Source organism: Gouania willdenowi, unplaced genomic scaffold (genome assembly GCF_900634775.1).
Source record: "Gouania willdenowi unplaced genomic scaffold, fGouWil2.1 scaffold_269_arrow_ctg1, whole genome shotgun sequence".
In the NCBI taxonomy this organism is placed as follows: domain Eukaryota; kingdom Metazoa; phylum Chordata; class Actinopteri; order Blenniiformes; family Gobiesocidae; genus Gouania; species Gouania willdenowi.
Window position 1 is genome coordinate 1,150,507 of NW_021145026.1, and position 72,089 is coordinate 1,222,595.

General features: G+C 37.5%; 1 protein-coding gene and 1 pseudogene across 1 annotated transcript; both read right to left on the reverse strand.

Moving 5' to 3' along the window:
* Positions 1-10,330: 10,330 nt before the first annotated feature.
* On the reverse strand, positions 10,331-10,448 carry LOC114459157 (uncharacterized; annotated as a pseudogene).
* A 10,348-nt stretch (positions 10,449-20,796) lies between these two features.
* LOC114459155 (protein NLRC3-like) lies at positions 20,797-29,614 on the reverse strand. Its single transcript, XM_028441512.1, has 6 exons — positions 29,566-29,614; positions 27,560-29,366; positions 27,430-27,485; positions 22,099-22,198; positions 20,986-21,048; positions 20,797-20,866 (listed from the first exon to the last, which is right to left on the reverse strand). Exons 1-6 carry the CDS (start codon positions 29,609-29,611, stop codon positions 20,797-20,799), a joined length of 2,142 nt encoding a protein of 713 aa, XP_028297313.1. The 5' UTR covers positions 29,612-29,614.
* Between the last annotated feature and the right edge of the window lie 42,475 nt (positions 29,615-72,089).

The following is a 72,089-nucleotide window of genomic DNA, read 5'->3' on the forward strand; positions in this document are numbered from 1 at the left end:
TGAAATCCAATCAGAACTCATGTGATCATGTGATCAAACGTGTTGATCACATCTAATCTGTCTGTGTTTACAAACATTAATACCATCATAAATCAGGTTGATCAACAGTAACTGAATATTCAGCAGGGCCACAGGAAGTAGGGGTGCTGGGGGTGTTGCAGCTCCCCCTATTGGTGAGAATGTAGGTGTTTAAATATAGTTTATGAAAAATATTTAGCACAATTTATAAATTCATTATGAATATTTAGGGAAATGATTTTGACACACGTAGGCTATTACGTGTATTTTGTATTTGAATACAATTATTTTTAGGCCTAATCAACACAGGTTCACGTTGACTTTTGAAGACATGGGTACGCAGCACCATGACCCAGAAAAGACTCACACACCTTTCTCTGATACACACCCACACACAGATTCTGAACTCTTTGGACATTCATCACCTCATGAGAGACTTTATCTCCACGCCCCCAGAGCACACCTCCACATCTGGACACCTGTAACCATGGTAACCCTCCCTGCAGCTCAAAGTAAGAGCATGGTGCCACCGTACACTTTCATATCTATTCATACAGTTTAACGTCACACTACAGTATTTTTACAAGGTGGTGGTGATGGAGATGAAGTGTGTTATTATGATTGTGTGTTCTGTGTGTAATGGATGTGGAGAGTTGTTAAATAATGTTTAAATAGTCAGATTATTTCCTTGTGGTGTGCATAAAAGGATTTTGGAGTCACGTGACATAAACATAGATGGTGCAGTGACTCAGGTTCATGTCAGCTGATCTAATCTATTGCATTGTTATAGTGTTATTGTGAAGTTTAGCTAATAGTGCATATATTCATCTGAGAACTGATGATGTCTGTGCGTTACAGACCCTGGCTGTGAGTGTGCACCAGGGGCGTAGCACCACATTTTGGGCCCTGGGTACAAACCATCTTGTTGGGCCCCTCCTGTAACTTTTAATATCTACACTTTTTTCACCTGTAAACTAAACTAGTATTCTGATATAAACTTTAATTTTTTGTATTTTATTTGAACTACATTTATATATTTGAGAAAGTTAAAGTATAGGATACAGTTATTTGATATTTACTGTATTTGTATTGTGTATTTGAAAAACAATAAATAAAAAAAAACTTTAAAAATATAATTTTGATCAGTTTTTACATACTTTTTAACCAATTACTAGACATTTAAACCCCATTTTAATTCCAGGCTGACCCCACATGGGGTCCTGACCCCAAGGTTGAAAAAACACTGCAATAACCTAATGACTCCATATCCATTGTTTGTATTTTATAAATATGTTCTACTATATTTTAATGGTTTATTGAATATTGTGTTTGTGACATACTTTTGCTACAATTTATATATATATATATATATATATATATATATATATATATATATATATATATATACACACAGACACACACACAAAGTAAACATGTACAAAGATTAATAAAAGGTAAATAGGTAAATTAGAATCATAGGGACACTTCGGACACCTATTTAAGACTTAGTGGCAGCAAAATTTTGTCTCTAGGTTTCTTTTTTTTTTCCATTCAATATTTGACGAGCAAAAGGAATGTTCCAGTATTTAAATGTGTGAGAGTGCACGTAGTTAATTTCAGACTAAATAATATATTGTCTAAAAAAGATGTGAGTGTTTTAAATCTCTGAAGAACTGAGTAAACAGTTGTTTTCCCTCATTTCACCTTCTCTCCCTTTCTTTGACTTTTTGTCCTGGTTTTCCTTTCTTGAGGAAAAACATGCTGCTTTCTATCTCCTGCTCCACGTCACATCCACAGTTCAGACTACCTGTTTACATATACCTGACTCAGCACTGCAGACTACCTGTTTACATATACCTGACTCAGCACTGCAGACTACCTGTATACATATACCTGACTCAGCACTTCAGACTACCTGTATACATATACCTGACTCAGCACTGCAGACTACCTGTATGCATATACCTGACTCAGCACTGCAGACTACCTGTATACATATACCTGACTCAGCACTGCAGACTACCTGTATACATATACCTGACTCAGCACTGCAGACTACCTGTATACATATACCTGACTCAGCACTGCAGACTACCTGTATACATATACCTGACTCAGCACTGCAGCCTACCTGTATACATATACCTGACTCAGCACTGCAGACTACCTGTATACATATACCTGACTCAGCACTGCAGACTACCTGTATACATATACCTGACTCAGCACTGCAGACTACCTGTATACATATACCTGACTCAGCACTGCAGCCTACCTGTAAACATATACCTGACTCATCACTGCAGACTACCTGTATACATATACCTGACTCAGCACTGCAGACTACCTGTATACATATACCTGACTCATCACTGCAGACTACCTGTAGTCAGCACTCAGCACTGCAGACTACATGTATGCATATACCTGACTCAGCACTGCAGACTACCTGTATGCATATACCTGACTCAGCACTGCAGACTACCTGTATACATATACCTGACTCAGCACTGCAGACTACCTGTATGCATATATCTGACTCAGCACTGCAGACTACCTGTATGCATATACCTGACTCAGCACTGCAGACTACCTGTATGCATATACCTGACTCAGCACTGCAGACTACCTGTATACATATACCTGACTCAGCACTGCAGACTACCTGTATACATATACCTGACTCAGCACTGCAGACTACCTGTATACATATACCTGACTCAGCACTGCAGACTACCTGTCCTGCAGACTACCTGTATGCATATACCTGACTCAGCACTGCAGACTACCTGTATACATATACCTGACTCAGCACTGCAGACTACCTGTATGCATATACCTGACTCAGCACTGCAGACTACCTGTATACATATACCTGACTCAGCACTGCAGACTACCTGTATGCATATACCTGACTCAGCACTGCAGACTACCTGTATACATATACCTGACTCAGCACTGCAGACTACCTGTATACATATACCTGACTCAGCACTGCAGACTACCGGTATGCATATACCTGACTCAGCACTGCAGACTACCTGTATACATATATCTGACTCAGCACTGCAGACTACCTGTATGCATATATCTGACTCAGCACTGCAGACTACCTGTATACATATACCTGACTCAGCACTGCAGACTACCTGTATACATATATCTGACTCAGCACTGCAGACTACCTGTATGCATATATCTGACTCAGCACTGCAGACTACCTGTATGCATATACCTGACTCAGCACTGCAGACTACCTGTATACATATACCTGACTCAGCACTGCAGACTACCTGTATACATATATCTGACTCAGCACTGCAGACTACCTGTATACATATACCTGACTCAGCACTGCAGACTACCTGTATACATATACCTGACTCAGCACTGCAGACTACCTGTATACATATACCTGACTCAGCACTGCAGACTACCTGTATGCATATACCTGACTCAGCACTGCAGACTACCTGTATACATATACCTGACTCAGCACTGCAGACTACCTGTATACATATACCTGACTCAGCACTGCAGACTACCTGTATACATATACCTGACTCAGCACTGCAGACTACCGGTATGCATATACCTGACTCAGCACTGCAGACTACCTGTATACATATATCTGACTCAGCACTGCAGACTACCTGTATGCATATATCTGACTCAGCACTGCAGACTACCTGTATGCATATACCTGACTCAGCACTGCAGACTACCTGTATACATATACCTGACTCAGCACTGCAGACTACCTGTATACATATACCTGACTCAGCACTGCAGACTACCTGTATGCATATACCTGACTCAGCACTGCAGACTACCTGTATGCATATACCTGACTCAGCACTGCAGACTACCTGTATGCATATACCTGACTCAGCACTGCAGACTACCTGTATGCATATACCTGACTCAGCACTGCAGACTACCTGTATGCATATACCTGACTCAGCACTGCAGACTACCTGTATACATATACCTGACTCAGCACTGCAGACTACCTGTATACATATACCTGACTCAGCACTGCAGACTACCTGTATACATATACCTGACTCAGCGCTGCAGAAGCACATGTGGGTCGTACCATTAGCACTGTTTTAAAGGGGTGGTAGCTCGGGCCCTGATGCAGCAGGAATCATTATTTTTAGTGTAAAATCAGTTTATTTTCACACAGAGCCCTTTTTATTCCAATAAATAGAATCTAAAAGTGCTTAAAATGCATTTTCATACACACACATCAGTTGCTTTGTAATTATGACATTACAGCATTACATTAACTGTTTATGGTTCTTGACCAGGGAGATGGTTTATTTATATGTATAACATTAATAATATTTTTGTCTTTGGGGTGATTTTAAACATTGTTTGCTTTTGACTCCTAAATGTTAGACATGAATCACTTGTTAGTGTTTATGGTCAGTGTTTAATATGGTCAGTAGTTTGTTAAGATACTTGTGATTTTGACTTTGTTTTTTCAGATAAGAGTTGACTTATAAGTAATAGACATTCATGATTAGTTGTAATAACTTTGTGTTTTTGTTGTTGTTTAATAGGATTACAGTAGTTATTTGGGGTAATAATCACAATATCAAACATTAATTAATTTGTTTAAATGGTTCTTTTCTTTAGTCTTTATGTCTTTGTCCTTCATGTATAAAGTAAAAATGCTCTTGATAGTTATAACTTGTAGTTTAATTAAGTTTGGTAGTCGTACACATTTTTATTCTTTTTAGTTTTTGAATGTGGATAATATCACACACTAAATCATAATTCTCCCTTTAGAAATACATTTGTCTTATGAATTCCAATACATTACAATGAGAAATAAATGAATAAACAAACCTCTTTGTTTCATATATCTTTGTAAAAGTACATTATTCCATTGAACAATTAAAAGAGACGGGATTATTTTTATTAAGGGATTAATAGTAAACAAATAATTTACTTGATCTATTTATTGACTGTATATAGTGATTATTTCAAAAACATAATAATAAAAAGGAAAATTAAACATAAGACATCAATACATATTCACAGGAGTATAATTTACTAACCTCTCAACACTTCTCTTTAATAAATAATAATAATAATCTTGATAAATATATTTATGACTTTGTATCTCAACTTCAACATAATGCACATAAATGTGTATATATATATATATATATATATATATATATATATATATATATATATATATATATATATACACACACACTTACACACCCATTAAAAATAATAAATATAGATTGATAAAATACATATACACCCATACATACATATCTACACATAAACACACACAAACATAGATTTGAACATCAGCTGAACAACTTTACACAAATAATTAACACTAGAAATAATAATTATAAAATACTTTAGTTTCAAGATATTTTTACGACTTTAACTTTTAGAACTAGAATAGGCTAAAAATGAATTAAATGAATAAATGAAGACTGACACACAAATAAATATAAAAATGAATGAATTAAATAAATAAAGAAATAAGTAAACAAATACTTAAATAAGTCAATAAATAAATAAATAAGTTGATCTCCAAAGCCACCAAATATGACAACACAAAATACTTTTGTTTTAATGATAATTTAACAAAAACCTCTTGGGTAATAATAAAATAAAATAAAAAATCAGGACAACTTTGTTTTTTTAAAATAACCAAACACACATTATAAAAACTTATAGACTCAAAATGGCTCCATCCAGATAGTTTTGATTATGTTAAACTTAGAAGAAAAAACAAACTGTTTCCTACAAAAACATGACATCGAAATAATAATAATAATAATAATAATAATAATAATAATAATAATAATAATAATAATAATAATAATAATAATAATAATAATATGAAATATGAAATAAGAATAATGATAAATAATCTGATCTGACTGATCTGGACATGCCATCTACCAGTGGCTGTTAGTGATTGGTAGATGACCGTTGCTATGGATACTATGGACAAATACAGAATGAACTCTCCCTCAAAAGGAAACACTCTGAAAAAACTCTGCTGCTGGGAAAAGACTAAACTAAAGTGTTCTAATCATTCCCTCCTGATAAAACAAGTAAAGACTGAAGGACACGTCACAGAAAACAATAATGCTGATGCTGCTAAATAATAAACTCTGAATAAATGGAGACTTTGAACCACTAGGAATGAACTTTGACCCTGAACATTGAACATTAATATTACATAGAAGCTTAGTGGTGGTGGTGTCTGCTGGTCTCTTAATGCTTTTCTGGTGTATGTTAACATGAAACACATCAGTTTAGAAATCATTAAATCATACCAATATGTTAAAATTTATAAATAATGCTAATAAGTCTGTAATTTGTTTCATATTTAATTAAAAATGAATACATTAATGAAAAAAGATAAAATACTAATTATTGAACAAACTAAAAAACTTAAATTGTAATATCAAATTAGGAAAATAAACTAAAATACATTTTGGTTGAGAAACTTTTTAATAAAAGTTCAGCCTTTGTTTCAAAGTTAGATTTGAAATGTTTCACATAAAAACATCTCCTCCATGAACCAGTAATTATTTTCTTGAAAAGTTAAACCTAAAATATATAAAGACTAAAAAAAAATAGTAACCACAACAATATTTATGTTTTAGTTTGCTTTAAAATATTTCATTTAAAATCACTAATGTGCTAAAAAGTCACAACTTTCACATTATTACATTATTTAATAATAGACATAGAAACAAAACACACATCAAACAAATGTTTTTCTGATCTTAAATCAGAAATGTCCAAATCAACATATATTAAATTAAAACAGCTTTAATAGATAAACCAGAAATGAATTTCTCCTCTTTTTGACATGAATGAAATGAATGATTATGAAACTATATCTTGTGTGAACTGCAGTGAACTGGTAGAAAGAACATTAGATAACACACAACACAACTTGTTCACAACTGATACAGAAAGAATATAAAAATAACATTGTTTGACCTAGAAAATAAACACTTACACAACAGAATAATTACAACATATAAACATTGATTAAATAATATATTATGGAAACAACACACACACACACACACACACACACACACACACACACACACACACAGACACACACACACACACACACACACACACACACACACACACACACACATATATGAACTGTACATGGTACGTGGTCTATAGATTTAACTAGGACTCTTTAGAGAGATAATAAAGACATAAATACAATCAAAAATCTGTTTTCTTGTAATCTATATAAATATTAGTAAAGGCATAAATTAACATAACACCTGGTTACATTTCTGTTTTGTTCTAATTACTGTTTTATTCTAATGATTTGATTTACTTTTCAGTTCTTTGGGTTATTTTCTTACTTTTTTATTCACTTCTTTAATAATCTCTGTTAGTTTGAATATTATGTTACAACTGTGTAAAATATTGTCATTTTCCTCTCTTTATGTTCTAAAAATCTCACAACTAAAACCCTTATGTGTATTTATATCCTCAGATAGATAAATAAATATGTAGACATGGATAAAATTAGATAGAAATTATAACTTGAAATATTTAAAAAATCATAATCAACCTTTGAAATGTATATAAATGTAGTTTTTTGTTCACAGGATACAGACATCACCAGCTGAGAACAGAAACCATTGGATAAGTATTTGATTTAGACTATTTTTAAATTTGATTTAGTCTATTTTTAAATATGATTAATTTATTTTTATTAAATATAATAAGTTACAAGAGAGGGCAATGATAAAATACTTTATATATAAATTAAAATAATCTGAAACAAACCACCTGCTCAGTTAGGAAATAGAACAGCTGATAGAATAACACTAATTAACTAATATGGATTCATATAATTGTAATTTAAATGAGTAAGTGATATCACTGTGTTTCAATTGATTTTTATTTAACAAAAGTTTCTATATTATATTGATAGATTATTTTTACACAGTTTATATTAGAGGGTGATCACGTGTTTTTGTCGTTTGTGCTTCAAAAGCTTCCATATAAATTTGATAAAGATTGATATTAATTTCTGAAAGTCATTTCCTGACTGGTCGCTGTGGGCAGGCAGGACCGTGAATGTATTTTTCCTCACTAAGAAATAAGAATCAATCAATCAATCAATCAATCAGTTAAGGTTCCTGCTGTGGGTTTTCACATTCACATGGAAAGAGAAGTGATATTAAAATAAAATACACACACACTACATAGCAATCATAGACTCAACACACTATGTGGTTGTATGTAATAAAGAAATTATAAAATCTGTATTGAATAATTCTTACAACACCTTTTGTAATCATGTGATGTTTTATAAGATTAATTTTGATGATCATGTATTCAGTTATTGTTTGTACAGATAAATATAAGTGGCTAATTTCAAGTTTACTGTGTATATTCAATTTAAACACAAATCATGTTTGTTTTCTGTTCTGTTCTACTTATAACTTTTTTCTTATATTAAAACATAGTCCAACAGTAAATCCAAATAAATGTAATAAAGTTAAATAAAAGTTTTTGGCCCACTCTAACAATGGTAAACAAAATAGGAATGTAACTTGAAATCAAATTAAAGGAAAAATAACATTTAAATAAATTAACAAGCTAACTTTAATAACCTGATTTTATAATTTCCAGATTACATTAATATAACATATTAAAACATAGTCTGATTTAAATATTTTGTCTTATTCATAATTTTATTAAGTCACACTGTTAAACAGTGTGAAGAGAGGAAATGTTAGAATAGATTATTATTCATGGTTTCTTTTTGTGTGTAATACTATAATTATATATCTTTATACTCAATAAATCTATTCATAAAATTTATTCAGATCAACTTGTTAGCTGTCATTTTCAGAACAACGACAAACAGTTTCAGAACATCTGATTTTAACTTAATCTAAATCTAAAAATAACACAACTATGTACGTAAACGAAGAGACAAATCAGATATAAACAAGACAATCAGATTAACAATAAAATGTCAGTTTGACCCAAAATGCACAAAGTGTAAATAATTTACAAATAAGAATAATTATATTTTAAAATTAAACTTAAAACATGTTAAACAACTCATGTTCTATATATCTAAATTAATCAAATAAACAACATAGACCCTTAAATGATCAATAATAATGAATAAATCATTAAATCTTAAACATAATTTGTATTGCTTTATATCACCAGTAAATGACATCTTTAACTAATTACAAGGAGCTGATCATTTGATTTCTAAATGTATAAAAACACTGATAAATCTATGTTTGGGGTCCAGGGAGTGAGCAGACCCTGAGGACCACAGCTGTGTTTTAGATGAGTGTCTGTTCTTCTATTGACTTGTTATGACTTGTTGATTCATTTTCTGTTCATCTCTAATAAATTGATTGATTCAGCAAAACCTCTGGTATGTTTCTGTATGAAATCTCAGGTACTGAACACGAGAGTTAGCTCGAAAACTCTAACAATTGTTAAACAATGATATTTATAACATGTCTACAGTTTGAAATAGATTTAAAATGTTTTAAAAACATACATATTTTTGTTTTAATAATTGTATGAGTGGGTCAAGTTAAACATTTTATTATTTTATTTTATATTATGCATTATTGGAATGTCAGCGCTAAATAAATATTTTCAGATTTTAAAGTCAGGGTAGGTGATTTTAGAAAGCTAGCATGATTTTGAATGTAGCTTACACCCCTCCCCTCTGTGCACCGTCTCACTCACATGCATTAGCACAGCTGCTGCAGAAGTGGATCTAAGCTCATTGTTTGTATTGTGTAGAAACTACGTCGTCTCATTCAGCAGTAAGTAAACACTACACTTTATCATTATATACTGTATGTTCAAAAATGTAACTGAAAACTCTGTTTTAAGTCCGTCACCAATGACGCACTTTGAGTGTGGGCTCGTACACAGGAGGGGTGGAGAACGAGCAGGGAGACAGAGAGACGTGATTGGTTAATAAAAAAATAAACCATCTGATTTAATAAGAATAATGCATCGATTTTATATAGCGCTTTATCATAGACACTCAAAGTCACTTTACAGAATTAAGGCATTACTCTTTCATTTCACACTTAGTGGTGGTGAGCAACTATTGTAGCCACAGCTGCCCTGGGGCAGACTGACGGAAGCGAGGCTGCCATAGTGCCCCATCGGCCCCTCCGACCACCACCAACACTCACTCACACACTGCATTCATACTAGACAATGTAGGTGAAGTGCCTTGCCCAAGGACACAATGACAGATACCACTGGGGTGACTGCCACCCCACTGTGGCACCTGGAATTCTCTGTGGTCTCCCATCCAACTACTAACCAGGCCCAGACGTGCTTAGCTTCCAAGATCTAACGGGATCGGGCAATGACAGGCCGGTGTGGCCACATTTTCATTGGTCAAAGTTTTTACAGGTTTACAGCTGCTACACATGATGGATTTTTTTTGTTCCATTTTCAGAGAACATAAGATCTTAATTTCTGTCAGAACATTAGGAAAATTTCAACCAAAAACTTAAAAAAAGTATCTGGAAAAAATCCCCTACCCTACCTTTAATCGATTGTTTATTTGAAACATTGGTATTCATTTATACAATTGCAATGTTTTAATTTTAGTGGTTTGTAACATTCAGAGCTAAAAATGCAATCATTTATTTGGGTTTTCGACCAGTAATTTACATTTCGGTTCATCCCTAATTTTTTGACTTGATAACTTGTGACAGAGTAAAAATTCAAATATAATTTCATAAGATATATTTATATTTTTGTATGAACACAATCCTCACTGATTGGTTCCACCTCCTCTGATCTTCTCTCTCATTCCTTCATCAGCTCCTCATAGTTCTCCATCAGCCTCTCCTCACTCCTCACTACCTTCTTATCTCTGTCCTTCATCCCTCTAACCTGTCCCAGTCCTCCTCCTTTAGTGTCCCACCTCTCACACCTTCATCACATTCCTCTGATACAGCTCTCTGTCACACATGTGATGGGGATTGATGTGAACATGTGATGAGCTGCTGTGATGTGTCTCACCTCAGAGTGTTCAGTCTCTGAGAGAGCAGCTTCACTGCTGAGTTTCCTGGATGGTTGTAGCTCAGGTCCAGCTCTCTCACACTGGAGGAGTTGGAACTCAAAGCTGCTGCCAGAGAAGCCCCGCCCACCTCTGTGATGACACAACCTGACAGACTGGATTCAGAAAAACATCCACAACTCAGGAAACAAGTGAGGAGACGAGAAACAGGACAATGTTGATGGAACATGTGATCCACTGACCTGAGAGAGTCCAGTTTACAGTGAGGACTCTTCAGTCCTTCACACAACAGCTTCACTCCTGAATCCTGCAGATCATTGTTACTCAGGTCCAGATGTTTCACACTGGAGGACTGAGAGCTGAGGACTGAGGACAGAGCTGCACAGCTTCTCTCTGAGAGACCACAGGAACTCAGTCTGTGGTAGAAAGACATTCACATATTAATAATAATAATAATAATAATAATAATAATAATAATAATCATCACATTATTGACAGGATTCAAACCTCTGCTGTACACTTCATCTGCTTTATTACCTCCACCAAGGAGGAAAGATTTCAGCTGCCAGAGGGACTCCTGATCAATAAACTGATTCTGATCAGTTTCAAAGATAAAAAATGCCTATCTCTCATCATCATATAAATTCATATCTGGGTTTGTAATTGATGGATCTGTATAAAATGTGACTCAGTTATATTGGGTTGGTTAATCAATAATCCCACTGAGTTTCATCCTGATCAGATCCAGATTGTTTATTTCATTGATTTATTTTCTTTTTTTAAAATGTGTCCATACATTGTGACCTACTGGATGTTTATTAATGGGATATAAATGTGGTTCCAAGCCTCTAAAGTGTTAATGATCATGGTACCATGATCAGGATCATTGATCATTGATAACTGATAATATCTGTGAAAAGGAGGTTCAGAGCTTGGTGGAGGTTTGCACTTTATACTGTTCATTTAGTCGACTAAACATTTTCATCATAGTTTTTGTTGATTAAAGTTTTTCAAGTGACAATAACTAAACTACGACTAATTAAAAAAAAATACATGTTGACAAAAACTTGTTAAGGCGAAATTATTAGCTTAATAATATATTTACTCATACATTATTAATCCTTAAGCCTTGGGTAACTTTCCATTGTGTGATTCTCATGTCTTCAACTTTGCTCTGGGTCAGGCCACCTTCTCCAAAGCACACGATATCTTCTCAAGGCAACCACAAGGCCAGACGCATAGGCACTCTCTGTGCACACAGTCACATAGGCACACATACACACCCAATACACATCCATTCACACACACAAACACCACACACCCATACACCTCCAACACTCACGACAATCAGATACAAGAACTGGTTGTTTTGACTCAAGTCACCCTCTGTCCTCACCCCCTCCCTCTCCCTTTATCTCTATCTCCTGGGGGGAGGAGGGAGGGGGACTAAGGGGAATATACGTGTTGGATTAAAACTGTGGGTCACTCGATCATCGGACGTCCGCCCGGACGGTCACTAATTTTTGTTCCACTTTGTTCCATCTTTGTACTTTTTTACTTAGTTTTAGAATAAACCTTTTTTATAAAATCATCAATGCTTCGCCTGGACTCCATCACTCAACCAGAGCAATAAATCATGTCTCCAAATGAGGTCAACCGCAAATTTAGCCGTAACAATTGGCGATCACGAACGGGATCCATCTTCTGCTCTGGGGGACTTCTGCCGTGGAACAGCACTGAGAGTGGACGAGTGGACGCACTTAAAACCCCGGGGCTGCCCCACGGTGGTCTGCCCTCGGACAGAGACTGGACCACGAACCATCGGTTGATCCTCAAACACCAATTCGACTATTAACACTAGAAGTCCCAGGGATTTCTATATCCCCCCAGAAGTCCCAGAGCAGGGTCAAATGAACTCTAGGACCAAACTGACGACTCTGATGGCTACAATTTGCATCTATTCATTTGTAAATGAATCACCTGAGAAATCAGCAGGGGGGAGAGCCTGACTCTAACAATAGAAGTCTGGAATGTTAGGGGGAAGTGCCCTGGAAGCTAAAGTCACAATGCCCCGTTTATTAACTCATTCTGCTTGATGCTGGGGGAGAACAAACATAGACTACAAACATTGAAAGAAACAGAGTCACTTGAGGGCAAAAAAACATCAGATTTAATGTGTAGTGTAAATGGGGCCTGAGACAAATCCAGTAAGGACATTGTTACTGAGCACTTCAAGAACCTGGGTGTGCCTCTCAACAATAAACTGTATAATAAGGGCCATAGTTTAAAATTATATATATATATATTTCATTATCACAATCCCTTCACAACCTGGTCAAGACACTGATGTGCATCAGAATTTATGAACTTTGATGAAATCATAGCATGTTCAGAATGTGTTCAGAGTATGTTCACAGGTTGGGGTGGGGTAGGGAGGAGCTGGGATAATTTCCATACCTATAGGAATAGCCTATTTTCATGCAGCCATTTGTGCTGTGGGGAATAAATAGCTGACTGCTTCCACCACACAGTCATTAAAAATGAATAATTTTTGTGTTCTTTTTGAATGAAGCTTGTGTTGGAAAGTTGGCATTTAAAAATAAAAAAGTAACCAGAAAAATTGTAGATGTTATACAAAAAATGACAAAATCAGGAAAAAAGGTTGCTGTGTCATAGGGGGTTAAAGCCTCCACCTTATGATAATTATAAATATATATTTCTTACATAGTCCATTAACACATGTAAAAAAACCCAAAAAGAGTTAAAATATCAATGCAACTGTATATAACTATATATTAACTGAAATTCTTCCTGAACCCAGGATGCAGGGCCCCTCCTGTGGTGCGACACTTACTGCCTCATTGACATAACAAAAGCAGCTGAGGACAGGCGTTAGCTCAAATCCTTTGGGTCGAATGACCCCTCTCTGGGTTTTATAGGTAAAAAATTAATTTGACCCCTCTGTGGGACTTCTAGTGTTAAGGTAAAGATACCTTTTTATATATATATATACATTTTCATTTACATATATATATTCGCTCTGTGTTGATAGAAAGGAAAACCAGTCGAGCACTGTATTGATTTTCATCATTCTGTAGATTCTCTCCTCCTTCAGCTGTTCTGTGTTTTGACGCAGTGAAAGAAACTGCCATGAGAAAGGGTCAAATGGTTGAAGTTCTTTGCTTTTAATATTATAAGTTCCCTCTATTTTTCTTCGGGCTCGGATATTTTTGTTTAGGCATGAAATACGGCTGGTCATTATTTACTTTGGTTTTGTTCAGGCACCTCCACGGACAGCCTGTGAGGTCCTGACCATAGGATAGACAGGCAACCAAAGTTTCCAAAACACCCCGCTGCCATGTAACGAGTTCACCTCTGTACCATATAAAAATAGATTAAAACCCCAAACCTAACCTAAACTGTAGTGAAGACTACAGGGCGTAAACACTGATAATGGGAATCAAACAGATGAACAACCCAATAAACAAATAATATATGCATCCGCATATACAATCTTGGTATGATGTGAACTCAGATCATGCTTTCGGTGAGTTTTACTTCTTTTTTATCTTTGTTTTTATTTTGTTTAAACGTGTGAATGGAATCAGATTTCTCCCTTTGGTTGTTTGGCTTTAATGCTCTCATTTTGGAGAGAGTCGGCTTTGGTTTTTTTGTTTTTCTCTCGCAGTGAGAGAGTCACACACACACACACACACACACACACACACACACACACACACGCACGCACGCACGCAGAGAGAGAGAGAGAGAGAGAGAGAAGCACGCGCACGCACAGAGCGCCCACGCACACGCACAGAGAGAGAGAGAGAGAGAGCCAAACACACGCACGCACAGAGAGAGAGAGAGAGAGAGCCAAACACACACACACGGGAGACACACACACACAATCACACCCACACACGCACACGCAAGAGAGACAGAGAGAGAGAGGTAGCGCCCCCATCGGCCTACAGAATAGTGCTAAGACATCACAACAGACATTATTTTTATTTTTATTTTGCTAAGACATCACAACAGACACTATTTTTATTTTTATTTTGAATTTTATTTGATTTCATGCTTGATATATCTGGGGTCCATTCTAAAATGAATATGAGCAACACACACTCAAACACACACACAGATGAATACAGTATTTCATTTTATTTCATTTTAATATTACTGTTATCATCATTATCATTTTTTATTATTTTATTGTTAGTTTCTGTTGGCTTTGCGGTTGTCCCTGAAGAAATGACATCTTCAATGAAAGCTCTTAATGAATGAAATCACCTTCAACTCTTATGCAAATGAAATGTCAACATCATTCAAAAGACCAAGCTCCAGAAGGAGATCGACTATCAAAGGACTCGACTCTCCCATTCAGCAAAGCAATGCTGCAACGAAATAACTCGCTCAGTCCCAAGTCAACTCTTCATCGTCTATGGAATGGGCCGCATGCCAATGCTGGGATTACCATATCCTGCCCCATCATCAAAGACTGAGAACCTGTGGGCGTCGGAGTTGGTTGGACACTCCCCCACCAATGAGTTGCGAGTTAAATGCCACGATTACTGCCTGAATGATGGGCAGCAACTGCAGACTGATCACACGTCTGCTGGAACATCTTCACCAAAAGAGACACTGTTTCAAAAGCCACGAGGATACCAAGCCAGAAGAAGTCCACCACAGCCTTTGGTGGTAGTGCTTTATCACTTTAGCCTTGAACTTTGGCATGGAGGGGGACAACTAGCAAATAGCCAACAAGCTTCTCCTTCGATAGGACAATACTAACCCCTCTATCTTCTGACTGTACGCTAGATTATTTTGTTTTCATTTATTCTCTCACACGCTTTGAGCTCTAAGCAGACAGACCAGACATACAGTCACACACCCACATTCATAACTATGAGCTGAAACACAGGACCACCAGAACTTCACACAAAACCCTTCTGTTTGCCACATGAGACCATGTGTGCCCATCATTTATCTTTGCTTTTATTCATTATGTTGCTCATTTATTTACACTGCTTTTACCTTTATGAGAAAAGAACAAACAAAAGGGAAGAAAATAGTGTTACTGATAGGTTTGTTTTTGTTTGCTTTTCTTTCATTTTATTTTCTTGTTGAGGGGAGGCCCCCCACAATGCAAGATATGGTTACATCCGCTGAAGAAAGAGCCCTCTGTTGCCTCAGCTTTTGGAGCTGAAGTTTTAATTTTTTATTCTTTTATTGGCCATGATGTTTTTGAGCTCACACGTTTTTTTTCTCCTTTGTTATTTCTGAACGATTCTTCTTTTACTCTTTTGTTTTTACTCAATTTCAGGTAAATTGAGACAGAGATTGAGGACTGCAGCCTCAACCAAGTTTACATTTTGACATTTTTTTTTACCGATACCCTCGTAAACAATCTGTACCTTACCCTTTTTGAAGCTGCTTGCGACAGACAGCCTAGTTCAACATTCATCGTTTTCATTTTACGCGCCTCCCCCTTACCGCGTCGGACTGTCTTGCTGGCCCGAAGCCACTCGACAGCAGGGGGGGGTACCAAATTTTTCCTGAGAAAACTGTCCCATTAGTTGCTATGACTACATAGGCAATTACTTTTCAAACAAGAAGTCCTGGTTTAATGTGCAGAAAAAGGATAAACCTTGCTAGGGAAAGCGCTCTTTGGGGGATAGTGGTCCACCTGATTTAATGTGCAGCTTCGTAACCGAATACCGTTCTGAACAAATTTCTACGTTCCCTTAGAGTGAGGGTTATTAGAGGTTGCGTGCTCCGTTCAATGTTGAATAATCTTAGAGGCGCCCAAAAAGTCCTGACAGTTCTGCGTTGGTGTTGTTTATAATTCTCCTGCTAATTCGGAGGGTTTTTATATCTCCGGAGTAACGAGTGGTCGAGTTTGAAATTCTCCCAGCTTTATATTTTAATAAAGTCACAGGTTGAGAGGTTATCCTTCCCCCATAATCCTCCCAGCTTTATATTTTCACAAAGTCAGAAGTTGGAAGGTTCCCCTGGAAATTCTCCCAGCTTTATATTTTCATAAGGCCAGGTTGAGAGGGTCTCCGGCGAATTCAGATATTTGTTTTAAGTTTCTGGAATTTGCAGCTGTTGAGAGTTTCCCCCGGTTGGGTACCGGGGTTGAGTTTGTTAAGTGCATGGCCGTGCCGTTCCTGCCTGATCAGCAGATGAGCAGACTGTCAGTACCACGGGCGATAATCTAAGACTCCGCCAGGGCGGAAGTAAAAAGGAGTGTACCTCTTAGTAATCAGATGATACCAGTGAAAAGCAATTAATTAACACTAAAAGGTTGCCAAGCATGGGGGGGCAATAAGAGCTCATTGATCCCAAGAGAGGAGGTGGACTGGCTATCGCCGCTGGTGGGTTTAGATGAGGCCTATATTCTACTTAGACACTATGCAGCAAAACCTTGTGAATGCATGGACGTGAAAATTGAGGCATTAACGTGTGCGGTGCATGGGTGACTGAATGATGACACGTTACGTATGCCTGAGAGAACCGCGTTGTGAGTGCGAATGTGCCGTGGACGTGTCATTGAGTGATTGACCGATGAATGGCTGTTGACTACACATGTTCCTCTGTTTCACCTTCCTTTCCTCCTGGGTTTTGATGCACTAGATCTTCTCCCTGTTTTTGCCAATTATGTAGTGGGGTGTTCAGATCTCACTGCTGCTCGTTAATAGAATTATGGTTTTAGGCCTTGGGCCTTCTAAAAAGTTTACCAGGTTTTAAAGGTTATTTTTCTGGGCGTTTAAAAACACCAAACGACGTTTTTAATATATGATACCACTTTCAGTGGAATGACTGGTTTTGACCTTGACTGACCTTACTGTTCATGTTCAGTGTCCATGTTTTTGTTGTTATATGTGTATACTCGTTGTTGTGTGCACTTGTCTATGTCTTCGTCTTAGTTGTTGTTATTGTGTTGTTTTTTCCAATATACAGGTCGCTGGCTGTATACTCAAAGGAGACGAATCAAATCCAACTAAAGAAAAGGGATATTTTAAATTATTCATTTAAGTCTTAATGTGTTCTCTCTTTCTTTTTCTGAGTGTTTCCGAATAGAAAATGCCACCGCCTTTTCGACTCCAATCCTACCTCCTTCGGCCGTCATGCCTGGTCACTGCTTCTTATTATGAAGGATGAGAATTAAAGGGAAGTATTGTCCATAACTATAACTGGGAAGCAAAGGGAAATAGATTGAAATAGACACGTGACAATATGACATATTGTGGATGTTCTAACATAATATCTATTCCAGAGACTACAGAGACTTCCAATCCAACTGCGAAAGTGGGGACAGATCTTCAAATTTCCAAAGGGAGCGTACAGTTGACCCTGGCTTTGACCTTTATGGCTGAGGAGGAGGAGGTCGAGGAGGCTGGAGGGCACAAAAACAGGCGGACACAAGAGAGAGGAAAACGGAGACACATCCAAAATGATCAGATAAGTGATTTTCCAATGATATTTATCATATGGTTTTAAGAATCCAAATGCATTCTTATGTAAAAAAAAAAAAAAAAAAAAGGGAAGGGAGGGGCCAACGTCCCTCTGATTTTTGATTTATATTTTATCATAGGAAAATAATATACCCCAAAACCCTCCAACCATTTTCTTCTTGTTCCACCAGCACTTAGCGTACAAGACCATAAAACACCTTCACTGGGTTTAGTAAAATTAAGGGTTCTCAACATTGGGTTGGTGGTCCAAACATGGGTCGCCTGAGATTTAAAAAGGGTCCTCCTGAAATTCTTGATAATTGATTGATATAAGTGATAGTTTAAAGTTAAGTAAGCATTTAAGGAAGCTCTCCAAACCGTGCTGGGGCTCGTCACCCCTACGAATGGGATAAATACAGAGAACAAAAGACAATATGATTGTTCGACTCAACTTAACTTTAATTCTGTCTAACCTTAAAGGGCCAATAATCTTGCTTAACTCTGGTTCAGACACAGAATAGGAGACACTTTTGCCACCAATTTACCTTCAAAATTAAGTAAATTACATCTCAAAAATTAATTATGAGGGAAAAATAATGAAATAAATGAACTGACAAATTCAGCGCTATAAAATAATTAGGTTATTTTATTAGGTGTGGAGTGTTAACATTATTCAGAATAAATAAAGGATAGAATAAGATTTCTCCTTCACAAATAAGAGATAGCAAAGAAAAAATAAAACAAACAATTTAAATAAATAAATAACATTATTTATTCATTTGGTTAAACTTATTTAGCTTTCTCACATCTCCATGTCTCCCAATTGTATGTATTCATCTTGAGAAGACATGTAGGCACACTCTGCACTTCTCCGTCCGACTTGCATGTCCTTCTCCGTCCGACTTGCATGTTCTTGTAAACAGTGGTTCTCAAATTGTTGCTTCTCACCAGGTATCAGCGTACCACTGGTAACAGACGTACCACAGTTTGAGAATCACTGCAACTCCAGCTATGCTTCTCCTTGCTCCAGGAAAAGAGAATCGAATTAATACTTCCTGCTTTTCTTTCAGCCTCATATTTTCCCACTCACGTGTGAATGGGCTACAGATAACATTGAGCTAGCTCACTAACCCACACCTAACCATTGTGTGATTGTGCAGCAGCACCTTTTAGGATCTGAAAAGCTCTCAGATCCTGACCTCTGACCTGTCTTTGCCTTCCTGGAAGCTATAACTGAGCACCAGAGCCATACTAACAATTCATTTAGTTAGTTAACTAACCCTAACACCCCTAACTTTATTTTATTTTATTTTATTTTATTTTATTTTATTTTATTTTATTTTATTTTATTTTATTTTTTATTTTTATTTGTTTTTTTTTTTTTGTTTTTTTTTTTTCCCCAACCCCTCTTTCTTCTGTTCAGGTACCAGCCGATCCCAAGAGAGGTTGCCAGGTGTGTGGAGACTACCCTTCCTCAGACAACAACCAATCATCTACAACGCCGACCGGAAGGTCGCGGAGCGGGCGACATGGATCCAAGCAGATGATTGCCGACACCAGCTGATGCTGAGACGGAGGCTGACCGAACAATGAAGGGGGAACTGACAAGGCCACTGAGATTTTCTTTTTCACGACACACAAGAAAACGCTCTAGAACAAGGGCCTAGCTTTGTTTATAAGCCACACCAAATGCTTATAGCTAGATGGAGGGTGGACAACCTCACACCTAATTGTAGGAATACAGTCATAAACCCTTCTGCTGCGATTGAGGAAAACACTCAAGGTTCTTCACTCATGATGCCGCCAATAAAGTGCGGTGATTCTAACCATGGTTGCACTATTCTTCTAGCTATTGGTGACCCCAGTTACCACTGAACTCAGTCAATGAAAGATGAGTGATGTCCTTGATGCAAATGATGATTTTTGCTTATCTAGATGGTAATAAAGGATGATTTTTGATGATTCATGTCATTGATAATAATGATGAAGTTTTTTTTTTTCTTGATATATCTGTGCCTCACAAAAGAAGAATATATCCAATGTATGACAATAACGATGCTAACCCTGACAGACAGCAAAGGTGGAATATAATAATTTTGTTTCTTGATTTGGTCGTGGATGGCGACCAAAAGTGGGGAATGTTAAGGCGAAATTATTAGCTTAATAATATATTTACTCATATATTATTAATCCTTAAGCCTTGGGTAACTTTCCATTGTGTGATTCTCATGTCTTCAACTTTGCTCTGGGTCAGACCACCTTCTCCAAAGCACACGATATCTTCTCAAGGCAACCACAAGGCCAGACGCATAGGCACTCTCTGTGCACACAGTCACATAGGCACACATACACACCCAATACACATCCATTCACACACGCATACACCTCCAACACTCACGACAATCAGATACAAGAGCTGGTTGTTTTGACTCAAGTCACCCTCTGTCCTCACCCCCTCCCTCTCCCTCTATCTCTATCTTCTTGGGGGAGGAGGGAGGGGGACTGAGGGGAATATACGTGTTCGATTAGAACTGTGGGTCACTCGATCATCGGACGTCCGCCCGGACGGTCACTAATTTTTGTTCCACTTTGTTCCATCTTTGTACTTTTTTACTTAGTTTTAGAATAAACCTTTTTTATAAAATCATCAATGCTTCGCCTTGACTCCATCACTCAACCAGAGCAATAAATCATGTCTCCAAATGAGGTCAACCGCAAATTCTGCCGTAACAAACTATATCAACATATATTTATATCTTCACTGACTAATAAAAACTAAAATATACACTTTATATCTGTAACTGATTTATTTGACTGAAATATTTATGTCATTTAAATCAGTGTTTCTCAAATGGGGTACGTGAACTCCTAGGGTAAGTAACAGCACTGCAGGGGTGCATGAGAGATTTAGTGTGGAAAATGTACAAATAAAATCATGAAAAATATGTGGATTTTAAAACATGTATTTTCTTTTAAAAATGATAATGATAAAAATGATGATAATAACATGAACTAAAATGATAAAGTTCAAAAAGCGCCTTCCGCTAAAGATGCAGAAGAAAAAAGCTGAATCACAGAAATCCAGACAGTTCCATGAGGAGTACGTTGGGATGGGCTTCACCTGCACTTCACAGGACCCTCCATTAGCCCTGTGCTTTTTATGTGGCTAGCTGCTAGCTAACAGCACCATAAAGCCCTCCCATCTCCAGCAGCATCTCCAGACTAAACACCAACCATATGCTGGGAACACGATGGAGTTTTTCTGAAGAAAACTGACTTAATTCAGCAGGGCCACGGGAAGTAGGGGTGCTGGGGGTGTTGCAGCACCCCCTATTGGCCAGAATGTAGGCGTTTAAATGTAACCTATGAAAAACATTTAGCACAATCTATAAATTCCTTATGAATATTTAGGGAAATGATTTTGACACACGTAGGCTATTATGTGTATTTTGTATTTGAATGCAATTATTTTTAGGCCTAATCAACACAGGTTCACGTTGACTTTTGAAGAGATGGGTACGCAGCACCATGACCCAGAAAAGACTCACATACCTTTCTCTGATGCACACCCACACACAGATTCTGAACTCCCTGGACATTCGTCCCCTCATGAGAGACTTTATCTCCACGCCCCCAGAGCGCACCTCCACATCTGGACACCTGTAACCATGGTAACCCTCCCTGCAGCTCAAAGTAAGAGCATGGTGCCACCGTACACTTTCATATCTATTCATACAGTTTAACGTCACACTACAGTATTTTTACAAGGTGGTGGTGATGGAGATGGAGTGTGTTATTATGATTGTGTGTTCTGTGTGTAATGGATGTGTAGAGTTGTTAAATAATGTTTAAATAGTCAGATTATTTCCTTGTGGTGTGCATCAAAGGATTTTGGAGTCACGTGACATAAACATAGATGGTGCAGTGACTCAGGTTCATGTCAGCTGATCTAATCTATTGCATTGTTATAGTGTTATTGTGAAGTTTAGCTAATAGTGCATATATTCATCTGAGAACTGATGATGTCTGTGCGTTACAGACCCTGGCTGTGAGTGTGCACCAGGGGTGTAGCACCACATTTTGGGCCCTGGGTACAAACCATCTTGTTGGGCCCCTCCTGTAATATTCAATATGTACACTTTTTTCACCCGGAAACTATACTAGTATTATTATATAAGTTTTATTTTGTCTTCACATTAACCCAGAAGTTCCCAACCTTTTTTAGGTCGTGACCCCATTTTAATATCACAAATGTACAGCGACTCCAGAGACATTTTTTTTTTCTAGAATTAGTTTTTGATAATGTTTATTAAAGTGTGTTACAGATACAGAGTAGCCAGGATTCGATATTTATATACTATATTTTATTTGAACTAGATTTATTTATTTAAGAAAGTTAAAGTACAGGATACAGTTATTTGATATTTACTCTAATTGTATTTGTATTGTGTATTTGAAAAACAATAATTCAAAAAACTTTAAAAATAAAATATTAATCAGTTTTTAGCTACTTTTTAACCAATTACTAGACGTTTAAACCCCATTTTAATTCCAGTCTGACCCCATGAAACCCATGTAGGGTCAGACTGTATGTATGTGTGGGTGAATGAATAAGGATGATGTCATGCTGTATGTATGGGAGAAACGTGTTGTGAGTGTGAGTGTGCTAGTGGGCGTGTCATAGAGTGATTGATTGATGGATGATGACACTTTATGTATGTCTGAGAGAAACGTGTTGTGAGTGAAAAATGTACCAGGGCGTGTCTTTGAGTGAGTGATCATGTGATAGAAGGATAGCTGTTTGCACACATACTGTATATACATACACACATACATACACATATACACACATACATACACACATACCAGTTATTGTTTAATTCTTTAAATAGTTTTAATTTAAGATGGGTTAGGATATTTCTATTTAAGGAATTACTAAAAACTTTTTCTTGTTCGTCATACGTTGATATTTTTGAATTTACAATTCGAATAACTTTTGGATATCATAATTACAGATTTCATACTGTTTTCTATCGTTTGATGATTAGAGTTGATTGACTTTATTTTTTTTGTAACACTCCCCAACACTTTACAGTTACAGCTTGAATAAAAGTCATATTTTTTAGTTAAAAGGTAAATAAACAAATGATCTTAATAACAGACATGGATAACATTATTTCATATATTGAGGAATCATATATACTGTATAGACACTGGCCCAGAATGCAGAACAGTGGCTGATCACCTGAGGTTATAAAAACAACCTCACCACCTAAAACGTCTAATCAAAGGTGGGGGGGCTGAACTGTACATGGTACGTGGTCTATAGATTAAACTAGGACTCTTTAGAGAGATAATAAAGACATAAATACAATCACAAATCTGTTCCCTTGTAATCTATATAAATATTAGTAGAGATGGATAGAATTAGATAGAAATTATTACTTGAAATATTTAAAAAAAATCATAATCAACCTTTGAAATGTATATAAATGTAGTTTCTTGTTCACAGGATACAAACATCACCAGCTGAGAACAGAAACCATTGGATAAGTATTTGATTTAGTCTATGTTTCAGTTTAATTATTATTTATTTATTTTTTAATAAATATAATAAGTTACAAGAGAGGGCAATGATAAATTACTTTAAAAATAAATTAAAATAATCTGAAACAAACCACCTGCTCAGTTAGGAAACAGAACAGCTGATAGAATAACACTAATTAACTAATATGGATTCATATAATTGTAAATTAAATGAGTAAGCGATATCACTCTGCTTCAATTGATTTTTATTCAACAAAAGTTTCTATATTATATTGATAGATTATTTCTGCACAGTTTATATTAGAGGGTGATCACGTGTTTTTGTCGTTTGTGCTTCAAAAGCTTCCATATAAACTTTATAAAGATTGATAGTAATTTCTGAAAGTCATTTCCTGATTGGTCGCTGTGGGCAGGCAGGACCGTGAATGTATTTTTCCTCACTAAGAAATAAGAATCAATCAATCAATCAGTTAAGGTTCCTGCTGTGGGTTTTCACATTCACATGGAAAGAGAAGTGATATTAAAATAAAATACACACACTACATAGCAATCATAGACTCACCACACTATGTGGTTGTATGTAATAAAGAAATTATAAAATCTGTATTGAATAATTCTTACAACACCTTTTGTAATCATGTGATGTTTTGTAAGATTGATTTTGATGAGCATATATTCCAGTTATTGTTTGTACAGAAAAATATAAGTGGCTTATTTCAAGTTTACTTTGTATATTCAATTTAAACACAAATCATGTTTGTATTCTGTTCTGTTCTACTTATAACTTTTTTCTTATATTAAAACACAGTCTAACAGTAAATCCAAATAAATGTAATAAAGTTAAATAAAAGTTTTTGTCCCACTCTAACAATGGTAAACAAAATAGGAATAAAACTTGAAATAAAATTACGTTAAAGTAAATTAACGAGCTTACATTAAGTAACCTGATATTATAATTTCTAAAATAAAAACATTAATATAACATATTAAAACATAGTCGGAATTAAATATTTTGTCTTATTCATAATTTTATATAGTCACACTGTTAAACAGTGTGAAGAGAGGAAATGTTTGAATGGATTATTATTCATGGTTTCTTTTTGTGTGTAATACTATAATTATATATCTTTATACTCAATAAATCTATTCATAAAATATATTCAGATCAACTTGTTAGCTGTTATTTTCAGAACAAGGACAAACAGTTTCAGAAGATCTGATTTCAACTTAATCTAAATCTAAAAATAACACAACCATGTACGTAAACGAAGAGACAAATCAGATATAAACAAGACAATCAGATTAACACTAAAATGTCTGTTTGACCCAAAATGCACAAAGTCTAAATCATTAACAAATAAGAATAATTATATTTTAAAATTAAACTTAATACATGTTATTCAACTCATATATCTTCTATATACCTAAATAAATCAAATAAACAGACACTAAAAACCCCTAAATGATCAATAATATTGAATAAATAAATAAATCTTAAACATAATTTGTATTGCTTTAAATCACCAGTAAATGACATCTTTAACTAATTACAAGGAGCTGATCATTTGATTTCTAAATATATAAAAACACTGATAAATCTATGTTTGGGGCCCAGGGAGTGAGCAGACCCTGAGCACCACAGCTGTGTTTTAGATGAGTGTCTGTTCTTCTATTGACTTGTTATGACTTGTTGATTCATTTTCTGTTCATCTCTAATAAATTGATTGATTGATTCAGCAAAACCTCTGACTATGTCTCTCTGTATGAAATCTCAGGTACTGAACACGAGAGTTAGCTCGAAAACTCTAACAATTGTTAAACAATGATATTTATAACATGTCTACAGTTTGAAATAGATTTAAATTTTTTAAAAAACATACATATTTCTGTTTTAATAATTGTATAAGTGGGTCAAGTTAAACATTTTATTATTTTATTTTATATTATGCATTGTTGGATTATCAGTGCTAAATAAATATTTTCATATTTTAAAGGCAGGGTAGGTGATTTTTGAAAGCTAGCATGATTTTGAATGTAGCTTACCCCCCTCCCCCTCCCCTCTGTGCTCCGCCTCACTCACATGCATTAGCACAGCTGCTGCAGAAGTGGATCTAAGCTCATTGTTTGTATTGTGTAGAAACTACGTCGTCTCATTCAGCAGTAAGTAAACACTACACTTTATCATTATATACTGTATGTTAAAAAATGTAACTAAAAACTCTGTTTTAAGTTCGTCACCACTTTTAGTGTGGGCTTGTTCACGCAAGGGGTGGAGAACCAGCACGGAGACAGAAAGACGTGATAGGTTAATAAAAAAATTATTTTTATATAATTTAATTTATAATTTCATTATTGGTCTAAGTTTTTACAGGTTTACAGCTGCTACACTTGATGGATTTTCTTTGTTCCTTTTTCAGAGCACATAAGAACTTAATTTCTGTCAGAACATTAAGACAATTTCAACCAAAAACTTAAAAAAAATTTCTGGAAAAAATCCCCTCCCCTACCTTTTAATTGATTGATGATTTGAAACATTGGTAATAATTTAGACAATTGCAATGTTTTAATTTTAGTGGTTAGTAACATTTAGAGCTGGAAATGTAATGTTATTTAGGTTTTCGACCAGTAATTTACATTTCAGTTCATCCCTAACTTTTGTTGTGTCAGAGAAAAGATTTAAATGTAATTCCATGAGATATATTTATATTTTTGTATGAACACAATCCTCACTGATTGGTTCCACCTCCTCTGATCTTCTCTCTCATTCCTTCATCAGCTCCTCATAGTTCTCCATCAGCCTCGCCTCACTCCTCACTACCTTCTTATCTCTGTCCTTCATCCCTCTAACCTGTCCCAGTCCTCCTCCTTTAGTGTCCCACCTCTCACACCGTCATCACATTCCTCTGATACAGCTCTCTGTCACACATGTGATGGGGATTGATGTGAACATGTGATGAGCTGCTGTGATGTGTCTCACCTGAGAGTGTTCAGTCTCTGAGAGAGCAGCTTCACTGCTGAGTCTCCTGGATGGTTGTAGCTCAGGTCCAGCTCTTTCACACTGGAGGAGTTGGAGCTCAAAGCTGTTGCCAGAGAAGCCCCGCCCACCTCTGTGATGACACAACCTGACAGACTGGATTCAGAAAAACATCCACAACTCAGGAAACAAGTGAGGAGACGAGAAACAGGACAATGTTGATGGAACATGTGATCCCACTGACCTGAGATAGTCCAGTTTACAGTGAGGACTCTTCAGTCCTTCACACAGCAGCTTCACTCCTGAATCCTGCAGATCATTGTTACTCAGGTCCAGATGTTTCACACTGGAGGACTGAGAGCTGAGGACTGAGGACAGAGCTGGACAGCTTCTCTCTGAGAGACCACAGAAACTCAACCTGATGAAGAATCAGAGAAACCTTACAGACGTTTGTCTGTGACAGAATTAAAGACATGTTCTAAAGTCACATACTCAACTTTCTTGGAGGCTTTGATCACTGGGAGCAGCTTCAGAAAAGCTTCCTCTGAAGGAGAGAATCTCTTCAGGTCAAAGACATCCAGATGTTCTTGTGATGACAGTAAGATGAAGACCAGAGCTGACCACTGAGCAGGAGACAGTTTCTCTGTGGAGAGACTTCCTGATCTCATGGACTCTTGGATCTGCTCCAGCAGAGAGCGATCATTCACTTCATTCAGACAGTGGAACAGGTTGATGCTTCTCTCTGTGGACAAACTCTCACTCAGCTTCTTCTTGATGTATTTAACTGTTTTCTGATTGTTCTGTGAGTCACTTCCTGTTTGTGTCAGCAGGCCTTGTAGGAGCCTCTGATTGGTCGGCAGTGAAAGACCCAGCAGGAAGCGGAGGAACAAGTCCAAGTGTCCGTTTGGACTCTGTAAGGCCTCGTCCACAGCGCTCTGATGGAGAAGGTTCAGAGTTAGTTTTTGAATTGTAGACTTCTTGAAGCTCTTCTTCTTCTGTGGTTTATGTTCCAGCAGATTGACTTTAGAGCTGATGAAGGTCTGATGGATGTGAAGAGCAGCCAGAAACTCCTGAAGGCTCAGGTGGATGAAGGTGAACACCTTGTCCTGGTACAGCCTGCTCTCCTCTCTGAAGACCTGTGTGAACACTCCTGAGCACACTGAGGCTGCTCTGAGGTCCATGCCACACTCTGTCAGGTCACTCTCATAGAAGATCAGCTTTCCTTTCTGCAGCTGCTCAAAAGCCAGTTTTCCCAGAGACTCTATCATCTCTCTGCTCTGTGGACTCCAGTGTTGATCTGTGGCAGCTCCTCCATCAAACTTCACCATCTTGACTTTGTTCTGAAGGACCACATAGTGGCTGTAGATCTGAGTCAGAGTCCTGGGCAGCTCTCCCTCCTCTCTGCTCTTCAACATGTCCTCCAGAACTGTAGCAGTGATCCAGCAGAAGAGCGGGATGTGGCACATGATGTGGAGGCTACGACACGTCCTGATGTGGGAAATGATCCTGCTGACCTGCTCTTTATCTGTGGACCTCCTCCTGAAGTACTCCTCCTTATGAAGGTCTGTGAACCCTCTGACCTCTGTCACCATGTCCACATGCTCAGGAGGGATCTGATTGGCTGCTGCAGGCCGTGTGGTTATCCAGAGGAGGGCTGATGGAAACAGTTCTCCTCTGATGAGGTTTATCAGCAGAACCTCCATTGAGGTGGACTCTGAGACATCAGTCAGGGTCTGAGTGCTGAGGAAGTCCAGAGAGAGCCGACACTCATCCAGACCATCCAAGATGAACAAAACCAGGAAGTCCTGGAAGCTGCAAATTCCTGCTTCTTTGCTTCCAGAGAAGAAGTGATCAACAAGTCCCACCAAGCTGAAGCTCCTCCCCCTCAGCACGTTCAGCTCTCTGAAGGTTAGTGGGAATGTGAAGTGGACCTCCTGCTGGGCTTTGTCTTCAGCCCAGTCCACAGTGAACTTGTGTGTTAAGAGTGTTTTCCCAATGCCAGCCACGCCCTTTGTCATCACTGTCCTGATTGGTCGAGGTCTTCCAGGAGGGGCTTTAAAGAGCTCTTCTAGTGTGATGGCTCTTTCTGCTGTGTCTGATCTCCTGGATGCTGTTTCTATCTGTATGACCTCGTGTTCCTGGTTGACCTCTCCACCCCCTCCCTCTGTGATGTAGAGCTCTGTGTAGATCTCCTTCAGGAGGGTTGGACTTCCTGTTTTAGCCACGCCCTCAGACACACACTGGAACTTCTTCTTCAGATTGGACTTCAGCTCACGTTGGTATTGATGAGCTTTTGTTCCTGAATGAAAACAAACTTAATGTTAGAGTGGAGAAGTCAGAGCAGGTTTGAACATTGGAGATCAAAGTGTGTGATGTTCTCAGTCTGGATGGTTCCTCAGATTAAATGTGACTGATTGAATCATGCTTTGAAAAAGAAAAGCCAGCTTTGTGTCCTTCATGTGATGTTCCTCACAGTGAAGATGTTCACATGCTCTTACTGCTCTTACTGCTCTGCAGACGCTCAGCCAGCTCCTCCTGCTTCATCCTCTTCAGGAAATACAGTGTGATGTTCAAAAAGGCCTCCCTGCTCCTCCTCTGCTCCTCATCTTCACCCTCCATCTGACTCTCTGAGCACTCTGGATCATCTCCATCCACAATCTTCTGCATGTGTTTGAGTTCAGCCTTAACAAAGCTGATGATGTTGTCCTCCAGCAGCTGGAACACAAACACATTAAAGGTGATGAGTGAAGGTCTGCTCCAATCATCTGTGTGTGTGTGTGTGTGTGTGTGTGTGTGTGTGTGCGTGCGTGCGTGCGTGCGTGCGTGCGTGCGTGTGTGTGTGTGTACGGTGGTTTGATCACAGACTGACACAGGTTTAGTGTCTTTGTAGACATACACACCGTAAAGATGGAGTCAGGCTCAGCTCCAGAGGAACCATCCACACCCTCCAAGCTGCTGTGGAGAAGACACAGACACTCAGACATGCTGAGGAGCAGCTGGAGGAAAGCACAGGAAGCTCTGCTAACATCATGTGAACATCAGTAACAGTGGGTGATGTCCTGCAGAGCCACAGTGCAGTGAGTGTAGAGCAGCCTTTGGAGCTCAGCTCACGTGTGGAACATCTCAGCATGTTTCCACTGAACAGGAGAACAAGTCTGTTGGACTGAGGCTTTATTTGTCTTCAATCCTTCACTAATCTGAAGATCACACACTGTCTAAGACTCACCTACACACTGGAGACCATTCCTACAAAGCCTTTTCTCTTTCACCTTCCACTGTTTGCTGAGATTTACATCAGCACCACTTCAATAACAAACATAGTCCATCAAAATTGATGAGTCATGTTTACTGATGCTTTATCAGTGTGGAGTGTGAAGAACCTGAACCATCAGGAAGAAAACAAACAACCTTATTTATGTTCATTTACTGTGGGTCAGTTGATTGTCGTACTTTGAAGTCACTGAGTCCGTCCATGGACTTGTTACTTCTAAAGGACACACAACTGGGTTCAGGTCCAGGTCCACTTAGTCTGGCTCAGTTCTGGTTCAAACACATACAGAGTTGTGAGTGTGAAGAACCTGAAGCCTCATTTATTACATGTTGATAAGCACAGATCATTCAATTCAAAATATGTTATTGATAAAGTTGTGTGTGAACGTAGAAACAGGTGTAACTCTAAATATAATATAAACACCTAGTGGTAAAACAGTGATATGGGGCTATTTTTGCAACAAAACTGGTCATGTGTGTTTTATCCAATCTGTGTGTCTGTATTTTGATCTCTGTGTCTGTATTTCAATCCGAGTGTAGAATAAGTATTTGTAAACATAGTTGTCTGTATGTAATGTATTCTGTGTCTGTATTAACATCCGTATGTGTGTGTCATCAAACCAGGACATTCTATTGGCTGTCTCTGTGCATGTGACTTTTGGAACACATTTGGAGAATGCAATCTGTAATATTTAAACTTGTTACTTGTGCAATACCGTTAAAATCCAGCAGTTGTTGCTGGTACCAAGTGACCCTCAAATTGGAAACAAACTTCATAATACTTAAAAAAAAATGAAACTAAATAACCAAAGAACAATCAGTACATGGATTGGTGTCATATGTGTTTGCCTGTTTCATCTTTGATGTAATATATTATTAGGGTCCGATGTCCCAGAATGGGACAGAGGAACCTATTGTTTTCGCTTTTATTTCCTACTATTATTATACCCCGCCCGCCTTTGATCGCTAATTCGACCCCCTAAAAATGCCCGAAAACTCACCGAAATTTGCACGCACCTCAGGCCTGGCGAAAAATTTGATAATTTGATGGCGTGAAAAAAACTTCCATCGCCAAAACAAACGATGGAACCACAAGACCGCCAGGTCTGACCGATTTGCACGAAAATCGCCACATGTAGTCTTCGCCCCAGAATGAGCAAAAAGTTACATTGTGACCCCGCCCAAAACCAAACAGGAAGTCAGCCATCTTGGGTCAAAGGTCAAAAATGGCGTTTCGCCCTCGAAACGCATCTGCGCTTTCTAGTCTGAGGGGATTCATCCGATTCGCTTAAAACTTGGCAACACCACATAGGACCCATTGAAGATGAAAAGTTATCGAAAGAATTTTCGTATCTGTCACGGTTTGGTTGTGGCGCCGCCCCAAAAATGCAATGCTAATTTTTGTTAGCACGTAAAAAATTCCAAATCTCCATAACTCTGACACACAAACTTCGATCAGCTTCAAATTTCACATAAAGGACATGTGCCCAAGCTTGGTCATGACTGCTTTGAAACATTTCCCATCATGCCTTGTGTTTTTGACCGGTGTCATTTAAGGTCATGTACACGGTTAGCATTTACAGGTCGCCGTTCTAGGAAAAAGCTTATAACTCTAGAATGCAAAGTTCAAACTGCTTCATATTTGATACACATGATGACCGTACAGCCATAAACAAAACTCGAGAACCAATTTACCCATAATGCCTTGCGTTCTCAGAGGGCGCCGCTTCTGTGGTCGTCCAACACGAGCAACTGTAGCGGACAGACGATATGTCGTGTTGACTTCAACACACTGTAGGATGAACCTACACAGAGGGTAGCACATTGCTATGGAAGAAAAAACAGGCTGTGATCAGTGGGAGGGGCCTATAATGACACGGGAGAATCCTTCGCCATCAGCACGCTATAATAGGAAAATGCTTATAACGCTTCAATGCAAAGTTCAAACTGCTTCATATTTGATACACACGATGATTGTCCATCCATAAACAACGCTCGATGACCAAATTACCCATCATGGCAAGTGGGAGGGGCCTATAATCACACACAAAAATCCCTCGCCATAACTACGCCGTTATACGAAAACGCTTACAACTCCACAATGCAAAGTTCAAACTGCTTCATATTTGATACACACGATCACTGTCCAGAGCTAAACAACAAACGATAACCAATTTACCCACAATGCCTTGCGTTCTCAGAGGGCGCCGCTTCTGTGGTCGTCCTACACGAGCAGCTGTAGCGGACAGACGATATGTCGTGTTGACTTCAAAACACTGTAGGATGAACCTACACAGAGGGGAGCAAATTCCTATTGAAGATACAACAGACGGTGGTCAGTGGGAGGGGCCTAAAATGTCACTGGAAAATTCTTCGCCATCAACACGCTGTAATAGGAAAATGCTTATAACGTTCCAATGCAAAGTTCAAACTGCTTCATATTTGATACACACGATGATAGTCCATCCATAAACAACGCTCGATGACCAAATTACCCATCATGGTCAGTGGGAGGGGTCTATCATGACACAGGAAAATCCCTCGCCATAACTACGCCGTTATACGAAAACGCTTGCAACTCCAGAATGTAAAGTTCAAAGTGCTTCATAATTGATACACATGATGACCGTACAGCCCCAAACAACAAACGATAACCAAAAACACCCACAATGCCTCGCGCTCTCAGAGGGCGCCGCTTCTTGGGCTGTCCTACGCCAGCAGCTCTAGCGGCAAGACGACATGTCGTGTTGACTTCAAAACACTGTAGGATGAATCTTATTAGATGGAAGCACATTGCTATGGCAAATAGAGCAGGCTGTGAAAAGTGGGAGGGGCCTATCATGACACAGGAAAATCCTTCGCCATAACTACGGCGTTATACGAAAATGCTTACAACTCCAGGGCAATTCCCAAATCCCCAACAGTGGTATACATGACCGTGGGTTACCGCCCCCGGCCGCTTCATCGGACCCTATGACGACGCCCGCGGCTTTAATTATTATTATTATTATTATTATTATTATTATTATATGTCTCACTGTCACAAGGAGCAGAGGCAACGCTTTATCAATTTATCATATTTATAAATAGATTTGATGGTTTTGTAAAAAAAAAAGAATTATTAACATATAGGTAGTTTGGTTTCAGGAATAATTGATCAACAGCACAAGCACTAACAGATTTAATAAAAAAATAACCTGGTATTGAGTGTTCTCAGATTATAAGAAGGCGTTTGATACAGTTTACTACAATATACTTATAAGAAAAAAGGAAAAGGGGTAATGTAATGTAATGTTTTGGACTGGATAAAAAGTTTTTCATGCAACAGAAAACAGTTTGTACAGATATGACAGAACACATCATGTTGTTTAAATAATAAATGTGGGGTACCACAGGGGTCAGTTTTGGGGCAAAAAATTTTCATAATGTATATGAATGTAATTTGTAAAGTAAGTGAAAAACTAAAATATGTGTTATTTGCAGATGAAACCAATATGCTTTGTACTGATGTGGACTGATGGCAGCTCTTGAGGATAGTCGCTATGGAGATGTGTAAACTAAAAAAATAATAAATTACCATTAAACCTAAAAAACTAATTTTATGTTATTTCGAAATCAGAAAAAAAAAATATAGATGAAAAAGTAAATATAGACAATATTAACATAGAAAGAGTGAACAAAGTCACATTTTTTGTTGTGATCTTGGACCACGGGATCTACTGGAAGTCACACATTAAATACATTAAAGGGAAGATGGTGAGGAGTATTTCTATTGCTGTTCTGGGCAAAACAAGGCTCATTCTTAATAAAAAAGCATTGTACACTCTTTATTGTACACTTGTTTTACCATATTTAATTTACTATCTTGAAGTTTGAGGAAATACATACATGACGAACATCCAACCGTTATTCACAACGCATCCATCAGACTGATACATAACACAGGATACAGAGAACACACACATGGATTATTGTTAAAAACACCAGATTTAAAACTCCAGATCTCATCAAACTCTAAACTGTCCAAATGATTTATAAAACAAGTAAAGGTTCACTTCCAAAAGGGTTGAGAAAAGATTTTTAGAGAGAGAAGGAGAATATAATTTAAGAGTAAAACTACATGTAAACATACAATATGCTAGAACAACATTGAAAAAGATGAGTATAACAATATCAGGGGTTAAATTATGGAACTGTCTAAAGGATGAAATAAAACAAAGCACCAACATAAACCAGTTTAAAAAGCTTTTTAAATCATATATTGTTAGTAAGTATAAGAAAGAAGAACAATTATTTTACCTAGGACAGCATTAATATATAATTTGTACATCCATCCATCCATTTTCATCCAATTTAGAGACTCCAATCAACCATACAGTCATGTTTTTGGATTGTGGGAGGAAGCCGGAGTACCTGGAGGAAACCCACGCAGCACAGGGAGAACATGCAAACTCTACACAGAAAGGACTCAGGTGTCCACCCCAGGGCTTGAACCCAGAACCTTCTTGCTGTGAGGCGGACGTGCTAACCACTATATATTGCCACTCTAAATGTATTTGATGACATTTGTGTCATAAATATAAAATAGTTTCATATTAATATGATGTACATGTCATATACATACAAATTGTTTTTAAACACAACTAAACTGATAACCTGAAGAACCATTTGCTGGTAACTTTAACCACCAACATGAGTAGTTTTCACTCATTGTTTGGTCACATGTTGGGACTCTAACACACCCTCATTACTTCACTGTAGAACATATGTAGAACCAGTCCACACACACACACACACACACACACACACACACACACACACACACACACACACACACACACACACACACACACACACACACACATTTATAGCTTTGGTCGTGTCAGAATCCACTGTTCACTCATTCTTATAGTGATGCTGCTACCATATATGGTCAATTGGAGGCGTGTTACAGTTTTTTTTTTTTGTTGCTAACAATCATTGGTGCAAAGTGAAGTCACATGATCTAAACTCTAACACATGTCCATCATGATCTCAGATCAACAGTTAATCTCATCATCAACTAAACACTTCATACACGTCTCAACAGAAGCTCATTGAACCACAACACTAACACATAGTGTTACCATGGAAACACACACTGAACTACACAATACTAACAACAAAGAGCATTACATTAAATACATCTGATCTTTCACTTTGAATGATTTATGTCAGGTTTGATTATAAAATAAGATCTGTGATGGTTCTAAATGATTGTATATGATGTAATAAAGACTAAATCAGTCATTTACAGTAATTAACAACATTTGTGCTTTGGACAGATGGACATGTGTTAGAGTTTAGATCATGTGACTTCACTTTCCACCAATGATTGTTAGCAATAAAAAACTGTAAAGTATCCTGTACTTTTTATTGAGATGATCACAGTCTCCATGTGTTTAAACCATCAGTAATAATATGTTTATATAAATATACGTGTTTATCTCCTCTGTTTACCACACAGTATATGATCCATTCATTGATCAGAGATTAATACACTTTATTTTATATTGTTAACAAGCATTGGTCCTAAAGTGTGTTAGTGTTTGAAAAATGTGCTGTAAAAGTTTAGTGTTTATCAGGTGGTGAACTAATTATAATAATGTATAATTATTAATAATAATAACTAGTGACTGAGGAAATAGTTGGTGACTGTATGTAGTGTGAAAACAAAGAAAAGTGATTGACACTTTAGTCCACATGGACTGAGAGATGAATCAACACTGCTGTGTGTACGACCTCTGTCCACACGCTTCATAAATACTGATTCTTTTTGTACTGGTGCACATTCTACATTTCATTGGTCTGAACGTATTTAGAACCAGTTCTATGAACGGATCAATAAATGAGGCCCCTGGACCATCAGGAAGACAACCAGCAACCTTCTTTATGTGGACTCACTGTGGGTCAGTAGATGGACCTCCTTTGAAGTGCATGGGTTTGTGCATGGACTGGTCACTTCTAAAGGACACACAGCTGGGTCCAGGTCCAGGTGTGAGCTGCTTCCTGGTCCTTGAACATACACACACCACACACACACACCCTCCACCCACACCACACACACACACCATACACACACACCCACACACACACACACACACACACACACACACACACACACACACACACACACACACACACACACACGCACACACAGTGTAACACTGATGTACAGAGGTGTGAGTGCTAAGCTCTGACGTGGTCTCACCTCTGATCTTCAGTCTGGATCTCATGTTGTTCCTGCACCGTGTCCTGATCCATAGCAGAGACACACCTACACACACACACACACACACACACACACACACACACACACACACACACACACACACACACACACACACACACACGCACACACACACGCACACACACACGCACACACACACCCACACCCACACCCACACCCACCCACACCCACCCACACACCCACCCACCCACACACACACACACACACACACACACACACACAATTTATCTCAAACTAGTTTACGTTGCCAAACCAAGTGTGACATAGAACGATGTTCACACAAATAGAATAAATATTAAAAATAGAGTTTCACTATATATACTGTATCTATAACAAAATGTACAATTATGTTCTAAGTGTTATAAAAGGAGAAACAGTTATGTACAGGGTTTTACATTTATCCATATATATACTATCCTCATTAACTAGAAATGTAAAAAGTACAAACACATCATCCACTGGAAGAACCTTCTGTCAGATCACATTGCTTTGAAAAAAAATACCAGTTGTTTTTTCCCATAATTTTTCCTCTCACTACATATGTGTTTAAGTGTGTACAGTATATGTGTAGGTATGTATTTATATACTATTTGCAGGCTAGGGGAGTAACGGATTACAATTAACGGCGTTAAGGAATATGGATACAAAAAACATGTAATGGTAATCCATTACAGTATATTAAAAAACATGTAATCAGATTACAGAAACTGACCAACTTGTCCGTGGACTCACAGAGCGTTAATACATCTGAGCACTAAAGAGTTTTCTGAGCAGAGTTGATGGAGCAGTAAGTGTGTTTTATGTTTGTGTGTCACGTAGACACTGTAGTTACATGTATCTACCGTTAACAAAGATCCCTACACACTACGCAGACCCCTACACACTACACAGACCCCTACACACTACACAGACCCCTACACACTACACAGACCACTATACACTACACAGACCCCTACACACTACACAGACCCCTACACACTACACAGACCCCTACACACTACACAGACCCCTACACAGACCCCTACACACTATACAGACCACTACACACTACACAGACCCCTACACACTACACAGACCCCTACACACTACACAGACCCCTACACACTACACAGACCCCTACACACTACACAGACCACTACACACTACACAGACCACTACACACTACACAGACCCCTACACACTACACAGACCCCTACACACTACACAGACCCCTACACACTACACAGACCACTACACACTACACAGACCACTACACACTACACAGACCACTACACACTACACAGACCCCTACACACTACACTACACAGCAATCTGGAACATGTCTGCATGTCAATAGCATCTGGTTTTATATAACGTTATATTTGTGACACAATTCTGCTGTCATTGCACGTCTGAACTTTATCATGACTGTACATGGTCCACATTTTAAAGATCATTAAAATTAAACCAGCGTGCACAAGAAATGTACACAGAGCTGTGTGTGCGTCTAAAGAATATGTTTGAATAATAAATAAAACCAATAGAAGCTGATTTTCATCAGAACTTCAATGCACTTTATGTTTTATTATATAACATATTTAATGTGACTCTCTTCCATCAGTTATAGGCCTGTACAATATTATTTAATGTATGAGTGGGGTCAGGTTAAACATTTTATTATTTTATTTTATATTGGAATGTCAGTGCTAAATAAATATGTTCATATGTTTAATTGTTTGTTCTTTGAAGCATTAATATTATTTATACAATTGCAATGTTTTAATTAAAGTGGTTAGTAACATTCAGAGCCAGAAATGCAATGGCTCTAATAATTTACATTATCATTTCTTTCAGCGTTTCGGTCAAACCATAAAAAAACAGAATACATGTAACCTGTTGTTATGCTTTGCTGTTATTTGAAAATTATATAGAATAAATGACCTATTATTTCAGCCACTGCTTGTTTGCAGTAAAACTTAATATTGACACAAAAACATGAAAACTTTTAGCAAATATATCTCGAGTCATTGTCAATCTTTACTTCAGACAAAACTACGGTACGCCAGTTAAAGGAGACATATCATGCTTTTAAATCCTTCCTTTTTACATATAAATCATACAGTTGTGGTCTATATAAAGCGGAACTGCAATGCTTGGATCTGAATTCTTCATTATTATAGCTCCACCCCTTTTCTGATGTGCTTCTAAGAGCAACTCATTTTGGTGCGGTCTCTTTAAATGCAAATGAGACACTCCATACCCCGCCCCCTCTTCAGGTGACACTCGGTTCAACTCCACCCTGTTCGGCCATTTTTGTAGTTTGATAGAAGAGATATGATTATTTAGCGGCGCAGAAACCTAACAAGTGAGCTAACACAAGCACCGAGCTAACGCCAGCGCCGAGCTAACACTAGCGCTGAGCTAACGCTAGCGCCAAGCTAATGTCACGAAATGCATTTTAATACAGTCTTTTCAGAGACAAAAACGTCAAAATGAAATGACTAATGAAAACTTTAGACTTAAATTAAATCACGTAGGCCATATCATCAAGGATCTAAAACGAGCACACAGCGCTAACATATGAAGACGGTGCAACTGCTAATGCTAACAAAACAATGACAGGGACGTCTTATCATCACACTTTTTAGCGTTATTTACAGCTTACCGAAGTGCTCTGTTCATCGTCTCCAAAGATACAAGGAATTGAACCCTCAATCAGACAAAGTCTTTTGGCAAATCCTTCTTTATACTGGTGGAGGTTGATGAAGCAGTCATCCTTGAAGTGCTTCACACACACAAAAATGACCTTACCCACAGATGTGGGTACATTTCTATAAAAAATAAAACTCAACCAGGCACTTTGAAAAGGTTCTGATGCTGGGAGACGGTGTAATGAAGCATGTGGGTTACTACATCCAACAACCCAACATTTTGACTCATTCTCTCGTAACTTCGGCATCCTTGGACTACAAAATAAAAGCGAGAAATAAAAATGGCAGATTGCTCGAAGTGTTGGGCCTGGAGTCGATGTCCTAATTTGGTAGTTTGCTGCAAATACTGTGACGTTATTGTTCAAAAAACGTAATAGAGAATTGAAAAATCTAAACAGATTGAAAAATATGACCAAAACAGAATATAAAGATATCAACGGAGCACCTGAAGAGACTAATTTGAGCTTTTCTGTACTTCTAAACAATCTAAATATACAACAAAATGCATTTAAGGGCTAAAAAAGTGTAATTTAGTACATCCCCCACCCCCACCCCTGCTCAAAAAAAAGGAAAAAAAGATGCGACCAAATTCTGTGCTGGTGCAACCAACTGAGAAAGTTAGTCGCACCAGTGCTACCACTGGAAAAATTAGTGTAGAGCCCTGCCCAATTCATATTAACAATGAAAAATTCCCTAACACGTGCTGCTTAGAGTAAACAAAAGATCAAACAATAGCTTGGCGTCTAAAGCCACTAGTCACTCTCATAATTTTGAAATTAATAAACAAATAATGCAAACAATCAGCGCATGATGAGCTGCACACATACCGACGCTGTCGGTTGCAGTTTTGGTTTGTCACTGCTCAGCAGCCAGAGCAGACTGGCAGTAGACTGGTAGAAGGATCTCCTGCTAGGGGGACAGCAGCAGAGAGCATCAGAGGCAGGGATCAGTTTGCTTTGACTTGTAACATATGCTAACCTTGCTATTAACTTTTTATTTTTTATTTTCCTCATTTGAGATGTGGCTTGTGAGGGGGAGGGTGCAGAGCAGCAGCACCGCCTCCACACGTGTGTTACATGTAAAATCAGTCTCTTAAACCACATATGCCTCTGTGTGTGTGTGTGTGTGTGTGTGTGTGTGTGTGTGTGTGTGTGTGTGTGTGTGTGTGTGTGTGTGTGTGTGTGTTAATTGATGAAAAAATAAATGTTTTTTTTCACCAATTGCCATTTTGAGGAAAAATATAGAGATATGAATATTGTTGTTTTATCTTGTAAAGGATATGATTGTCTAAACTGTGTAAAATGAGGTGTAGGATTTTATTAATCTGAGTGTGTTACCTCAATAACTAATAGAAATCACTAGACTGATGAGATGCCTTGTTATGTAGCAAGTGATGCTAATGCTAATGCTACACTATAGTTCATTCATTTTCAGACCCACATATTCCTGTTTGACAGGGTCACGGGGGTCTGCCGGTGCCAATCTCTGGCTATCATTGGGCGCTGGGTGGGGGTGCACCCTGGACAGGGCGCCAGTCCATCACAGGGCAACACAGACAGACAATCACTCACTCTCATTCACTACTATGGGCAATTTAGAGACTCCATTCAATCTTATAGTCATGTGTTTGGATTGTGGGAGGAAGCCGGAGTACCCGGAAAAAACCCATGTAAACAACACTATAGTTAAAAGACTGTGTGACTATAAGAACATGTCAGATCTTTTGTTTGATGTTCATTGTACTTGGAACCAGTTTGATAAATTACTTACATACAATTTAAAAAAAATATTTGAAAATGACCTTGTCTTAAATGATCTTTTATTCCTTTTTTCCATTTAGGGTGATGATTTTAAGTAGGTGAATTGGTTCGTTTTATTGGTAAATAACTTTAAAATAGTTTAAATGATTTTAATGAAAAAAATTGTATTTTGATGGTATTTTTACAAAAAATAAATGGTGATATGATTTTTTTCCCCATATCACCCACTGTGACTGAGGTAAAGGTAGCACTGCCTTGGGCCACAGTGTTTTAAGTGGGAGCCCCCTGCCTCTGTCATCATCAACATCTGTGATAAACACCTACAACATGAGACATGTCCCCAGATAAATGATGGACAGTTGGTTGATATGAAATATTAACAAATAAATGTATTTTGTCACATGTTCTCCACAGGGGCTGCTAAACAAGCTAGCTAACGTTAGCCAATGGGAACTTTAGCTAGCTAGCTCACTCTGTGGGTCTTTACCAGGTACTACGTGTTAAGGCTTCAGCGAGCAGGAGAAACTCTGTCAGCATGGAAGATTTAGACAACACCGTACTGTCAGTGTTGGAGGGTAAGTCATGTTTTTCATTCATATTTGGTGATTATTAAGCAAAGTTAGCGTCTGTATTGGTAGCTTTGATCACATTAATGTTGCACACTGTTAGCTGGATGTTGTCTGTCCCTGTATGCAAAAAATGCCTTGCTTAAGTGCCGTGGATAACAACTACAGTGAGAGAAAATGAGTAAGTCAAGTTGTATCAGCTCCCAACTGTTAGTTTATTTTGAAAGAAATAAACCGAAAGCATTATTGTGGATAATTTAGTCTGTTCCACATACAAACTACACTCATTTATTTTCCATTTATACATTATTTACTATTATTATACATCAATGTTTGTCAGTTTTATGTTGAATTTCAACTTGTTCCTTTTTATATGGTTTATTAGGATGAAATATAAATGTCCAAAGTATAGAATAAAAAAATGAATTTTCACAAGAATAATTATTGCTGCAATGAATGCTTCTAATTTCCCAAAATGCATCTTTGTAATTGAATCAGTTATTGATATTAATCTGTTTGTGGATCTACTAATAGATATTGTTTTATGATTTGAATTAATTAATAAATTTGTCTTGGGAGCTGGAATGTGTTTCACATATAAACTTATATTTGTTTTATCAATGTCTGCAGCTGCCAGTATTGATGAGGAGGCTTTGAAAAGCCTTAGTCGTGATGACCTGAAGGATCTTTTTCCTGGAACTGAGATTGATTTCATCAGTCAAAAGATAAACACACATTGGAATAACTAATGGCATTATTACTATGAACGTTGTCTCATATTATTAATGCTCTTAATTGTCTTCTTTTTTTAAATCCTCCATAATTTTAATAGTGTGAAAATACCAGTGACCAAGAAGCCAAAACTTGTAACTTTTTTTCTTTTAATAACCTAAACTTTGGGTGGGACAGCAACAAGAAAAACCACTTACTACTGTTATTATTATTAATAATATTTCACCATAGTTGACCATCTACACCAAAATGTACAAGTGACTCCAAAATATGAGGTCCCTGAGGAAGAGGCAGGGCTCCACGCCACAACGATGGGTGTTAAAGAAGAGTTTCTTCTGCTCAAACAACACAGACAATGACACTGATGGTGACAGAAGTGGTGACACAAGCACTTCAACCATAATTATTGAGAGCAATGATGACCTCAGCGAGGACAGTTTAAATGAAGGTTTGTGCTAAAAGTGGGAACAATTCTGTCTCATGTGCCAGAGTACATTGTAATGTACACAATGTTGGATATTGACCTGTGTTTTACTGTTATTTTGCTTATGTGTTTACAAATGATTTCATTATTTTCACCAGGAAAAGCGTCTCCACTTAAATCAGCTGACACAGTCATATTCCACATGATCAATATCAAACACATTTTTATAATTTCCTAACAATAAGTAAAAAATTGAGATGATCAAATGAAATAGGTAATTGACCATTCCTAAAAACAATCTGAAAGTCCAATAAGAAAACACAGCTCCACTCAAACTGTTATTGTTTTTTAGACTTTAGGTGAAGTGAAGTTTGACCTCTGATAGGTGTACCTTACACTCTTTATGATTACTGTTTTCTGGTTTTGTCAAACCTAGTGGGGGAAGTAAGTAATGACTTTCTAATATAATTGTGCATTATATTTTATTCATACACATGCCACTAACTATGATTTATCTTCTCTGATGCTAGTGTAATAGTGTTTCCATGGAAACGTCTTTGCCTCACCGTCTTATTTTATAGTCTGAGGATGCAGGTGAGTCACTACAAAACATTGAGCAAAATGTACAAGAATCCCAACACAAAACCCAACCAAGGCGATTTTGCCCAAATGTTGGACCTTGAGTTCAAGGCTAGACGGGCTTTCATTGATGCAGATATTACAAAGGAAGAAGACTGACCTATGAAACTCTTTGATGCATATCCCTGCTTCAAAGACACTGGAAATGTCAGCTTTTTGACTTCCGTCCTTGGTACTGTGTGTTTCTGTCTGTGCAGTCTGCCCTGTATCAAGCCTGCTCAGTGGTAATAACTGAACAGAATTGTGTCTTAGGCAATGGATGAGCTGCATCGCCAAATTGCAACCCCCAATTTTTATTTTTTATTAATAATTTAAAAGGTACAATAAACATTAAACACACCCTTTACAATTACTGTACATGTTTTCTCTTAATTGAATATTAATATTACAAATGCTTTTGGATTTTGCACCATTGTTGTTATTGTTCCCTCGAGACAATTACACTATACCTGTAAGTGTTATATTGTATTATAGTGCATTATTCTAAATGTTAAATTAGGTTCTATTTTTTTCAATGGTTTGTTGTGTCACAGAATTGCATTGTTTTGTTTTGATATATAAAATAAATATGTGCTAACCACTACATTAATTCTAATGAAATTCAGTACATCTACACGTCTGCTGTATGTTGTCACCACTAAAATGTAGTATTTTTTTTCTAGATCATCACCAACTCAGGTTGATCCAGGCTGATTAAAACCATCCCATCTGAGCTGAGACATGAACTGATCCATTTATTCACACATTAGTTCTTCCAATGTCTTTAAACACTTTTATTGATACACACAGACCTGGTCAGAGCAGGTTACACTCCCAGTTAGGATCATGGAAAATAACATTTGCTCCATCTCAGTATCTAGTTTAGACTTTTTTTAGACCAGTGTCCTGGGTATGATGGGTTTATGAGGAGAACAGTACTCAGCCATGTTGGGAAGTCCAGAAATCACACAGCATTTCACCCAATCATACTCGCTGTGGTCTATGCCAGAAAATACCACAGACCAAGTATTTGTAGTGTAGTCATAGCACTCAACAATTCTGTTTTCTGTGCTACAAGAGACAACAAAGATCTGCTTGTTCATCACTGCAATGTCAAAGTCACTGTGTGTGTGGACCATTTTAGGGACATCGTACCATGTGTTGGTCACTGGGTCATAAGCCTCAGCAGACCTCAGATATCTGGACCCATCTCTGCCTCCAACTGCAAAAATGTGGCCCATATATGCAACGACTCCAAGTCCACACCGAGGTGTTCCCATAGGAGTGATCAGTGTCCACTGGTTGGTGTCTGGGTTGTAATACTCAGCAGTATTCAGTGCTCTATTATTCAATCCTCCACATATGTAAATCTTGTTGTTCAGTGTGGTGCAGCTGGCGTTGACCCTCTCTTCATTCATTGATGCAATGAACGTCCACTGGTTGATGTTGGACTGGTAGCGTTCAGCAGTTCTTAGTGAGGTACCATCATCATTCCTGTAGCCTCCCATAGCGTAGATGTTTCCCTTTAGCACGGTAACACTCACACAGCGCCGTGACTCCTGCATTGGTGACATCTCCTGCCAAGTGTGTGTGACTAGGTTAAAGCTCCACATTATGTTATAGGGGTCAGTCATTCTTATACCACCACCCACAATGTAGAGGTGTCTACCAAGGAAGACAGTGCTGTAGAAGAATAAGTGAGTCATGGAATCCCACAGACTAGGATTAGTCTGAACTGTGATCCAGCTGTTAGTTCTGTAGTCAAAGGCCTTTATGATCTTAGAATATAATCTAAACATCAGTAAGACGGCGTTTGGCAAGCGACGGCAAAACAAGGTGTTGTTGATCCCAGACTCAGAGCAGAGTAACGAAGGTTGAGACATGACTTTAAGGGTATCAGAGACCAAGAGGTGGGACTCAGGGTTTGTTTTTACCACATCATTGTTAAGCACATTGTCTGTGATGTAACTTTTGTCCATCAGCCCCAGTCGTACCTTTGGTAACAGAGTAGAAATGGCTCCCTGTCGTTCCTCAGGCATGTGGTTTATCCATCTTAAAACACTTTGATAAACTGTGCTCTCCTGGGTCACAGTAAGGTCATCCTGACCCAGGATATCAGCCAGCTCCTGCACCTCAAGCTGCAAAAACTCTTCACAGAGTGAAACTTCCTCAAAATTCTCACAGATAAAGTGAAAGGCCTCATACTTCAGTTGAAACAAAATGGGAATATACCAGACTTTAGTAAACTGCCACAGCCCAATGCATTTTTCTGGACAGAGGTGATCCTTCAGAGCTTCAAAGCATGTTTGTTCCAGACTCTTTACATTGAACTGATGCACTTCCATCATTAGATCAAAAATATAACTGTTGTCAGAGTGACAGAGATAAAGTAAATTCACTGAGTCCAAGGAGTTTGTAGGTTCTAGTGTCTCTCTCTTAGAACATTCTCTCTCATTAAAGAATACTCAATCTGCTGCTGAGTCCTTTGATGTGTGACCAGCTCCTGATGATGTCATCAGCAGTGTGATGACATCACAATGAAATTCACACTGACATTCCTTTTGCTGGCTCCTTATTGGTGGATGGTGTTCTTTTTTTTTTGTCCAGTAGTCAAATAGGGGTGTGTTTCAGATATGCATCCTCACTTGAACTTCAGGAAATGCTAATATTCTAGTTTATTATTAGTTTACCCTGAGCCTACAGTTTGAAACATGCAGACAGTTTAGATCAGATGTGTGATGTAATGTGTTTTCTTGTTTGAACTGGGTGTGTTAATTAAAATGATCATGTGTAGGGTTTCCTTTGGTCATTCATTTCAATACAATTTTGCATTGTACAGTACAATGAATGTACCTGTCTCTAAAAAGGACTTGGAGATAATTCTCCTGTTTGACTTTTCTCACCTTCATTTTAACAAACTACCAAACTGTGCAACATACAGGGAACCAAACATTTAAATGTTAACCTTGTAACGACTCATTTGGTCTCAGAGTCAAGGAGGAGTAACAAGACCAGTTAGAATGGTGTAAAAACCAAACAACGTAGTTATTAATTTACCAAATGGAGCAATAAACCAAACTAGTGGAAACAATGACAATACTTTGGGGGAAAAAAAAAAAAAACAACTAAAAATGACACCTAGAAACTCAACTAAGAAATGTAGAAGGTACAAAGTACTACACAAACCAGTTTGTTTTGTGTATTTTTTGTCATTTTATTTGTTTTTGGCACATTTTGATGTATTGTGATGTGTCATCACTGTGGAATGTTGATCATGGTTCATAGGAACCTGCAGTTGGCAGCCCTCTGTGATTAATAAAGTATACATTAGTTATTATTACCATCTTTTTGTGTATTTTTACTGTTTTGTGTACTTTTCTGTCTTTCTGTTTTTTTGAAAGGCATTTTGTTTTTGTTTTTCATTTATTTATGTGAATATTTTTAACAGTTTTGTGTGTTTTTGGAATATTTTTCTTCTCCCTTTGTGTATTTTTACTGTTTTGTGTACTTTTCTGTCATTTTGTGTGTTTTTGGTGGCTTTTTGTCTATCTCCTTTTACATTTTGTGTTTTTGTTGTAGTTTAATGTCATTTTGTGTATTTTTCTCACATCTTTTGTAGTAGTTTTCTCTGTTTTTCTTATATTCCCGTGTATATGTGTAACTGTGAGTAGTTTTGTGTATTTTTGTTGTCCTTTTATTGTTTTTTGTGTATTTTTCTGTGGTTTTGTGTACTTATTGGATGGCTGCAGTGACCCCTGGGCCTCTTGATCTAAAACATGCAGGACAGAGGCTCTCTAGGGCTGATTTGGAGGAGTGTAACACATACACATTGTGTAACAACGTAACACACTGAGCCCTAATGGTCACATGACACCAGAACAGGATCAATGTTTGACTTTAATCTGTGTTTTTCTTCTTGTTTTCTGACAGTTCTCCATGATTGGTTCCCACTCCACCAGCACAAATGATCCTCCATCTTCTTCCTCCTCCTCCTCCTCCATCATCCCTCCTTCCTCCTCCTCCATCATGTCTCCATCCTCTGAGGTGAAGGTGTTGGACCCGCCCCCACCTCAGAGTTCTTCCTCTCTGAGTAGATCACAGTTTGTGGAGCGTGTGCGTCACAGTAACCAGGCGTGCCAGCAGGGGGACTTTTCATTGGCTATCCAGCTCTACAGTGAGGTGCTGACCTTTCACCCCCACAACTACATCCTGTACAGCAACCGCTCAGCAGCCTACATCAGAGTGGGCCGCTATAGCCCCGCCCTCAACGACGCCATCAAAGCTGGACTCATCAACCCCAAGTGGCCATAGGTAGGAGCTAATTTCATTTAATTTAATTTAATATATATCTGTGGTTGAGTCCACTACCACGTCCTATCAGGGGATCATTTGTTATTAGTGATTAATGGTGGTTTATGGTGATTAATGCTGATTAATGGTGGTTTATGGTGATTAATGCTGATTAATGCTGATTAATGGTGGTTTATGGTGATTAATGCTGATTAATGGTGGTTTATGGTGATTAATGGTGGTTTATGGTGATGAATGCTGATTAATGCTGATTAATGGTGGTTTATGGTGATTAATGCTGATTAATGGTGGTTTATGGTGATTAATGGTGGTTTATGGTGATTAATGCTGATTAATGGTGGTTTATGGTGATTAATGCTGATTAATGGTGGTTTATGGTGATCAATGCTGATTAATGGTGGTTTATGCTGATTAATGCTGATTAATGGTGGTTTATGGTGATTAATGCTGATTAATGGTGGTTTATGGTGGTTAATGGTGATTAATGGTGACTGATGGTGAGTAATGATGGTTTATGGTGATTAATGGTGACTGATGGTGGTTAATGGTGATCAATGGTGGTTTATGGTTATTAATGGTGACTGTTGGTGGTTTATGGTGATTAATGGTGGTTTATGGTGATTAATGGTGACTGATGGTGGTTTATGGTGATTAATGGTGATTAATGGTGGTTTATGGTGATTAATGGTGATTAATGGTGACTGATGGTAGTTTATGGTGATTAAAGCTGATTAATGGTGGTTTATGGTGATTAATGGTGACTGATTGTGGTTTATGGTGATTAATGGTGGTTTATGGTTATTAATGGTGACTGTTGGTGGTTTATGGTGATTAATGGTGACTGATGGTGGTTTATGGTGATTAATGGTGGTTTCTGGTGATTAATGGTGGTTTATGGTTATCAATGGTGACTGTTGGTGGTTTATGGTGATTAATGGTGGTTTATGGTGATTTATGGTGGTTTATGGTGATTAATGGTGGTTTATGGTGATTAATGGTGACTGATGGTGGTTTATGGTGATTAATGGTGGTTTCTGGTGATTAATGGTGATTAATGGTGACTGATGGTGGTTAATGGTGATTAATGGTGGTTTATGGTGATTAATGGTGACTGATGGTGGTTTATGGTGATTAATGGTGACTGATGGTGGTTTATGGTGACTGATGGTGGTTTATGGTGATTAATGGTGACTGATGGTGGTTTATGGTGATTTATGGTGACTGATGGTGGTTAATGGTGATTAATGGTGACTGATGGTGGTTTATGGTGATTAATGGTGACTGATGGTGGTTTATGGTGATTAATGGTGGTTTATAGTGATTAATAGTGATTAATGGTTCTTTATGGTGGTTTATGGTGATTAATGGTGACTGATGGTGGTTTATGGTGATCAATGGTGGTTTATGGTTATTAATGGTGACTGTTGGTGGTTTATGGTGATTAATGGTGGTTTATGGTCATTAATGGTGACTGATGGTGGTTTATGGTGATTAATGGTGGTTTATGGTGATTAATAGTGATTAATGGTTCTTTATGGTGGTTTATGGTGATTAATGGTGACTGATGGTGGTTTATGGTGATTAATGGTGGTTAATGGTGATTAATGGTGACTGATGGTGGTTTATGGTGATTAATGGTGGTTTCTGGTGATTAATGGTGGTTTATGGTTATCAATGGTGACTGTTGGTGGTTTATGGTGATTAATGGTGGTTTATGGTGATTTATGGTGGTTTATGGTGATTAATGGTGATTAATGGTGGTTTATGGTGATTAATGGTGACTGATGGTGGTTTATGGTGATTAATGGTGGTTTCTGGTGATTAATGGTGACTGATGGTGGTTAATGGTGATTAATGGTGGTTTATGGTGATTAATGGTGGTTTATGGTGATTAATGGTGACTGATGGTGGTTTATGGTGATTAATGGTGACTGATGGTGGTTTATGGTGACTGATGGTGGTTTATGGTGATTAATGGTGACTGATGGTGGTTTATGGTGATTTATGGTGACTGATGGTGATTAATGGTGACTGATGGTGGTTAATGGTGATTAATGGTGACTGATGGTGGTTTATGGTGATTAATGGTGACTGATGGTGGTTTATGGTGATTAATAGTGATTAATGGTTCTTTATGGTGGTTTATGGTGATTAATGGTGACTGATGGTGGTTTATGGTGATCAATGGTGGTTTATGGTTATTAATGGTGACTGTTGGTGGTTTATGGTGATTAATGGTGGTTTATGGTCATTAATGGTGACTGATGGTGGTTTATGGTGATTAATGGTGGTTTATAGTGATTAATGGTGATTAATGGTGGTTTAGGGTGAATAATGGTGACTGATGGTTGTTTATGGTGATTAATGGTGGTTTCTGATGATTAATGGTGATTAATGGTGACTGATGGTGGTTAATGGTGATTAATGGTGGTTTATGATTATTAATGGTGGTTTATGGTGATTAATGGTGACTGATGGTGGTTTATGGTGATTAATGGTGACTGGTGGTGGTTAATGGTGATTAATGGTGACTGATGGTGGTTTATGGTGAAAAATGTTGACTGATGGTGGTTTATGGTGATTAATGGTGACTGATGGTGGTTTATGGTAATTAATGGTGGTTTATGGTGATTAATGGTGACTGATGGTGGTCTATGGTGATTAATGGTGACTGATGGTGGTTTATGGTGAAAAATGTTGACTGATGGTGGTTTATGGTGATTAATGGTGACTGATGGTGGTTTATGGTAATTAATGGTGGTTTATGGTGATTAATGGTGACTGATGGTGGTTTATGGTGATTAATGGTGACTGATGGTGATTAATGGTGGTTTATGGTGATTAATGTTGACTGATGGTGGTTTATGGAGATTAATGGTGAATGATGGTGGTTTATGGTGATTAATGGTGACTGATGGTGATTAATGGTGGTTTATGGTGATTAATGTTGACTGATGGTGGTTTATGGAGATTAATGGTGACTGGTGGTTTATGGTGATTAATGGTGGTTAATGGTGATTAATGGTGACTGATGGTGGTTTATGGTGTTTAATGGTGACTGATGGTGGTTTATAGTGATTAATGGTGATTGATGGTGGTTTATGGTAGTTAACGGTGTGTAACTATTTTAGATCAGGTGGCTCCTGTTAAATCTAATCTATCTATTTGCCCATGGATTAATGAAGACATCCTAATTCTTAAAAGACTGTTGAAAGACTGAACGCTCACATATCTCCTGTTCTAAAAGAACTCCATTGGCTGCCAGTGTCTTATATGACACATTTTAAAATTCTGGTTCTAGTGTTCAGAGCCTTGCAGGGTCAGGCTCCTTCTTACGTCAGTGATCTGAACCAGCCTTAACCCCTGCTCAGGCTCTGAGGTCTGTGGATCAGTATCTGCTGATGGTTCCTTGCACTGGTTTTCAGACCAGAGGAGATAGATCCTTCCAGGCTGTTGCTCCCAGGCTCTGGAACCATCTTCTGCTCTCTCTGCATTCTATTGACACCTTTAAAAGCCAACTTAAGAACTTTATTATTTGTTCAAGCTTTTGATTAGTTACTGTTGGGCTGCTATGTTGTCATGTCATTTTCTCTTGGCTGTATGATGTCACTTCCTGTGGTCACACAATCTGACGTCTTCACTCTATATATTTATACACTTGCATCAAACTGTTAATGTGCACATTTTTAAAAATTATTTAAGCAGGAAATTGTAAAATCTATACATTAGTCACTTTAGAGAGTGTGTAAGTTACATAAAAAAATATATCACTCAACAAATAAAATGTTATACTTTTTCAGAAAATAAAGACATTTTGAAGTAATTTTGTGTATTTTTCTCGTCCTTTGGTGGATTTTTACAGTTTTTGTGTAATTGTTTGTCATTTTGTAAAGTTTTCCTGGTTTTGTTTTCCTTTTCTGTTTGTTTTCCTTCTATTTTTTTTTTTGAATAATTTTAGCCATCTTGTGTGTTTTTGCATATTTGTGTGTTATCTGTGTATTTTTGCATGCCTTTGCAATTATAAAATAAAACAATACAATCCAAAAAATGACAGAAAATTAAATGAAACGAAATTTAAAAAGATTAAAATATAAAATACAATACAAAATAAATTAATAAATTAAACAATAAATAAAATATAAATATAATACAAAAAATAAATAAATAAATAATGAAATTAAATTAAATTAAATAATAAAATAAATATCCAGTTTGAATAATTGAACACCTGAATATCAGAGTATTATAAAACTTTGCAGAAATCTTTCTGTAGTTAAAGTTCTGAGGTGGAACATTCCCAGTGTTTCTATTAGAAACAGGCTTCCTTTACTGAGACTGAGAATGGATGGAAGTGTGTGTGTGTGTGTGTGTGTGTGTGTGTGTGTGTGATAGTGTTAGTTGTGTAAAAAACTAACACTATATGTGTTTTCTTCTCTAACTAACTCTCTGTGTAGCAGAGCTGCTGCTGAGACATTCTTAAAGAGACAGTGTCCTGAATGTGATTTACTTTAAAAATTACTTTCAACAACTCAGAGCTGCCCTGAAAAAAGCAACACTACATAATTTAATCACATTTCAGCCTTAATGAAGGAAAAAGTCAAAAGTGATACAAAATGTAGTTATTGTGCTGCTAGTGATTAATAAAAGGGTCTTTGTGGCTCCACTGACTTTGACCCATTATTGTTTTTCTTTTAAAACTATTGATAAATAATAAATGGTTTATATCACCTATTGCCATTTTGAGGAAAAATATAGATATAAATATTGGTTCATATCACCCAGGCCTAATGTAATGAAAGCAGTAACGTTTTATCTTATAAAACATATGATTGTTCAAACTGTGTGAAATGAGGTGTTCATACACTGTTTAATATAGGATTTTATTAATATGATTGTGTTACCTCAATAACAAATAGAAATCACTAGACTGATATGATGCCTTGTTATGTAGCAAGTGATGCTAATGCTAATGCTACACTATATTTCATTCATTTTATTCATTTTCAGACCCACTTATTCCTGTTTGACAGGGTCACGGGGGTCTGCCGGTGCCAATCTCTGGCTATCATTGGGCGCTGGGTGGGGGTACACCCTGGACAGGGCACCAGTCCATCACAGGGCAACACAGACAGACAACCACTCACTCTCATTCACTACTATGGGCAATTTAGAGACTCCATTCAATCTTATAGTCATGTTTTTGGATTGTAGGAGGAAGCCGGAGTACCCGGAAAAAACCCATGTAAACAACACTATAGTTAAAAGACTGTGTGACTATAAGAACATGTCAGATCTTTTGTTTGATGTTCATTGTACTTGGAACCAGTTTGATAAATTGCTTACATACAATTTAAAAAAAATATTTGAAAATGACCTTGTCTTAAATGATCTTTTATTCCTTTTTTCCATTTAGGGTGATGATTTTAAGTAGGTGAATTGGGTCGTTTTATTGGTAAATAACTTTAAAATAGTTTAAATGATTTTAATGAAAAAAATTGTATTTTGATGGTATTTTTACAAAAAATAAATGATGATATGATTTTTTTCCCCATATCACCCACTGTGACTGAGGTAAAGGTAGCACTGCCTTGGGCCACAGTGTTTTAAGTGGGAGCCCCCTGCCTCTGTCATCATCAACATCTGTGATAAACACCTACAACATGAGACATGTCCCCAGATAAATGATGGACAGTTGGTTGATATGAAATATTAACAAATAAATGTATTTTGTCACATGTTCTCCACAGGGGCTGCTAAACAAGCTAGCTAACGTTAGCCAATGTGAACTTTAGCTAGCTAGCTCACTCTGTGGGTCTTTACCAGGTACTACGTGTTAAGGCTTCAGCGAGCAGGAGAACTCTGTCAGCATGGAAGATTTAGACAACACCGTACTGTCAGTGTTGGAGGGTAAGTCATGTTTTTCATTCATATTTGGTGATTATTAAGCAAAGTTAGCGTTTGTATTGGTAGCTTTGATCACATTAATGTTGCACACTGTTAGCTGTATGTTGTCTGTCCCTGTATGCAAAAAATGCCTTGCTTAAGTGCCGTGGATAACAACTACAGTGAGAGAAAATGAGTAAGTCAAGTTGTATCAGCTCCCAACTGTTAGTTTATTTTGAAAGAAATAAACCAAAAGCATTATTGTGGATAATTTAGTCTGTTCCACATACAAACTACACTCATTTATTTTCCATTTATACATTATTTACTATTATTATACATCAATGTTTGTCAGTTTTATGTTGAATTTCAACTTGTTCCTTTTTATATGGTTTATTAGGATGAAATATAAATGTCCAAAGTATAGAATAAAAAAATGAATTTTCACAAGAATAATTATTGCTGCAATGAATGCTTCTAATTTCCCAAAATGCATCTTTGTAATTGAATCAGTTATTGATATTAATCTGTTTGTGGATCTACTAATAGATATTGTTTTATGATTTGAATTAATTAATAAATTTGTCTTGGGAGCTGGAATGTGTCTCACATATAAACTTATATTTGTTTTATCAATGTCTGCAGCTGCCAGTATTGATGAGGAGGCTTTGAAAAGCCTTAGTCGTGATGACCTGAAGGATCTTTTTCCTGGAACTGAGATTGATTTCATCAGTCAAAAGATAAACACACATTGGAATAACTAATGGCATTATTACTATGAACGTTGTCTCATATTATTAATGCTCTTAATTGTCTTCTTTTTTTAAATCCTCCATAATTTTAATAGTGTGAAAATACCAGTGACCAAGAAGCCAAAACTTGTAACTTTTTTTCTTTTAATAACCTAAACTTTGGGTGGGACAGCAACAAGAAAAACCACTTATTACTGTTATTATTATTAATAATATTTCACCATAGTTGACCATCTACACCAAAATGTACAAGTGACTCCAAAATATGAAGTCCCTGAGGAAGAGGCAGGGCTCCACGCCACAACGATGGGCGTTAAAGAAGAGTTTCTTCTGCTCAAACAACACAGACAATGACACTGATGGTGACAGAAGTGGTGACACAAGCAGTTCAACCATAATTATTGAGAGCAATGATGACCTCAGCGAGGACAGTTTAAATGATGGTTTGTGCTAAAAGTGGGAACAATTCTGTCTCATATGCCAGAGTACATTGTAATGTACACAATGTTGGATAATGACCTGTGTTTTACTGTTATTTTGCTTATGTGTTTACAAATGATTTCATTATTTTCACCAGGAAAAGCGTCTCCACTTAAATCAGCTGACACAGTCATATTCCACATGATCAATATCAAACACATTTTTATAATTTCCTAACAATAAGTAAAAAATTGAGATGATCAAATGAAATAGGTAATTGACCATTCCTAAAAACAATCTGAAAGTCCAATAAGAAAACACAGCTCTACTCAAACTGTTATTGTTTTTTAGACTTTAGGTGAAGTGAAGTTTGACCTCTGATAGGTGTACCTTACACTCTTTATGATAGCTGTTTTCTGGTTTTGTCAAACCTAGTGGGGGAAGTAAGTAATGACTTTCTAATATAATTGTGCATTATATTTTATTCATACACATGCCACTAACTATGATTTCTCTTCTCTGATGCTAGTGTAATAGTGTTTCCATGGAAACGTCTTTGCCTCACCGTCTTATTTTATAGTCTGAGGATGCAGGTGAGTCACTACAAAACATTGAGCAAAATGTACAAGAATCCCAACACAAAACCCAACCAAGGCGATTTTGCCCAAATGTTGGACCTTGAGTTCAAGGCTAGACGGGCTTTCATTGATGCAGATATTACAAAGGAAGAAGACTGACCTATGAAACTCTTTGATGCATATCCCTGCTTCAAAGACACTGGAAATGTCAGCTTTTTGACTTCCGTCCTTGGTACTGTGTGTTTCTGTCTGTGCAGTCTGCCCTGTATCAAGCCTGCTCAGTGGTAATAACTGAACAGAATTGTGTCTTAGGCAATGGATGAGCTGCATCGCCAAATTGCAACCCCCAATTTTTATTTTCATTAATAATTTAAAAGGTACAATAAACATTAAACACACCCTTTACAATTACTGTACATGTTTTCTCTTAATTGAATATTAATATTACAAATGCTTTTGGATTTTGCACCATTGTTGTTATTGTTCCCTCGAGACAATTACACTATACCTGTAAGTGTTATATTGTATTATAGTGCATTATTCTAAATGTTAAATTAGGTTCTATTTTTTTCAATGGTTTGTTGTGTCACAGAATTGCATTGTTTTGTTTTGATATATAAAATAAATATGTGCTAACCACTACATTAATTCTAATTAAATTCAGTACATCTACACGTCTGCTATATGTTGTCACCACTAAAATGTAGTATTTTTTTTCTAGATCATCACCAACTCAGGTTGATCCAGGCTGATTAAAACCATCCCATCTGAGCTGGGACGAGAACTGATCCATTTATTCACACATTAGTTCTTCTAATGTCTTTAAACACTTTTATTGATACACACAGACCTGGTCAGAGCAGGTTACACTCCCAGTTAGGATCATGGAAAATAACATTTGCTCCATCTCAGTATCTAGTTTAGACTTTTTTTTAGACCAGTGTCCTGGGTATGATGGGTTTATGAGGAGAACAGTACTCAGCCATGTTGGGAAGTCCAGAAATCACACAGCAACTCACCCAATCATACTCGCTGTGGTCTATGCCTGAAAATACCACAGACCAAGTATTTGTAGTGTAGTCATAGCACTCAACAATTCTGTTTCCTCTCCTACAAGAGACAACAAAGATCTGCTTGTTCATCACTGCAATGTCAAAGTCACTGTGTGTGTGGACCATTTTAGGGACATCGTACCAGGTGTTGGTCACTGGGTCATAAGCCTCAGCAGACCTCAGATATCTGGACCCATCTCTGCCTCCAACTGCAAAAATGTGGCCCATATATGCAACGACTCCAAGTCCACACCGAGGTGTTCCCATAGGAGTGATCAGTGTCCACTGGTTGGTGTCTGGGTTGTAATACTCAGCAGTATTCAGTGCTCTATTACTCCGTCCTCCACATATGTAAATCTTGTTGTTCAGTGTGGTGCAGCTGGCGTTGACCCTCTCTTCATTCATTGATGCAATGAACGTCCACTGGTTGATGTTGGACTGGTAGCGTTCAGCAGTTCTTAGTGAGGTACCATCATCATTCCTGTAGCCTCCCATAGCGTAGATGTTTCCCTTTAGCACGGTAACACTCACACAGCGCCGTGACTCCTGCATTGGTGACATCTCCTGCCAAGTGTGTGTGACTAGGTTAAAGCTCCACATTATGTTATAGGGGTCAGTCATTCTTATACCACCACCCACAATGTAGAGGTGTCTACCAAGGAAGACAGTGCTGTAGAAGAATAAGTGAGTCATGGAATCCCACAGACTAGGATGAGTGTGAACTGTGATCCAGCTGTTAGTTCTGTAGTCAAAGGCCTTTATGATCTTAGAATATAATCTAAACATCAGTAAGACGGCGTTTGGCAAGCGACGGCAAAACAAGGTGTTGTTGATCCCAGACTCAGAGCAGAGTAACGAAGGTTGAGACATGACTTTAAGGGTATCAGAGACCAAGAGGTGGGACTCAGGGTTTGTTTTTACCACATCATTGTTAAGCACATTGTCTGTGATGTAACTTTTGTCCATCAGCCCCAGTCGTACCTTTGGTAACAGAGTAGAAATGGCTCCCTGTCGTTCCTCAGGCATGTGGTTTATCCATCTTAAAACACTTTGATAAACTGTGCTCTCCTGGGTCACAGTAAGGTCATCCTGACCCAGGATATCAGCCAGCTCCTGCTCCGCAAGCTGCAAAAACTCTTCACAGAGTGAAACTTCCTCAAAATTCTCACAGATAAAGTGAAAGGCCTCATACTTCAGTTGAAACAAAATGGGAATATACCAGACTTTAGTAAACTGCCACAGCCCAATGCATTTTTCTGGACAGAGGTGATCCTTCAGAGCTTCAAAGCATGTTTGTTCCAGACTCTTTACATTGAACTGATGCACTTCCATCATTAGATCAAAAATATAACTGTTGTCAGAGTGACAGAGATAAAGTAAATTCACTGAGTCCAAGGAGTTTGTAGGTTCTAGTGTCTCTCTCTTAGAACATTCTCTCTCATTAAAGAATACTCAATCTGCTGCTGAGTCCTTTGATGTGTGACCAGCTCCTGATGATGTCATCGGCAGAGTGTGATGACATCACAATGAAATTCACACTGACATTCCTTTTGCTGGCTCCTTATTGGTGGATGGTGTTCTTTTTTTTTTGTCCAGTAGTCAAATAGGGGTGTGTTTCAGATATGCATCCTCACTTGAACTTCAGGAAATGCTAATATTCTAGTTTATTATTAGTTTACACTGAGCCTACAGTTTGAAACATGCAGACAGTTTAGATCAGATGTGTGATGTAATGTGTTTTCTTGTTTGAACTGGGTGTGTTAATTAAAATGATCATGTGTAGGGTTTCCTTTGGTCATTCATTTCAATACAATTTTGCATTGTACGGTACAATGAATGTACCTGTCTCTAAAAAGGACTTGGAGATAATACTCCTGTTTGACTTTTCTCACCTTCATTTTAACAAACTACCAAACTGTGCAACATACAGGGAACCAAACATTTAAATGTTAACCTTGTAACGACTCATTTGGTCTCAGAATCAAGGAGGAGTAACAAGACCAGTTAGAATGGTGTAAAAACCAAACAACGTAGTTATTAATTTACCAAATGGAGCAATAAACCAAACTAGTGGAAACAATGACAATACTTTGGGGGAAAAAAAAAAAAAACAACTAAAAATGACACCTAGAAACTCAACTAAGAAATGTAGAAGGTACAAAGTACTACACAAACCAGTTTGTTTTGTGTATTTTTTGTCATTTTATTTGTTTTTGGCACATTTTGATGTGTTGTGATGTGTCATCACTGTGGAATGTTGATCATGGTTCATTGGAACCTGTAGTTGTCAGCCCTCTGTGATTAATAAAGTATACATTAGTTATTATTACCATCTTTTTGTGTATTTTTACTGTTTTGTGTACTTTTCTGTCTTTTTCTGTTTTTTTGAAAGGCATTTTGTTTTTGTTTTTCATTTATTTATGTGAATATTTTTAACAGTTTTGTGTGTTTTTGGAATATTTTTCTTCTCCCTTTGTGTATTTTTACTGTTTTGTGTACTTTTCTGTCATTTTGTGTGTTTTTGGTGGCTTTTTGTCTATCTCCTTTTACATTTTGTGTTTTTGTTGTAGTTTAATGTCATTTTGTGTATTTTTCTCACATCTTTTGTAGTAGTTTTCTCTGTTTTTCTTATATTCCCGTGTATATGTGTAACTGTGAGTAGTTTTGTGTATTTTTGTTGTCCTTTTATTGTTTTTTGTGTATTTTTCTGTGGTTTTGTGTACTTATTGGATGGCTGCAGTGACCCCTGGGCCTCTTGATCTAAAACATGCAGGACAGAGGCTCTCTAGGGCTGATTTGGAGGAGTGTAACACATACACATTGTGTAACAACGTAACACACTGAGCCCTAATGGTCACATGACACCAGAACAGGATCAATGTTTGACTTTAATCTGTGTTTTTCTTCTTGTTTTCTGACAGTTCTCCATGATTGGTTTTCACTCCACCAGCACAAATGATCCTCCATCTTCTTCCTCCTCCTCCTCCTCCATCATGTCTCCATCCTCTGAGGTGAAGGTGTTGGACCCGCCCCCACCTCAGAGTTCTTCCTCTCTGAGTAGATCACAGTTTGTGGAGCGTGTGCGTCACAGTAACCAGGCGTGCCAGCAGGGGGACTTTTCATTGGCTATCCAGCTCTACAGTGAGGCGCTGACCTTTCACCCCCACAACTACATCCTGTACAGCAACCGCTCAGCAGCCTACATCAGAGTGGGCCGCTATAGCCCCGCCCTCAACGACGCCATCAAAGCTGGACTCATCAACCCCAAGTGGCCATAGGTAGGAGCTAATTTCATTTAATTTAATTTAATATATATCTGTGGTTGAGTCCACTACCACGTCCTATCAGGGGATCATTTGTTATTAGTGATTAATGCTGATTAATGGTGGTTTATGGTGATTAATGCTGATTAATGATGGTTTATGGTGATTAATGGTGGTTTATGGTGATTAATGCTGATTAATGGTGGTTTATGGTGATTAATGGTGGTTTTTGGTGATTAATGCTGATTAATGGTGGTTTATGGTGATTAATGCTGATTAATGGTGGTTTATGGTGATCAATGCTGATTAATGGTGGTTTATGCTGATTAATGCTGATTAATGGTGGTTTATGGTGATTAATGCTGATTAATGGTGGTTTATGGTGATTAATGCTGATTAATGCTGGTTTATGGTGATTAATGCTGATTAATGCTGGTTTATGGTGATTAATGCTGATTAATGGTGGTTTATGGTGGTTAATGGTGATTAATGGTGACTGATGGTGACTGATGGTGAGTAATGATGGTTTATGGTGATTAATGGTGACTGATGGTGGTTAATGGTGATCAATGGTGGTTTATGGTTATTAATGGTGACTGTTGGTGGTTTATGGTGATTAATGGTGGTTTATGGTGATTAATGGTGACTGATGGTGGTTTATGGTGATTAATGGTGATTAATGGTGGTTAATGGTGATTAATGGTGACTGATGGTAGTTTATGGTGATTAAAGCTGATTAATGGTGGTTTATGGTGATTAATGGTGACTGATTGTGGTTTATGGTGATTAATGGTGGTTTATGGTTATTAATGGTGACTGTTGGTGGTTTATGGTGATTAATGGTGACTGATGGTGGTTTATGGTGGTTTATGGTGATTAATGGTGGTTAATGGTGATTAATGGTGACTGATGGTGGTTTATGGTGATTAATGGTGGTTTCTGGTGATTAATGGTGGTTTATGGTTATCAATGGTGACTGTTGGTGGTTTATGGTGATTAATGGTGGTTTATGGTGATTTATGGTGGTTTATGGTGATTAATGGTGACTGATGGTGGTTTATGGTGATTAATGGTGGTTTCTGGTGATTAATGGTGATTAATGGTGACTGATGGTGGTTAATGGTGATTAATGGTGGTTTATGGTGATTAATGGTGGTTTATGGTGATTAATGGTGACTGATGGTGGTTTATGGTGATTAATGGTGACTGATGGTGGTTTATGGTGACTGATGGTGGTTTATGGTGATTAATGGTGACTGATGGTGGTTTATGGTGATTTATGGTGACTGATGGTGGTTAATGGTGATTAATGGTTCTTTATGGTGGTTTATGGTGATTAATGGTGACTGATGGTGGTTTATGGTGATCAATGGTGGTTTATGGTTATTAATGGTGACTGTTGGTGGTTTATGGTGATTAATGGTGGTTTATGGTCATTAATGGTGACTGATGGTGGTTTATGGTGATTAATGGTGGTTTATGGTGATTAATAGTGATTAATGGTTCTTTATGGTGGTTTATGGTGATTAATGGTGACTGATGGTGGTTTATGGTGATTAATGGTGGTTAATGGTGATTAATGGTGACTGATGGTGGTTTATGGTGATTAATGGTGGTTTCTGGTGATTAATGGTGGTTTATGGTTATCAATGGTGACTGTTGGTGGTTTATGGTGATTAATGGTGGTTTATGGTGATTTATGGTGGTTTATGGTGATTAATGGTGGTTTATGGTGATTAATGGTGACTGATGGTGGTTTATGGTGATTAATGGTGGTTTCTGGTGATTAATGGTGATTAATGGTGACTGATGGTGGTTAATGGTGATTAATGGTGGTTTATGGTGATTAATGGTGGTTTATGGTGATTAATGGTGACTGATGGTGGTTTATGGTGATTAATGGTGACTGATGGTGGTTTATGGTGATTTATGGTGACTGATGGTGATTAATGGTGACTGATGGTGGTTAATGGTGATTAATGGTGACTGATGGTGGTTTATGGTGATTAATGGTGACTGATGGTGGTTTATGGTGATTAATAGTGATTAAAGGTTCTTTATGGTGGTTTATGGTGATTAATGGTGACTGATGGTGGTTTATGGTGATCAATGGTGGTTTATGGTTACTAATGGTGACTGTTGGTGGTTTATGGTGATTAATGGTGGTTTATGGTCATTAATGGTGACTGATGGTGGTTTATGGTTACTAATGGTGACTGTTGGTGGTTTATGGTGATTAATGGTGGTTTATGGTCATTAATGGTGACTGATGGTGGTTTATGGTGATTAATAGTGATTAATGGTTCTTTATGGTGGTTTATGGTGATTAATGGTGACTGATGGTGGTTTATGGTGATTAATGGTGGTTAATGGTGATTAATGGTGACTGATGGTGGTTTATGGTGATTAATGGTGGTTTCTGGTGATTAATGGTGGTTTATGGTTATCAATGGTGACTGTTGGTGGTTTATGGTGATTAATGGTGGTTTATGGTGATTTATGGTGGTTTATGGTGATTAATGGTGACTGATGGTGGTTTATGGTGATTAATGGTGGTTTCTGGTGACTGATGGTGGTTAATGGTGATTAATGGTGGTTTATGGTGATTAATGGTGGTTTATGGTGATTAATGGTGACTGATGGTGGTTTATGGTGATTAATGGTGACTGATGGTGGTTTATGGTGACTGATGGTGGTTTATGGTGATTAATGGTGACTGATGGTGGTTTATGGTGATTTATGGTGACTGATGGTGATTAATGGTGACTGATGGTGGTTAATGGTGATTAATGGTGACTGATGGTGGTTTATGGTGATTAATGGTGACTGATGGTGGTTTATGGTGATTAATAGTGATTAATGGTTCTTTATGGTGGTTTATGGTGATTAATGGTGACTGATGGTGGTTTATGGTGATCAATGGTGGTTTATGGTTATTAATGGTGACTGTTGGTGGTTTATGGTGATTAATGGTGGTTTATGGTCATTAATGGTGACTGATGGTGGTTTATGGTGATTAATGGTGGTTTATAGTGATTAATGGTGATTAATGGTGGTTTAGGGTGAATAATGGTGACTGATGGTTGTTTATGGTGATTAATGGTGGTTTCTGATGATTAATGGTGATTAATGGTGACTGATGGTGGTTAATGGTGATTAATGGTGGTTTATGATTATTAATGGTGGTTTATGGTGATTAATGGTGACTGATGGTGGTTTATGGTGATTAATGGTGACTGGTGGTGGTTAATGGTGATTAATGGTGACTGATGGTGGTTTATGGTGAAAAATGTTGACTGATGCTCGTTTATGGTGATTAATGGTGACTGATGGTGGTTTATGGTAATTAATGGTGGTTTATGGTGATTAATGGTGACTGATGGTGATTAATGGTGACTGATGGTGATTAATGGTGGTTTATGGTGATTAATGTTGACTGATGGTGGTTTATGGAGATTAATGGTGAATGATGGTGGTTTATGGTGATTAATGGTGACTGATGGTGATTAATGGTGGTTTATGGTGATTAATGTTGACTGATGGTGGTTTATGGAGATTAATGGTGACTGGTGGTTTATGGTGATTAATGGTGGTTAATGGTGATTAATGGTGACTGATGGTGGTTTATGGTGTTTAATGGTGACTGATGGTGGTTTATAGTGATTAATCGTGATTGATGGTGGTTTATGGTAGTTAACGGTGTGTAACTATTTTAGATCAGGTGGCTCCTGTTAAATCCAATCTATCTATTTGCCCATGGATTAATGAAGACATCCTAATTCTTAAAAGACTGTTGAAAGACTGAACGCTCACATATCTCCTGTTCTAAAAGAACTCCATTGGCTGCCAGTGTCTTATATGACACATTTTAAAATTCTGGTTCTAGTGTTCAGAGCCTTGCAGGGTCAGGCTCCTTCTTACGTCAGTGATCTGAACCAGCCTTAACCCCTGCTCAGGCTCTGAGGTCTGTGGATCAGTATCTGCTGATGGTTCCTTGCACTGGTTTTCAGACCAGAGGAGATAGATCCTTCCAGGCTGTTGCTCCCAGGCTCTGGAACCATCTTCTGCTCTCTCTGCATTCTATTGACACCTTTAAAAGCCAACTTAAGAACTTTATTATTTGTTCAAGCTTTTGATTAGTTACTGTTGGGCTGCTATGTTGTCATGTCATTTTCTCTTGGCTGTATTATGTCACTTCCTGTGGTCACACAATCTGACGTCTTCACTCTATATATTTATACACTTGCATCAAACTGTTAATGTGCACATTTTTAAAAATTATTTAAGCAGGAAATTGTAAAATCTATACATTAGTCACTTTAGAGAGTGTGTAAGTTACATAAAAAAATAAATATATCACTCAACAAATAAAATGTTTTACTTTTTCAGAAAATAAAGACATTTTGAAGTAATTTTGTGTATTTTTCTCGTCCTTTGGTGGATTTTTACAGTTTTTGTGTAATTGTTTGTCATTTTGTAAAGTTTTCCTGGTTTTGTTTTCCTTTTCTGTTTGTTTTCCTTCTATTTTTTTTTTTGAATAATTTTAGCCATCTTGTGTGTTTTTGCATATTTGTGTGTTATCTGTGTATTTTTGCATGCCTTTGCAATTATAAAATAAAACAATACAATCCAAAAAATGACAGAAAATTAAATGAAACGAAATTTAAAAAGATTTAAATATAAAATACAATACAAAATAAATTAATAAATTAAACAATAAATAAAATATAAATATAATACAAAAAATAAATAAATAAATAATGAAATTAAATTAAATTAAATAATAAAATAAATATCCAGTTTGAATAATTGAACACCTGAATATCAGAGTATTATAAAACTTTGCAGAAATCTTTCTGTAGTTAAAGTTCTGAGGTGGAACATTCCCAGTGTTTCTATTAGAAACAGGCCTCCTTTACTGAGACTGAGAATGGATGGAAGTGTGTGTGTGTGTGTGTGTGTGTGTGTGTGATAGTGTTAGTTGTGTAAAAAACTAACACTATATGTGTTTTCTTCTCTAACTAACTCTCTGTGTAGCAGAGCTGCTGCTGAGACATTCTTAAAGAGACAGTGTCCTGAATGTGATTTACTTTAAAAATTACTTTCAACAACTCAGAGCTGCCCTGAAAAAAGCAACACTACATAATTTAATCACATTTCAGCCTTAATGAAGGAAAAAGTCAAAAGTGATACAAAATGTAGTTATTGTGCTGCTAGTGATTAATAAAAGGGTCTTTGTGGCTCCACTGACTTTGACCCATTATTGTTTTTCTTTTAAAACTATTGATAAATAATAAATGGTTTATATCACCTATTGCCATTTTGAGGAAAAATATAGATATAAATATTGGTTCATATCACCCAGGCCTAATGTAATGAAAGCAGTAACGTTTTATCTTATAAAACATATGATTGTTCAAACTGTGTGAAATGAGGTGTTCATACACTGTTTAAAGTAGGATTTTATTAATATGAGTGTGTTACCTCAATAACAAATAGAAATCACTAGACTGATATGATGCCTTGTTATGTAGCAAGTGATGCTAATGCTAATGCTACACTATATTTCATTCATTTTATTCATTTTCAGACCCACTTATTCCTGTTTGACAGGGTCACGGGGGTCTGCCGGTGCCAATCTCTGGCTATCATTGGGCGCTGGGTGGGGGTACACCCTGGACAGGGCACCAGTCCATCACAGGGCAACACAGACAGACAACCACTCACTCTCATTCACTACTATGGGCAATTTAGAGACTCCATTCAATCTTATAGTCATGTTTTTGGATTGTGGGAGGAAGCCGGAGTACCCGGAAAAAACCCATGTAAACAACACTATAGTTAAAAGACTGTGTGACTATAAGAACATGTCAGATCTTTTGTTTGATGTTCATTGTACTTGGAACCAGTTTGATAAATTGCTTACATACAATTTAAAAAAAATATTTGAAAATGACCTTGTCTTAAATGATCTTTTATTCCTTTTTTCCATTTAGGGTGATGATTTTAAGTAGGTGAATTGGTTCGTTTTATTGGTAAATAACTTTAAAATAGTTTAAATGATTTTAATGAAAAAAATTGTATTTTGATGGTATTTTTACAAAAAATAAATGATGATATGATTTTTTTCCCCATATCACCCACTGTGACTGAGGTAAAGGTAGCACTGCCTTGGGCCACAGTGTTTTAAGTGGGAGCCCCCTGCCTCTGTCATCATCAACATCTGTGATAAACACCTACAACATGAGACATGTCCCCAGATAAATGATGGACAGTTGGTTGATATGAAATATTAACAAATAAATGTATTTTGTCACATGTTCTCCACAGGGGCTGCTAAACAAGCTAGCTAACGTTAGCCAATGTGAACTTTAGCTAGCTAGCTCACTCTGTGGGTCTTTACCAGGTACTACGTGTTAAGGCTTCAGCGAGCAGGAGAACTCTGTCAGCATGGAAGATTTTGACAACACCGTACTGTCAGTGTTGGAGGGTAAGTCATGTTTTTCATTCATATTTGGTGATTATTAAGCAAAGTTAGCATCTGTATTGGTAGCTTTGATCACATTAATGTTGCACACTGTTAGCTGGATGTTGTCTGTCCCTGTATGCAAAAAATGCCTTGCTTAAGTGCCGTGGATAACAACTACAGTGAGAGAAAATGAGTAAGTCAAGTTGTATCAGCTCCCAACTGTTAGTTTATTTTGAAAAAAATAAACCGAAAGCCTTATTGTGGATAATTTAGTCTGTTCCACATACAAACTACACTCATTTATTTTCCATTTATACATTATTTACTATTATTATACATCAATGTTTGTCAGTTTTATGTTGAATTTCAACTTGTTCCTTTTTATATGGTTTATTAGGATGAAATATAAATGTCCAAAGCATAGAATAAAAAAATGAATTTTCACAAGAATAATTATTGCTGCAATGAATGCTTCTAATTTCCCAAAAAGCATCTTTGTAATTGAATCAGTTATTGATATTAATCTGTTTGTGGATCTACTAATAGATATTGTTTTATGATTTGAATTAATTAATAAATTTGTCTTGGGAGCTGGAATGTGTCTCACATATAAACTTATATTTGTTTTATCAATGTCTGCAGCTGCCAGTATTGATGAGGAGGCTTTGAAAAGCCTTAGTCATGATGACCTGAAGGATCTTTTTCCTGGAACTGAGATTGATTTCATCAGTCAAAAGATAAACACACATTGGAATAACTAATGGCATTATTACTATGAACGTTGTCTCATATTATTAATGCTCTTAATTGTCTTCTTTTTTTAAATCCTCCATAATTTTAATAGTGTGAAAATACCAGTGACCAAGAAGCCAAAACTTGTAACTTTTTTTCTTTTAATAACCTAAACTTTGGGTGGGACAGCAACAAGAAAAACCACTTATTACTGTTATTATTATTAATAATATTTCACCATAGTTGACCATCTACACCAAAATGTACAAGTGACTCCAAAATATGAAGTCCCTGAGGAAGAGGCAGGGCTCCACGCCACAACGATGGGCGTTAAAGAAGAGTTTCTTCTGCTCAAACAACACAGACAATGACACTGATGGTGACAGAAGTGGTGACACAAGCACTTCAACCATAATTATTGAGAGCAATGATGATCTCAGCGAGGACAGTTTAAATGAAGGTTTGTGCTAAAAGTGGGAACAATTCTGTCTCATGTGCCAGAGTACATTGTAATGTACACAATGTTGGATATTGACCTGTGTTTTCCTGTTATTTTGCTTATGTTTTTACAAATGATTTCATTATTTTCCCCAGGAAAAGCGTCTCCACTTAAATCAGCTGACACAGTCATTTTCCACATGATCAATATCAAACATCATACACATGCCACTAACTATGATTTATCTTCTCTGATGCTAGTGTAATAGTGTTTCCATGGAAACATCTTTGCCTCACCGTCTTATTTTATAGTCTGAGGATGCAGGTGAGTCACTACAAAACATTGAGCAAAATGTACAAGAATCCCAACACAAAACCCAACCAAGGCGATTTTGCCCAAATTTTGGACCTTGAGTTCAAGGCTAGACGGGCTTTCATTGATGCAGATATTACAAAGGAAGAAGACTGACCTATGAAACTCTTTGATGCATATCCCTGCTTCAAAGACACTGGAAATGTCAGCTTTTTGACTTCCATCCTTGGTACTGTGTGTTTCTGTCTGTGCAGTCTGCCCTGTATCAAGCCTGCTCAGTGGTAATAACTGAACAGAATTGTGTCCTAGGCAATGGATGAGCTGCATCGCCAAATTGCAACCCCCAATTTTTATTTTTTATTAATAATTTAAAAGGTACAATAAACATTAAACACACCCTTTACAATTACTGTACATGTTTTCTCTTAATTGAATATTAATATTACAAATGCTTTTGGATTTTGCACCATTGTTGTTATTGTTCCCTCGAGACAATTACACTATACTTGTAGGTGTTATATTGTATTATAGTGCATTATTCTAAATGTTAAATTAGGTTCTATTTTTTTCAATGGTTTGTTGTGTCACAGAATTGCATTGTTTTGTTTTGATATATAAAATAAATATGTGCTAACCACTACATTAATTATAATTAGATTCAGTACATCTACACGTCTGCTATATGTTGTCACCACTAAAATTTTGTATTTTTTTTCTAGATCATCATCAACTCAGGCTGATTAAAACCATCCCATCTGAGCTGGGACATGAACTGATCCATTTATTCACACATTAGTTCTTCTAATGTCTTTAAACACTTTTATTGATACACACAGACCTGGTCAGAGCAGGTTACACTCCCAGTTAGGATCATGGAAAATAACATTTGCTCCATCTCAGTATCTAGTTTAGACTTTTTTTAGACCTGTGTCCTGGGTATGATGGGTTCACGAGGTGAACAGTACTCAGCCATGTTGGGAAGTCCAGAAATCACACAGCATTTCACCCAATCATAGTGGTCTATGCCAGAAAATACCACAGACCAAGTATTTGTAGTGTAGTCATAGCACTCAACAATTCTGTTTCCTGTGCTACAAGAGACAACAAAGATCTGCTTGTTCATCACTGCAATATCAAAGTATCTGTGTGTGTGGACCATTTCAGGGACATTGTACCAGGTGTTGGTCACTGGGTCATAAGCCTCAGCAGACCTCAGATCTCTGAACCCATCGCTTCCTCCAACTGCAAAAATGTGGCCCATATATGCAACGACTCCAAGGTCATAGCGAGGTGTTTCCATGGGAGTGATCAGTGTCCACTGGTTGGTGTCTGGGTTGTAATACTCAGCAGTATTCAGTACTCTAATACTCAAACCTCCACATATGTAAATCTTGTTGTTCGGTGTGGTGCAGCTGGCCCTGATCATCTCTTTATTCATTGATGCAATGAACGTCCACTGGTTGATGTTGGACTGGTAGCATTCAGCAGTTCTGAGTAAGGTATCATCATCATCCCTGTAGCCTCCCATAGCGTAGATGTATCCCTTTAGCACAGTAACACTCACCGAGTACCGTGACTCCTGCATTGGTGACATCTCCTGCCAAGTGTGTTTGACTAGGTTAAACCTCCACACTCTGTTAAAGGGGTCGGTCCATCTTAAACCACTACCCACAATGTAGAAGCATCTACCAAGGAAGACAGAGCTGTAGAATAGTAAGTGAGCCATGGTATCCCCCAGACTGGGATTAGTCTGAACTGTGATCCAGCTGTTAGTTCTGTAGTCAAAGGCCTCTATGGTCTTAGAAAAGAATCTAAACATCAGTAAGACGGCATTTGGCAAGCGACGGCAAAACAAGGTGTTGCTGATCCCAGACTCAGAGCAGAGTAACGAAGGTTGAGACATGACTTTAAGGGTATCAGAGACCAAGAGGTGGGACTCAGGGTTTGTTTTTACCACATCATTGTGAAGCACATTGTCTGTGATGTAACTTTTGTCCATCAGCCCCAGTCGTACCTTTGGTAACAGAGTATAAATGGCTCCCTGTCGTTCCTCAGGCATGTGGTTTATCCATCTTAAAACACTTTGATAAACTGTGCTCTCCTGGGTCACAGTAAGGTCATCCTGACCCAGGATATCAGCCAGCTCCTGCTCCGCAAGCTGCAAAAACTCTTCACAGAGTGAAACCTCCTCAAAATTCTCACAGATAAAGTGAAAGGCCTCATTCTTCAGTTGAAACAAAATGGGAATATACCAGACTTTAGTAAACTGCCACAGCCCAATGCATTTTTCTGGACAGAGGTGATCCGTCAGAGCTTCAAAGCATGTTTGTTCCAGACTCTTTACATTGAACTGATGCACTTCTATCATTAGATCAAAATTATAACTGTTGTCAGAGTGACAGAGATTAAGTAAATTCACTGAGTCCAAGGAGTTTGTGGGTTATTGTGTCTCTCTCAGAAGGGTTTCCCTCATTAAAGAATACTCAATGTGCTGCTGAGTCCTTTGATGTGCGACCAGCTCCTGATGATGTCATCAGCAGTGTGTGATGATGTCACAGTGAAATTCACACTGACATTCCTTCTGCTGGCTCCTGATTGGTGGATGGCCTGACAGATTCTGCGTTCTTTGATATGTGTGTGTGTGTGTGTGTGTGTGTGTGTGTGTGTGGGTGGGTGGGGGGGGGGGGGGGGTGTCTCAGCTATGCATCCTCACTTGAACTTCAGGAAATGCTAATATTCCAGTTTATTACTAGTTTGAAGCCTACAGTTTGAAACATGCAGACAGTTGAGATCAGATGACCTTATTGGTGACCCAGCATACCCAATACAGAACTGGCTCATGAAACCATTTTCAGACACAGGCAGACTGACCCCTGAGCAGCGCACGTACAACTACAGACTGAGCAGTGCTCGATCTGTGGTTCAAATGGCTTTTGGGAGACTAAAAGGTCGCTGGAGGTGTCTCCTAAAAAGAAATGACTGTAAGCTAGAGCTGAGCAAGAAGATGGCGATGGCCTGCTGTGTTCTCCATAACATATGTGAAGAGCATGGGGACAACTTCATTGAGGGGCGGACTGCCGGATTGGAACACAATCAGCCTCCCGTCCAACCACTGCCCGACACTGGCAATGCAGAGGGGGCTGACATCAGGGCAGCCTTGATACAGTATTTCAATCAAGCAGAATAACCCAATTGGTTTGTGATGTGGCTGGAAATGTTATCTGTACAGCTTTGGGAACCAAAGAAATTGATATGTGTATGTATTTCCATGTCTTGTTCATCTGAAATAAAGAATAATAATTAAGGGTAATGTCTGGTTTTCAATACATTTAAAATGACAATCCAATATTGTTTTATTCAACAAAGGGGTTGGGACCTTCACCGCCTGAAATGTCCACAAATAAAATGCAAAGACACTAAAATTACATTTGCTATATGTTGTAACAAACATTTAAGCTTTCCATCAGGGCCTTAAAGATTAGAGTACAGGAATTAAAGAGTGACAGAATAAAAAAGTGAGAGCAATAACATTATATACACATAAAAAACAATAGTGACAATATATCTGAGCTGGTGCATATTGTTTAGTTGTATATGTGACAGTATAACAAGATCTAAAACTAATTTCTGAGAAAGAAAATCTGGTTACCATAGATTTGTGATTGTACTGTAAGCTACAACTACATTTTTAACTGACCGGTATGTACATATATTATGACTATAATATACATCTGTGAATGTAAAGTACGGAACACTTTGAATGTCGGGTTTAAAGAAATTCTAAACATAATCCAGCTGATGCAGACCTAGACACAATTTACCACATGTGGGTCAATGTGATCACAGCAAAATTAATAAAACCATATCATTCACAAGGAAGGAGTGGTAGTAATGTACGGTGGCTAGGAAGTGTCAGGTGAATGCATTTACAGAAACGAACACAAATGCAAACAGGTCACAACACGAATGCAAACCGGCCACAACGGAAGTGTTTCCGACGGACCGGTATTACAGACGGACGGGTATTATATGATAGACTGATATGAAAAATATAAGAGTATCCTCATCAACTTTCACTTACTTTCATACGCGTTTCGATGTCTTCTTCTTGTTCTTCTCTGTTCTGGTGGGTTAAAAACATCCGCCAGAAACGTGTCCGTCTGTAATACCGGTCCGTCGGAAACACTTCCGTTGTAGCCATTTTGCATTCGTGTTGTGACCTTTTTGCATTCGTGTTGTGACCTTTTTGCATTTGTGTTCATTTCTTTAAATGCATTCACCTGACACTTCCCAGCCACCGTAGTAATGACATATGTACGCATTTCAAGTTAATATTTACTAAATTACTGTCTCTGTATTTTACACTATATTGTGAGAATTGGTAATATTCAGCAACGGTTTGAAAACTACATATATGACTTGTAAGTAACTGCATTTTCTACATGTGAAGAAGAAGACTAGT

Coding starts and splice junctions, on each gene's coding strand:
- LOC114459155 (XM_028441512.1), bottom strand. CDS start 29,611: ATGAAGCAGGAGGAGCTGGCTGAGCGTCTGCAGAGCAGTAAGAGCA. Junction 29,367..29,565: donor TCTGCAGAGCAGTAAGAGCA/GTAAGAGCATGT, acceptor GTTTTCATTCAG/GAACAAAAGCTCATCAATAC. Junction 20,867..20,985: donor GGAGGGGGTGAGGACAGAGG/GTGACTTGAGTC, acceptor CTGTGTGCACAG/AGAGTGCCTATGCGTCTGGC.